Source organism: Lytechinus pictus, chromosome 2 (genome assembly GCF_037042905.1).
Source record: "Lytechinus pictus isolate F3 Inbred chromosome 2, Lp3.0, whole genome shotgun sequence".
Classification (NCBI taxonomy): Eukaryota; Metazoa; Echinodermata; class Echinoidea; order Temnopleuroida; family Toxopneustidae; genus Lytechinus; species Lytechinus pictus.
Genome location: NC_087246.1, coordinates 11,867,991 through 11,928,696, shown reverse-complemented (window position 1 = coordinate 11,928,696; position 60,706 = coordinate 11,867,991). Strand labels below are relative to the sequence as shown.

General features: G+C 34.7%; 4 protein-coding genes across 6 annotated transcripts; 2 read left to right on the top strand and 2 right to left on the bottom strand.

Annotated features, from left to right (window-relative positions):
• Positions 1-1,846: 1,846 nt before the first annotated feature.
• Positions 1,847-8,041, bottom strand: LOC129275588 (rab5 GDP/GTP exchange factor-like). The gene is made up of 5 exons (XM_054912117.2): positions 7,810-8,041; positions 6,201-6,415; positions 4,847-5,154; positions 3,778-4,032; positions 1,847-1,965 (listed from the first exon to the last, which is right to left on the bottom strand). The coding sequence occupies exons 2-5, from the start codon at positions 6,380-6,382 to the stop codon at positions 1,847-1,849; spliced, it is 864 nt and encodes a 287-aa protein (XP_054768092.2). The 5' UTR covers positions 6,383-6,415; positions 7,810-8,041.
• Positions 7,786-21,003, top strand: LOC129254813 (2',3'-cyclic-nucleotide 3'-phosphodiesterase-like). Of its 3 annotated transcripts, none has more exons than XR_010295732.1 (4): positions 7,786-8,260; positions 16,689-17,374; positions 18,058-18,967; positions 19,033-21,003. XR_010295732.1 is itself a non-coding variant. In XM_064109636.1 (4 exons), the coding sequence occupies exons 2-4, from the start codon at positions 16,364-16,366 to the stop codon at positions 18,651-18,653; spliced, it is 1,311 nt and encodes a 436-aa protein (XP_063965706.1). In that variant the 5' UTR covers positions 8,184-8,260; positions 16,314-16,363; the 3' UTR covers positions 18,654-21,003. The 3 variants fall into 3 exon arrangements, 2 of the variants coding, with proteins under 2 accessions (XP_054749318.2, XP_063965706.1); XM_064109636.1 differs by adding an exon at positions 16,314-16,392 and having other exon boundaries at positions 8,184-8,260; positions 18,058-21,003; XM_054893343.2 differs by having other exon boundaries at positions 7,809-8,260; positions 18,058-21,003.
• A 4,549-nt stretch (positions 21,004-25,552) lies between these two features.
• Positions 25,553-45,413, top strand: LOC129254814 (amyloid protein-binding protein 2-like). The gene is made up of 11 exons (XM_064109617.1): positions 25,553-25,727; positions 29,897-29,985; positions 30,540-30,688; positions 35,614-35,737; positions 36,886-37,212; positions 37,856-37,961; positions 38,510-38,634; positions 38,916-39,001; positions 39,421-39,611; positions 40,140-40,305; positions 41,469-45,413. The coding sequence occupies exons 1-11, from the start codon at positions 25,587-25,589 to the stop codon at positions 41,705-41,707; spliced, it is 1,743 nt and encodes a 580-aa protein (XP_063965687.1). The 5' UTR covers positions 25,553-25,586; the 3' UTR covers positions 41,708-45,413.
• Positions 45,414-46,520: 1,107 nt separating this feature from the next.
• On the bottom strand, positions 46,521-59,341 carry LOC129254815 (uncharacterized). The gene is made up of 4 exons (XM_054893345.2): positions 58,895-59,341; positions 52,999-53,297; positions 51,435-51,590; positions 46,521-50,823 (listed from the first exon to the last, which is right to left on the bottom strand). Exons 1-4 carry the CDS (start codon positions 59,156-59,158, stop codon positions 50,640-50,642), a joined length of 903 nt encoding a protein of 300 aa, XP_054749320.2. The 5' UTR covers positions 59,159-59,341; the 3' UTR covers positions 46,521-50,639.
• Positions 59,342-60,706: the final 1,365 nt, after the last annotated feature.

The following is a 60,706-nucleotide window of genomic DNA, read 5'->3' as shown; positions in this document are numbered from 1 at the left end:
CCAATGACCTTCCTGTGATCATGCGCAGAATCTTCTTTATATCATGCACAGTGTGGAACTACATGTACAAACTGGCTTATTTGTGGAAATAATTTAATTGTAAACAATATTGTCAAGGTCTTTGACATGTACATGTTGGTCAAAGTACAGGAAAGTATACATTCGTTAGGAATCTACTGAAATTCACATGAAAATGTGTGTAGAATATCACATGACCTTGCACATATAATTTGACCCCCCCAACTCAGTTTTAGATATTCATTTGCTGCAAACAGGGGCGTCGATCCATTTTTCAGATTGGGGGGGCAAAATCATGAATCGTTCTAAAGGCGCTCGATCACACCAAACAAACTCACCCACACACACACACAGGCCTAATTATATGAGAAAGAGACTAGGACACATATCTCACCAACAAATTAATGCGAGCGTGAAGCGTGAGCTGAAATTTTTTAGAATGCTGACCTGAAAACAGGAATGGTACCTGTTTAGGACTGTTTGTAGCAGTAACTCATGTGGAGGATACATATCTCACTACACAGATAATGCGAGTGCCGAGAGCGAGCTGAAATTTCTTTATATTCTGACCTGAAAGATTCATTTTTGGTACTGATGATTAGGATGGGTATCTAAAATAACAATAGATGCGAGCGCGAGCTGAAAATTTTGATATTTCGATCTGAAAAAATTGACAGGTTAATGGACGTTTTTAATAAAGAACAAGATATATATTCAACAAAAGATTATTGCAAATCGGAGCGGGAGTTCTTTTTAGGTTTAGAACTGAGAACGGGACATTCTACTCACCTAATTAATCATGAAAAGTATGGGTTTTGGTACATAAATTATGCGAGTGCGAAGCGCGAGCTGAAAATTTTTATATTCCAATCTAAAAAACGGACATATTGAGCACGATTTTAAATAAAGAACGAGTTGTGTATCTCAATCTCGCTTGCTGATTTCTGTGTAACACTGCAATCTTATTTTACTTTTGCACATGCATGCGGAATTATTGGGGGGGGGGGGTGCAAAACGATATGTTTGCCCCCCCAATATTTTCATTGGTGGGGCGATCGCCCCCCCTGCCCCCCCAGGATTGACGCCTCTGGCTGCAAACACTATTGCCAACACTTGATATGGGTTTTAATGTGATGAATCTGGATGCATTATATTACCACATAACAGACCAAGACTTTCCCCATACAAAATCAACAATGACAATGAAGATGATCCATGGTAATGAGAAAAATGAATAATTAATATGAGCATGATCAGTGTGTTGATTTTAAAGAAGAAATTGTAAGTCCTGTCTCTAGATGTCAAGACCTAGATATTTCAAGACTATAATTTTCTTTAACTTCCATTTTTTCTAACTAATGAACTGAGGTGCATATGAATAAGTCTTCACAGCAAGTTCAAATGGTTGAATAGAGATCTTTATGCATGTAAATAGTAATTAGAGATTGAATTGGGAAATTTACACAATCTATGATACTTTGAAGACTGAAGGTTACTATAGAACTTGAAGAAAAGGTGTTGTTTCACCTCATGGGGGGGGGGGGGGCATATAGCATACATGAGCAAATTGATTTGTCTCCAACATGGGTGGGGGGAGGTTATGTGCATTTGGAAAATATGTTGCTATATGTTATTACCTTTGGTTCAAGTATCTCTGTGAATACATGGGAGGGGAATGATGCTCAGAAAAAGAAGAGGACATAAAGGCCTAAACAAAACCTGCATGATTCTCACAAAATGCTCAACAGACGGAAACTTGAAGGAAAGAGGTTAGAAAGTGCAAAAACATGCCAAAACATGCCAAAACACCAGAAGTTGTAATAAATTTTTAAACAACTCCCTGTATATCAATACATGACATTTCACCTTGGTCATGTGACCGATTTTTCCCAGTAGCTTCTTGAAAATCAGAGGAATATCTTTTCGAATGGGAGAAGCTGGACATGCCTATATCAATAAAGAACAAATAACAACCATACAGATGGTAGCTTGAAACAAGATAAGAAGCAAAATGACAAGGAAAAAAATCAAATTAAAATGAATATGAAGGTGATTCTATATGATAAATTACTGTTTAGATCTGGATTTTTTCCCCCCATCTTATTAGAAATTTTGAGTAATTGATGAACACTGCCCTCCCCCAAAAAAATCTTTCAGAAAAAAAAATACCAAAGATGATTGTATTACATGAGCCTGTTTGTTTTCTTTTATAAGCATGCCCTTTTTTTTTTTTTTTCATTTTTCTGCATAATATTCTAAAATCAAAACATACGTGACATAACATTAGAGTCACTTTTGGTGGATCCTTCCATTCTTTTACTTTCACGCAAAAGAATTGCTTCGCGGCGACGAAATTCTGCAACAAAATTTAGACAGATTGAGACAAAATGGAAAAAGATTTTGTGATGTTCATTTCTGTATGGTAATTGTCTTCTTTTGCTGGTCTATATTCATTATGTAGAATTTTCTGTTAAAATGATATTCTTTCAATGCCAAAGAGTATTGATTTCAAATTGAATGATTGCCAATATTGAATGTGTGTAGGACCTTCAAGGATACATGTAGGCCTATCTATTAAAGTTGATTTATTTTTTATGACTGTGGACAAAATCAAAATCAACTTGAAAAATCCAGATGAAGTGATATCGTCCAATTTTTCTTTAGAGCTATTCAAAAGTAACATTCTGTACAATCCTCTGAGACGTGAAAGATTAAAATATTATTAAATGTTTTTAAAACTCTCAACATTTATCACACTATTTCACCTTGAAAATGTCCTATATTATTTGGGAGGGATGATTCAGGCTGTTCAGAAGACACCTACTGCTGATAAGGCAATTGTCACCTTTATACTGAATTTTACATTTTTATCTATTTTTCCAGCATTCAAAATTAATCTACAAGAAAATGCAAATTCTATAAATTTGTGACATGAATTCAATTATAGACAAAAGAACAACAGGCAAAAGCACTCAAAAGCATGTTACATCCTGCCACATATGAATTATAATTCAAGATCAGTCTTTGAGAAATGCTCCTGGATCTTAATACAAAGTTTCTGTATAGTTCTAAGGACATCATTTCACAATGGATACATAATCACTGACACGTTGACAATCATTTACAATTTCAAAGATATCCTTGCTACAGATTGGCCAAGAAGCACTGAATATGACAACTTTCATAAAGCAGTGCTCTATAATGTTTTATGTCATTCAGCAGACAAACTGTCCTTTTGTGGAAGGTTAGCCAATGGTATTAAAGTCAATACTTGGTTAGTCACTGGTTAGTCTCATTAGGTAAATTGCTAATTCGTCTACTGCCAACTCGTCCACTCTTCACATGATCTACTTTCATTTAGTCTAATGCCATTCCATCCATCAACATTTCATCTAACAACCATTTGTTCCATTAACCATTTGGTCCAATCGTCACTTCGTCTAATCACCATTTCATCTATGACCATTTCTTGTCATAAACATTTGGTCTAATATCCATTTAATTTTCATTCATTTTGCACAATTTAACACTTAGTCTAATTAGACCAAATGGTATATGGACTAAATGGCTATTGAATCAACTGGTTATTAGACGGAACGGCATAAGACTAAATGAACGTAGACCATGTGGTGAGTGGACGAACTGATGGTAGACCAAATGATAGTAGACGAGTTGGCAATTGGATGAATTGGAAATAAACCATCTCATTAGATAGCCATTGGTTAGTCAAAAAGAGGACAAGCAATACATTCACTTTACCTTTGAAGGCACTGTGGGTGCTCATTCTATCTCCCATGCTGTGATAGAAGTCCTGGACCAACTCAGCCTGCTCTTCCACTGACAGATTAGACTCCCTCTGGAGTCTCTCTACAAATGCCCTGCACTGCTTGTTAAGATCCTGAGCAGCAGGGCGGTTGAGGATTTTAAGAAACTCCATGAAGTCGCCCATGGCACGCTGGCTCTCCATGCTGATCTGTTTCTCAAGTCGTGCATGAGGAGCAGGAGCAGCGCCCTCTGTTGTCATGAATGAAATCATTAAAAGAAACATTTTTCAGTATTACTAATTTTACTATACATGTATGCTACCCAGGATCTCATTGAAATATACTCCATCCTAGCAAATAATTAAGAAATACACTCAACTATAAAAAGTTATTATTTTCAATTGTCTATATACCTTGGCCTTTGAGTAAATAAGCACAGTAAAGCAGTTCATTCATGGAAAAGCAAACCATTCATACATCCGCCCTGTATGTTTTAATACGTTTGCACTATAAGAACATCACTCCCGAGGATTTCAAGATTAAGAGTGGAAGCATGGGTCTGGTCTACACATTTCTAATATGTTCCAATAGGACCAATAAGATAATATCAAAATATGAAATACTGGCAAATTCATCCAATCTTGAGAGAGAACAAAAAATGCCATAAGTCTCCATAAACTTTACTTGAAAAATATTAAATTTTTGTGTAAAAAAAATAACACTCGGGTAGTTCTTTCTGATCACAATCCAATTAGGTCACCCCAACTGCAAGATGATTTGTATAAATAGAGATAAATCAAATAAGCATTCAACAAAATAAAGTTCAAATTTTTGCTCAATTTCACAAAACAGATTAAATAAATCATTAACACACAAGTGAGCAGGTCAATGAAACAAACTATTTTGTATTTAAACATCATACAAAACATCTGCACTATTTTTTTTTTTCTCATTTTCTCTCATTTTGAAGCTTTCTCACAGCTCATATATACATTAAAACAGTAGGCCTAAAGCCTACATGTAGGTATTTCGTTTTCTTTAATATGAAAGAATTAATTAAATACCTCTGTTTGGTGTCTTGCCACCCTTTGAGAAGAGTGTCTTCATGGACTTTGTTTTGCTATTCTGTCTCTGCTTCCGTTTCTCCTCAAACTTATCAAAGGTCAGAGTCTCATTTTGACCCCCTAGGGTGGGGGCACCTGCTGGGGATACCACCCCTTGCGAGCCTGAAGGGGATGGGGGCTGCTCTGGCTTGGAAGATCGAGGGGGAAACGTGAGGGCCATATGGGTGGGTTCATTAGAGGTTTGTTGATCTGGGGTGGTCACTAGAGTGGAGGGGCGGCCAGAGCGTTGCATTTCACTCTCGTACAGCCTAGGAATATTACAAGAGAACATAATGTTATATTTACAAATAAAACAATACCACTACAGAAAGTAAAACCATCTAGCAATAGCTTCTATTTATCACAGTTTAGGGGGGAGGTTGATTTTTAAAAATGTCAAAATGTCTTACTTCTACAACTTCTCATAAAAACAATTAAATAATAAAGAATTGGGACGTTCACAAACTTATAAACTTTATTAAATATTGTAAATAAATTAGCTGAATGTATGACTGTCAACCCCGGGGGGGGCACTCAGTATATAATGCATAGTGGGTATGTGCCGCTGAGGTGACCCCCATTTTTACACTCAAATTTCCGTTCCAAGGCATAGCATTTTTGTCTTTTTTAGAAAAAGAACAAAGAAAGCCGCTCCAAGGCATAGCGTTTCCTTCTTATCGAGAAAAAAGAAGAGAGAAATCCGTTCCAAAGCTTCGCATATTTTTCGTTACGCCGTTCCGGTCGCATTGATCTGCTACGAGGAGCTGCAATTTTGGTGAAAAGCGGCCGTAGAGCGCTTTTCGACCATCGCCTAAGCCCGAGCGCACCCGGCGGAGGCCGCGCTAGCTGCATCATGCACGATTGCCCGTTCCATAGGGATGCATACGCACTCACAGAGATACGGAGATCCGTTCCGAGGACCCCCGTTTTCACAAACATTTGTAGTTCCGAAGCCCGTTCCGAGGGCCTCCTTTTTACAATAAGCCCGCTCCAAGGCCCCCGTTTTTGCCTCGCCCGCGGCACACCCCTACCACTTTTTTGGTCGAGTGCCCCCCCCCCCCCCCCCGGGCTGTCAACCAGTATTGTCATTGAAGAAATGAAGCTGAACAAGCCTCAACTACATGTACATTTACAGTTTGAATTACAATAATCAACATGTCCTACATTTTATAAAGACAGATACAGTATTATAAACCCCATCACTTTATTTTCATTAGATTATCATTTTTAGAATTTGGAAATTACATATAATATTCCCCGACTTATCAAGATTAAGAATAGACATTTCTTATCCTGAACCAAAAATTATTAGTACCTCTTGGCAAACAATGCATCACTCTCTATCTGAGCTTGACGACTGCGTTGGCATTCCTCCCTCCAGCATTTTGAGCAGTATCCCTGCCAAGCGACAGTGCCATAGAACCCACAGCCTTTCTTGCAGAGAAGTTCAGCCTCATCAATGTGGAAACCCTTCTTCTTCCTAGTTGGAGCAGCCATCTTGAAAGATGCAGATCAAAAAGCACCGGATTTCTAAGGGCAAACAGTCGAAAAGCAAAATCTTTATTTCCATGTTCATAAATCACATATAGACAGGGAATAAAGACACACAAAATTACTCACACAAGATGTTTACATACAGTTTGGAACTGATCTGACACCCATGGAGATCTACTACATGAATGGGGTCTAGCTCCGGGGGGGGGGGGGCACTTCCATTGACGAGTGGATACCATGCGCGACCATGGGTCTCGAAAAGCACCCTAAACACGTATTTTCAATATTCTGAAAATGCACCCCTTAACAAGTATCGGCGTGTGAAACAAAACGATACTCTTGGCAAGTATTCCCTGAATTGACCCCCTAAACAAGTACAGCGATATTTTTAATTGTTATGTCACGGACGTCGGCCGTCAGTACCTAGATCATTGGGTTTAGTACGACCTCCCACATCTCGCGTAATTCATACTCTAAACACGTATAATGTCGACTCTTGGGGCAAAAAGTACATCTTTTACAGAACATTTGTCTTAATTTTTTTAAACCCTCGCAAATTTGACCCTAAACACGCTCTTTCCTAGCGAAAATGGATACCCTTTTTTCATTATTCTAGCGTTTTTGACACCCTTATTCCAACGTTACGGACTCGAGCGTCGCGTAACGTTGGGGAAGTACAATAAGAAACAAGATGGATTCTTGTTTAAAAATAACAACGAGAGCGTAGAAATGTCGGAAATGAAGTTTTATCCCATGGCCATGTAGGCCTACATGATTTATGGCTAGATGTTTTAGAAGGAAAGTAGAAATCTCGGGGGCGAAAGTTTCAGGGTTTTTTGCGGTACACGCAGATGAATAGGAAGGACTCCCTGGCTTCATTGAGAGTAAGCCTACGTTAGTAAATGATTTTTACTCTCAAGAAGCCGCCTGGCTACGACTATTGTTTTCTATTGTTCTTCCCCAACGTTACCCGACGCACGCGTCTGTAACGTTGGGGAAGAACAATAGGAAACAAGATGGCGGCGTAAACATCGGGCAAGTCTCTTCCGTCTTTACACAATATTTCTCTCATTTTTTTGATGAATTCTTGTTCAAAAATAACAACGAGAGCGTAGAAATGTCGGAAATGAAGTTTTATCCCATGTACATGATTTAGCTTTAGGGCTAGATCTTTTAGAAAGAAAGTAGAAATCTCGGGGGCGAAAGTTTCAGGTTTTTTGGTGGTACACACAAAAGTATATGACGGAAGCCCTGGCTTCATGAGAGTGACCTTACGTTAGTAAATGATTTTTACTCTCTAGAAGCCGCCTGGCTAGCTACGACCGCCACGACGCGACCCGATGATATTGATGTAGGGCCTACCGTACCTGAGGCTGAATTAACAGAAGAGGACGAAGCCTCGAGTCGAAGGTTGTCCGTACGGTCCGTACCGTACGCCGATGACCGATCTTGACTTGACTCTTGACTTGTCTTGAGTCGTTTCTGGATCACTTTCTGCATGCACCGTACTCCAAAAAAAGTCTAACCTTAAGGCTTAGGCTTAACCTATGTGATTCTGCAATTGAGACTGAGTCGATAGTATGTACCGAAGAAGAGGTTGGGTAACTATCTATCCGAGCAACTAAAAATCGAAGATTCGGCTGCGCTGCAGCTGCACTGCGCTAGTTATATAGTATTAGTAGGTCTACGGCCGGGTACGTAATTTTGTAAGTAAACGTACGGTACGGTATGTCACCTGACTGGTCAGCTGATCTGAATCAACGACCTGCGTAGCAGAGCCCCAGAGCTGAGTTGGGATAATTAATAAACGATGTTTATATTCTTTTGGATAACAGTTTCTTGCTTATTCGATCTTTTTGGAATTTGTGTCGACATTGTTCAGTATGTATCTCACTCTCATTCTAGTTATTCTCCAACTGTAACGTAAATAATCCAAGCCAATATGTCAAGCGGCAAGCCAGTACGTGGCACTACTGGTAGCTCGATCTCGAGCCAAGTTTTTTTGGAAATGGAGGCATCCATGAGACCATGAACGGGCATGATGATGCCTCCCTCCAGCTCCACGACCACGCCCCTCCACGACCACGCCCCTCCACGACCACAGGCCTGCCCGGACCACAGGTTCCCTGGGGCGGTATTCTGAAAACGTTCTTATCTTAATTTTGTTCTTATCTACGTCACGTTCTCAAATTGGTATTCTGAAAACGCTCTTATCTTTTTCTGATCTTTTGTTCTGATCTTTTTCTTATCTTGCTTTCCATCGATGCTGAGCGCGTAAATTTATAATTCGCGCATGTGATACAAAAGCGCGCTAAAAGATAAGAACAAAATAAAGATAAGTGGTATTCTGAAAACGTTCTTATCTTTTATCTTTCTTATCTTTTTACGATATTTATGATAATATATAAGATAGCTAGAGGGTTATCACATTTTACGATGTCCGCGTTCTTTCTTGCTAAAAATCGATGGCCACTCGTAGTAACAAGTATTCCTCCCACCCTTTCTTTCATTCACCCTTTATTTTGCCCGTCTCCTTTGTCTTTCCCTTTTTTCTTTCTTTTTTTCGTTCTGTCTTTCTTTATTTAGTTTATTTATTTTCTCTTTTTCTTCCTTTCTATCTGTCTGTCTGTCTTCCTTTCTTTCATTCTTCATTTATCTTTTGTTTTATTCTTTTGAATCTTTTAACTTCTTTATTTTTCTTTTGCCTTATTTTATTTATTTTTTATATTTCTTCCTTTCATATTTTCCCTTTTCGATTTTTTCCCTTTTTTTCTTTATTAAGTTTTTTTTTCTTTCCCCTTTTCTCTCTTTCTTTCTTTTTTTTTCCTTTTCTTCCTTCATTTTATTTTTTTGTAATCTTTTTTATTTCTTCATTCATTTTCTTTCTTTCACTCACTCTTTCGTCTTTATATATTCTTTTTCTTTTATATTTATTCATTTTATTTGTTCCTTTTTTTCTTTCTTTTCTTCTTCCCTTAATTTTTTTATTTGTTCCCCTCATTTTTTTTTCTTTCTCTGAATTTCTTTCATTTTATTTTTTGGTTCTTTTTTTTTCTTTTTTCACTCGTTCGTTTGCTCTTTCTTTGATTCTTTTTATTTCTGCTTTATGACACTAAATGTGTGCCTTATATAGGCCTATTTTCTTCTTTCTTTATTCTATTTTATTTTTTTCTCGCTCATTCTTATTCCGCTCATCCTTTTTTTTCTCTTCTATTAATTTAAAAAATCTTTTTCTTTATTCTTTCCATTAATCGTTCTTTGTTTTCTTTTTTTCATTCATTCTTCATTTTTCCTGCTTTTTTATTTTCCCTTTCTTTTTTCCTTCTTTGAATTTACCTTTCTTTTTATCTTTCTTTAGTTTTTAATTTTCATTTCATCTTTTATCTTCTCTAACTTATCTCTTTCTTTATTTCTTTGCTTCATTTTCCTTTTTTCTCTCTTCCTTCACTTTTTACATTTTTTTTATTCCTTCCTTTTCTTTTTTTCATTTTTTACTTTCTTACATTCGTTCTTCTAGCTTTATTTGGTTCTTTATTCCTTCATTTAATCCTTTTTAATCTTTTTATTTTGTCCTTTTTCGTTTTTTTATTTAAGTTTCTTTCCTCTTCCTTCTTTATTTTTCCTTCAATTTTTTATTCCTCTTTTTATCATTGATTATCGTTCTATTTATTCCTCCCTTTTCTTTCTTTTATTCAATTTTTTTTTATTTCTTTAGATTTTTTTAATTTTCTTTTAAGTTCTTTTTGCTTGCTTTCGTTCGTTTACCTTTTCCCTCTTTCATTGTTTTCTGCTTTGTTCCCTTTAGTTTTTAAATATCTGCTTCATTCTGACCCTTTTCTGTCTTCTTACCTATTTAGGAAATTGGCTATACAATCTCCTAATATTTATATAAAAGTTAGGTCCTACCTTAATTCTTGCTCGCCAGATGATAGAATGGGTTCCAGCCGCTCAGATAAATTGCACAAATCTGTGAATAGAAACATTTACACTTGACAATTTCAAACAGAGTAGAAAAAGGGAAAGATGTCACAAAATGTCTCGCGAAGTAATGAGCTCACTAAATACTGCAGAGAATATAGGCTTTGAAGGAGTGGAAGTGACGGTAAGAAGTAAGAATTGGAAAATGTAGAGAAATAGGTATAAATTGATCCTCCACAAGATTTGAGTCGATCCTCACTAGCAGCTGGATGAGATGGTCAGCATGAGTGGTCAGGACGAAGGCAGAGAGTAGAGTGATAATGTGATGGAGAAAACAAGTTGTTTTTGACCAACATCAGAAAAGGTGAGACAAAGAAATAAGCGCCAAAAAGGGGGGCAAAACAAAGTTGAAAAGAACAAAGAAGAGAGAAGCAGACTGTGAGAAAAGCAAACATGCAAGCATCTCTGTAGTGATGTTGTATACCTGCAAGTTCATTGCAATAAACAAGGGACAATGAAAGGATGTTTGCTCCAAGTCTAAGAACAAAAGAAAGGTTGTTTCTCAATATAAGAATGTGTTTGCCAAGTAGATTTGAGCAGGAAATGAGTTGCCTTGCTCTGTGCTAGTACAGTATAGTAGTACATTGCACATGGCATAAACAAGTTAGAATATAGACATGAAATTGGAAATAAAAGAAAGAATTTATATACATGTACAGTATGTTGAAATATAAATGAAAATATATACAAGGAAAGAATATATAGATGTACATATATATAAAGAGATATAGTCAAGTCACTACACCTACTTACTTTCTTTCTTCCTGTTTTATTCTTTATTCGTAACTACTTTTTTTTCTTTACTTTCTTTCTTTCTTTATTTTGTGCACGTGTCTCGAAATAATAATCAGTCATTGCGTATAAAATACCTATTTCGCGCAATGCGCCAGAAACAGTGTACGCGCAGCGCCCATGATATTTTCTTGACATAAGGGACGCTTCTATTGGTTAAACTGCCAATATAAAGCGCATTTTGATTGGTTATATCTTAAAAATGGGCGTGTTGAAGATAAGAAGTAGGCAGTCCTTACAGAGATAAGAACGCGTTAAGAAGATTTTCAGAATACCGATTTGCAATGATTTTAGCGTCTTCTTCATTGAGATAAGATAAAAGATAAGAACAAAGATAAGAACGTTTTCAGAATACCACCCCAGGACCCAGTCTGAATTCTCTAGCCCAACAATTCCCCCCAAAACATAAAATGTGTTGATCCTGAAGTGTTTTGAAAATTTTGGGTTGACTGTGCTGCAGAGTCGTACACAGCCAGGAAGCAAGTGTTATTGGAATAATCCAGTTGACGGTCTCATAGTCATATAGCTAGCCTAGGCCATGTACAAGACCTGGAAAAGTTGTTAAGTAAAAGGTTTTTTTGTTGATTCGTGTTCTAGATGGGTATTGAAGTAAATTCAGCTTGGTGCCACCTTGGCAACCTTGAGCAATTTTTTTAATTAGCCTAATTAGTATAATCATCTAATTAGCATATGTACGATATGTAATATGCTACTTTTCTTAAACCAAAAAGATTGAAAACATAAATAATGTAATTTTTCTAAGAGGTCTTGTGACGAGGAATCTATTCATAGCAATATATTTTAAATATTTTAGTTATGCAATTATCGTAATCAGCCTAATTAGCATAATGAGCTAATAAGCATAAGTGTAATATATACGTATTTGTGGATGTCTATCCAGAAAATGCCCAACATGTAGATAATGTAACCTTCCTATGGTTTTCTATAGCGAGGAATTCATTTATGACATAATTTTGCAATTTTAACCAATGTAATCGCTGTAATTAGAATAATTAGCATAATGCACTAATTATTAACATACATGTGTGTATTATATATAAAAATATATATTTCTTTGTCATTTCATATCAAGAATGCCCGAAAACATGAATAATACAGCTATCCTATGGTTTTCTATGGCGAGGAATTCATTTATGACATTATTTTTTACCTTTTTACCAATGTAATTTTCGTAATTAGCATAATGCACTAATTAACATATATGTGCAATATATATTCCTTTGTCATTTTATATAGAAAATGCCTGAAAACATGAATAAAATACAGCTATTTCATAGTTTTCTATGACGAGGAATTTATTTATGATATCATATTTCACTTTTCACAATGTTAATGTTGTAATTAGCTTAATTAGCATAATGGGCTAATTAAAGTGGAACGCCTCTGGCAGTTTCGCCTGCATTACGGAATATGATATATCAGCAGTTTTGACTTTGAAAACAGCTATTGCATAACATATTCACATAAGAAAACATTCATATGATGTCCATTGATCCAAAATGGCCTTTGACCATGATCATGTGACCTACATGTAATACGTGTGTAAAACAATCCTTCATACTAGATTACCTTTATGTTTATGTTTCATGAACTAGATCCATAAACTTTAAGTTATGATGCCAAGTTAAAGAATACCCCTAACATGGCCAAAGTTCATTGACCTTACATGACCTTTGATCTTGGTCATGTGACCTGACATGCGCTCAGGATATTCAGGGATAGGCCTACATGGTTGCACTTATGTCCAAGCTTCATGAACTTCATGTAGACCCATAAACTTTTAAAGTTATGATGACGATTCCAAAAATACCCCCAACAAGGTCTTAGTTCATTGGCCCTAAATGACATTTGACCTTAGTCATATGACCTGAAACTAAGGCAGAATGTTCAGTAATACTTGATTACCTTTATGTCCCAGTTTCATGAACTAGGTTCATATACTTTCTAGGTTATGATGACATTGCAAAAACTTAACCTTGGTTTATAAGATTTTAATGTTGACGACGCCGCCGTCGCAAAAGCGGCGCCTTTAGTCTCGCTCTGCTATGCAGGCGAGACAATAACTACAGTGACAACGAAACGTATTGCACCTATTTTTTAATTACCACTGACCATAGGATAGCTGTATTTTTTAAATGTTTTCAGGCTCTCTTGATATAAACTAACATAGGAACATATGCTTAATATATTGCACATATATGTTAATTAGGCATTGTGCTAGTTATTCTAATTAAGGCATTGACATTGGTTAAAATGGAAAATTACTGTCATAAATGAATTCATCAACGTAGAAAACATAAGAAGAGCTGAATCATTTATGTTTTCAGGCCGATGTAGACAGTACTTTGACATAATATAGAAATCTATTTATTGCAAATATATGTTAATTAGCGCATTATGCTCATTACGCTGATTACAACAATAACATTGATTAAAAGGAAAAAAAATAATGTCACAAAAGAATTCCTCATAAAAAACTATAGGATAGCTGTATTATTTTTATGTTTTCAGGCATTCTCAATATAAAATGACAAGGGAATATATGTATTGCACATATATTAATTAGCGCATTATGCTCATTACGCTGATTACAACGCTAACATTGGTTAAAAGGAAAAAAAATAATGTCACGAAAGAATTCCTCATCATAGAAAACCATAAGATAGCTGAATTGTTTATGTTTTCAGGCATTTTCAATATAAAATGACAAAAGAATATTTGTATTGCACATATATGTTAATTAGCGCATTATGCTAATTATACTAATTATGTCAATTACATTGGTAAAAAGGGAAAAGTAATGTCATAAATGAATTTCTCGCCATAGAAAACCATAGGATAGCTATATTATTCATGTTTTCAGGCATGTCGATATAAAATGACAAAGAAATATATATTTATATTGCTCATATATGTTAATTAGCGCAGTATACTAATTACGCTAATTACCCCAATAGCATTGGTAAAAAGGGAAAAATAATGTCACAAATTAATTCCTCAGCATAGAAAACCATAATATAGCTGTATTATTTATGTTTTCAGTCGTTCTCAATATAGAATGACAAAGGAATATATAATTATATTGCACATATATGTTAATTAGGGCATTATGCTAATTATGCTAATTACGACAATTACATTGGTAAAAAGGGAAAAATAATGTCATAAATGAATTCCTCGCCATAGAAAACCATAGGAGAGCTGTATTAATCATGTTTTCGGGCATTCTCGATATGAAATGACAAAGAAATATATATATTTATATGTATTACACATATATATGTTAATTAGTGCATTATGCTAATTACTGCGATTACATTGGTTAAAATTGAAAAATGATGTCATAAATGAATTCCTCGCTAGAGAAAACCATGGGAAGGTTGCATTATTTACGTACTGGGCATTTTCTGGATAGACATCCACAAATACGTATATATTACACTTATGCTAATTAGCTCATTATGCTAATTAGGCTGATTAGGATAATTGCATAACTTAAATAATTCAATATTGCTATGAATAGATTCCTCGTCACAGGACCTTTTAGAAAAATTACATTATTTATGTATTCAATCTTTCTGGTTTAAGAGAAGTAGCATATTACATATCGTACATATGCTAATTAGATGATTATGCTAATTAGGCTAATTAAAAAAAATTGCTCAAGGTTACCAAGGTGGCAACCAAGCTGAATTTACTTCAATACCCATCTAGAACACAAATCAACAACAAAACTTTGTACTTAACAACTTTTCCAGGTATGAGAAATTTCTACTGGACTAGAATGTTGTGAAAGCCAAGGAGTCAGTCGTACATAGGATCTCAGAGACTCAGACTCCGAGTACTCAACGAGATACATTCTAAGTTAATCTTGTCTTGATCATGAAAGTAATCAAATGGAGGTGGGCGGGCTGGGGGGTGAAAACGGCAGCTTGCTTGGCCTTGGCTAGGATCGATCATTGGGGAATTTTGGATTAGATCTAACTTATTAGGCATATACTGTATATGCTGGATATAATAGTTAACAGATGGTTATTTCTATTTAAAAAGCTCAATTTTAATAGCAGCAGCCTGTGCAGTAGAGCTCCCAGGGTTTCAAGATTATAAAGGTCATACATGTAGTAAACCTTAACAGCCATTTCAATTGCATCTATAGTTACAGTGTAGAAATATAACACCTGGGGAATTCCCAGGGTTAGCCAGTAGTGATTGTTGCATTAGTTAAAGGGGAAGTTCATCCTGGTAAAAAGTTGTTGTAAAAATAGCAGAAAAAATATTGGTGAAGGTTTGACCTTTGAGGAAAATTTGTTTCAATAAAGGTCATACATGTAGTAAACCTTAACAGCCATTTCATGCAATTGCATCTATAGTTACAGTAAATTAGAATGTAGATATATAACACAGAGAATATACAGTATATATGAGCAAACCTGGGGAATTCCCAGGGTTAGCCACGTAGTGATTGTTGCATTAGTTAAAGGGGAAGTTCATCCCGATGAAAAGTTGTAAAAATAGCAGAAAAAATATTTAAAAAATATTGGTGAAGGTTTGACCTTTGAGGAACATTCGTTAGAGATTAAGAAGGTTATTAGAATTTTAAGTTTCAGATTTGTGAAGTCATAAACGAGTAGCTGCAGCATATGTTATGTAATTTAAAATGCATGAATTTCATTTTTGAATGGTTCTCAATGACTTATTGTTTTCTTTTCAGCATTGGGTGTGAAATGATTTGTATATTGATAGAGATCTACAAAAGGAATAGTAATATTTTCAATTTTCTGAGAAAATGACATTTCATTGATTTGTTACCATTCGCTCTGTAGGAATGCAGCTCACATATGATGTCATAAATCAAATAATTAAAATTCTAATTTTTTAATTTATTGATGGATTTTTCTCAAAGCTTTGGCATTATTGTTTGTTTGCTATTTGTACAATAAACTTTTTGTCAGGGTGAATTTCCCCTTTAAAGAAAATTAAAAATAGATCAAGCATGAGCCTTTGAGGAAGGAAATATTGAGGAAGTGGTGTGTCATGTGATTTAACAAGATTGACTTCAAAAGACATATGGTATGTTACAAATCAAATTTAGACTGCAGTGATGAAAAATTGTGCAAATTATCTTTTCTAAATTCATTTGTAGTCTGAAGTCTGTGGCCTTTCTGTGCAGCTATTCTTACTATTGAATGGAGAATGGGCAGTATTTTTAGTGGCCAAAGACAGTGAGTGCCTCAATGATTTTTATTTGCACATTCATGTGCAGAATTGTTAAGTTAAATGTTTATTTTCAGGTTGTACTAAAGTTGGTTTTCTTTCATATTCCTCAAATCTCCTTCAAGTTTTAGTCTTAACCTTAATCTGTTGTTAATGTTGTTAATGATAATAGTGACAGTCATGATTTAACTACCCACTAAGGGACATTACAGAAAAAGAAGTGTCCTTTTATCTTTAAAAATAATGTGTTTTTAGTTTTAATTTTTATTAATTCTTTCCATCTTTGGTTTCATTGCTTTTATAGAAGTACCGAGGAGAATAAGGTAATGGCAAATGAAGATCAAGTCACCATGGAACAGTCGGTGTTGGATTTTCCTTTCCTGAACGATCCAGAGACAATCAAATATGTTGGAAAGTCAAAGACATTGCTCCTACTTCGTGGCCCACCAGGGAGTGGAAAGTCAACCTTAGCTGAAGCAATCAATAAGAAATATCCTGGAAAAGTTGCCATCTGCTCTGCTCAGAAGCACATTCCTCAGGGTGAAAAACCTCCTTTCTCGAAGCAGATTCTTGAGAATGCCCACTCTGACTGCCATCAGTGTGTCAGGGATGCTTGCTCAAAAGCATTTCCTATTGTCATTGTAGACAACTCAAATGCTGCACTCGATGCAGTGAAAAATTACACTAGCATTGGACATGACTTTGACTATGTGGATGTTCTTGTTACACCGCAGACAAGTTGGATTCTAGATGCCCAGGAGTTGGTAAAGAAGTCCTCTCGAGGTTTCTCGCTTGAAGACATCCAGAAGAAAGTTGAGAAGTTCCAGAAACCAGTATACCCGTTATTCTCTGGCTGGTTTGTGAATAGAAGCGATTCAGAGAGAATGAGGGGAATTGGAAAGAAGTTCTATGAGAGGTGTCTCAGCAAAATGGAATTCAGAGATGAGTTTACAAAGCATCTTATTCCTGATACCAAGGGCAAGAAACAAGGTATGACTAATTCAAATCAGTCATAGACAATTGATGCTGAGGTGCATCTGTTAGATAAGATATCTCTCGAGACCCCTATTTTGACATACTATAAACCATTCATTTGGGCCTTATGACATAATAGATAAAGTCAGAAATAAATGAAGGACCATTTTTTCTTGTGTCCGATTTGTGTTTATTTGCTGATTATCATTTGAATCTATTCACTCTGTATCAATTTTGGTTTTATAATAATATGTAGATCTATAATACAAAACATAAAGGGCCTCCAAGATGTCTTTGTTGAGGCTGCATTTTTTTTCAATACACTTTCACTTATCAGATTCATAGCTGGATTGAAACTAGTTGATTACTTGTACATGTTTTAGGAAATCTTTGCTTGTAACATGGTCTGGTAAATTGCAGACAGCAGTGTGGTATATATATATATATTGTAACAGTCAAGTCTTTGCCACTCTACTAGATTCTGGGTCTAATTGTATTTTATGCTTTATATTACATATTGAGTCGCCTCTATTGTTTATACTGTTAGATGGCTGCTGAAAGATACTGACTAATGTAAGGAAATGCATCAATAGATTTCACCAGTCCTTTGCCATTGGTATGGACATGGCCCCTTTAAACAGGATTTCTTGTAACATGCTGTTAAGTATTTTCTTTTTGTATTCACATTTTCTTTATAGACCCAGAAAATTACTTTTCATCTGAGAACTATACTGTTGGACCTGTGATGCTTCACTGTACAGCCTTCTATAGCAACTATGGTGAGGTTAGTCAATCAGAGGAATATGCTGCCCGTGAAGTGGTAAGAGCTGACAATGGCAAGGCGTTCAATATTAAGGTTATTGGGCTTCTGGTGACCCCACGATCTCTTGGTTTTCGACTGAAACTCAATGATGAAGAGCTCCCCCTGTGGTTAGAGGAAGATGAGGTCAAGGACAGAGTGGAGGAATCTGTGGATGATGCGTGTGCTGCGGCTACTAGAGAAACTTGCAAGCCCTCCGGAGATGAGTGCATCATTACTTATCTGTCTCCGACCTGCGGAACAGGTAGCCGTGCCCACTTCAGTTTGGGTAGTGGGCCTGGTGTTGAAGCGGTCCAGACCGGTCTAGATCTGGTGGAGATCATTAAGATGGAACAAGAAGCAGTTCAGAGGAAGAAAAGTTATACTGTGATAGATTTAGAGGGTGCAAAAGCTGTTGGGTATGGGGAAGGAAACTGGATGGTCTACTTTGATCAAGCTTCTTCAACTGAAGCTCTTTTTGCTGGATACTTCTAGATTTACACTTCTTTAATGTGATAAAATGACAACAGTGCTTTACTTCTATTAGGTGTTTTTCCTTTGGACATGGTATACATCTACAGGTACAGGAATTGTGAATACTTTTTTGTTTGGTGCATGGTTAGTTGGCTACCAGCTTTTTAGTTGCAAGGAACATTCATGAATTGGGTCATAGGTGTCAGTGTTTTTCATGTGATGTTGAACATTAATTCAATTATGTGCAAATAGTTCTGAAGGAAATTGTGTTTTTCATTTTTTATTTCAAGATTTAATCTATGAATGTCTACAATCAGTAAAATACATTGCTACATGTTGTTATATATCACTTTATTTGCAAATCTGCACATTAAAGGAATACAATATACGCCCAGGACAGTTCTTTATAATACATGTATATATTTCATATCAATCAAGAATGCAGCTTGTATAGTGATTGTCAATATAGATGTATTGTCTAATGACCACTTGCCTGAATCAAAAGCACATGATATCAGCAGAGACTTGAAGAGCAAATCACAACAAATCAAAATGATGTGTAACCGCTCAGATGTATTGATGGGCTGGGCATGATGACTTTTTGTCTTGTTAACATTCAGCCTTTGCTAGCTGTTGGGCCTTTGGTCAACCAGGCATGAAACACCTTGTTCTTGTAAATAATATTTAGTAAATTTCTCACCAGTGAACCTTGCAGCAATAGTGATGATGTATTCCATTAATTTGGAACTACAGTTAGTTTGTACTGATGTACATTTTATTTCATTTTTCATAAAACTGTACATGAATAGTAATGCTTTCTGTAATATGGACTATTATGAAAATTAATCAAAATTGCATTCATTGAATATAAACACAGAAAAACATATAGGATAAAGGATGAATGATTAGTCTTTATTTCAAATGAGAGCAATTGGCATATTCGATTTTAACCCTAGTATAAAAAAGGGAAAGCAAGGCATACAAAAGAAAAAGTGAAACAAAAAGGGTGCTGAAAAAAAAAAAAGATAGTACCTGTGAAAATATTCACCAAGGATGAAAAATGATATTCAATTTATTTTCTTTGAAATATGATAATGGAAACAAATGATAAGTGATCAGTAATTTGCAAGTTAGGCTTACTTCCATCTTATTTTAACCCAATTCCCTTTTTGATTTTTTCCATTTTTTTGTGATTAAGCATTAAAAATGCTCTTTCAGCCTTCATTAAATAAGCACTAGCTATATCATTGATAATGATCATGCAGAAATTCAGCATTACAAGGTTATTCTAATTTTTAAGAGTTGTTTCTCATTTGCCTTTGAATTATGTACTCCTGTAATGCTGTACTAGAATCTCCAGTTTTTAGGGATACGAAAAACAGACGAAAATCTCAGAATTCAGGAAAAACATGATATTCATGATGAATTATGAAAAATGCATTAAAAATTATGAAATCATATCCAATACAACATAACTGCATAAGCGAAATATCTTGCCATCAAGCTTGTTCGCAGTGTTTATTGTTTGCCAAGATATAGAAACTTACTGTTTTATAAGATTTTCAGAACGGTATTTGCAGTTGATTTATCATATTTTGTCACAGAATAACATGGAACGTGATGTTTAGAACACTGAAGAATATGGATGCTTAAACTGGAAAACTGGGGTCTCTAAGTCTAGATGCTATTCATACAGAAGATTATATTGCCTGGTAATATCTCATTTAATCACTGTTATGAAGAGACTTTCATAGTTGGTTGTGTGAATATTTGTGACCATTATACATTAAATGTGTATATTGCAAAACTCAAATTAAGAATTCAAAAGGTGAGGAAATTTATAAATTATTATATTAATAAATAGGGCATTTAAAGGAAGGGAAAGAAGTGCTCAATATAGGTGGCTTCCAAGGCTATTAAAAATAGGCATCAACTATACTTCCAATGGGACACATGCACTGGATTACCGCTGGACACCAAGGAAACTGCATAAAGGGCATCTTATTCTGGGCCTATGACTACTAATATTAAGAAGGGCATCAAGTCCATTTCTTTGGGCATCTTAGGTCATGGCCTTAGATGTTTTTTTTTAAATTAATTTGAGCCCTAATATTGTAAACAAATGTTGTCAAACAGTCATACAACCAATTGTAAAAGCCTCTAGAGTAAAAAAAAATTAATTTATTGTAGTTTCTGTATTAATCTAAAATATTGAAATGAGGTAAGAAATATTAACTTCAATACAGTGCCTTTTTTTCTCCCCGGTATAGAATTCTGATTTGCTTGAAAAGCTTTTAAAAAGAAATATTGTACTATTGTTTTTAGCTTGCAAAGCATGTATTGTAATAAAATCATGAAATATACCATCAAAGTCTGAGTTCAAAATATGAATTACAATTCTGAACTTTCTATAAAATTGACTATCCAGTGTATCCCAGAAAAAAAATTAACTGAGAATTGTTGTTTAGTTATCACAACTTAATCAAAAATACAATATACAAATGAAATATTAAAAAATCATTTGATTTACAGTATATGAATTTCAAAAGAAAATCACAAGTTTCAAAATGTCTATATCATCTCTTTAATGTGACACCTTATAGGTCAAGTCCACTCCAGAAAAATGTTGATTTGAATAAAAAGAGAAAAATCAAACTAGCATAACGCTGAAAATTTCATCAAAATCGGATGTAAAATAAGAAAGTTCTGGCATTTTAAAGTTTCGCTTATTTTTCACAAAACAGTGATATTCACAACTCAGTGACATGCAAATGAGTCAATCGATGATGTACATCACTCACTATTTCTTTTGTTTTTTATTGTTTGAATTATACAATATTTCATTTTTTACAAATTTGACAATAAGAACCAACTTGACTGAACCATATAGCATTAAACATTGCTAATTCCACGTGTTCAGGGAGGAATTAATCGTCATTTCACTTGATAATGAGGAGAAAATTAGAATATTTCATATTTCATATAATAAAATACAAAAGAAATAGTGAGTGGATGACATCATCAGTCTCCTCATTTGCATACCGACCAGGATGTGCATATATCTGTTTTGTGAAATTAAGCGAAACTTTAAAATGCCATAACTTTCTTATTTTACATCCGATTTTGATGAAATTGTCAGTGTTATGCTTGTTGGATTTTTCTCTTTTTATTCAAATCAACTTTTTGTTAAGGTGGACTTGTCCTTTAATCAAAGAAAGTAGCCAAGGAATAGCATATTTTATTTCTGTTCAAGGTAGTGGTTACATTTCCTTAATTTTCATAATAAAGGAATTGTCAGGGATTGCCTACCGTAGCAATGACATGGTTAATTATGCATTGCTGATCTTAATGTTGAGTAAGTCCAATAGCTTGCCTGAAAAATCTTTGTTTAAGGAAACTGAAAATTAAATCATTTAAAAGAAACAGAATTTTGTTATTCCTTGGTCATTTTATTTGATTGACAGAGGTATCATATTGAAGGAGCATATATAAAACTTTTACCTGCTTTTTTTTTTAATTCAGATATTCTCTGCCGAATAATGGTTTGTATCCTGTCTTCAAACTGTTTTTACTGACTCATGCATGAAGTCCGGGTAGTGCCACAGGATTTTTTTTCAAGTAGTGAGAAAAAAGGGGAAAAACCAAGGAGAAAAAAAAGAGGGAGAAAAGGAAGGAGAAGAGTAGAAACATGAGAAGTCCCCTGTAATCCAATTGTGCAAAATATGACATCACCTTTAGGTTGTCTTGTCCCACTTCAACATATCCTGGCTTGAAGTATGTATCATGTGATCAAAAAATGGGTGAAAGAAGGGACTAAACTTTACAAAGATATTATAAGCATCAATAAACCTCAGTTTTGTTTATGTGCTGTATGTGTTTGTATTGTTTCAAATTGGTGCTTTTCAATTTCAACCAGGACGGGTATAGCAATAATGGTACCAACTTAATTGCCTTGGGGGTACAGGTATAATTGCCCCCACCCCTGCCCAGTTATTGGATCATTAATGTATTCATGGACTATTTCTGAGTTGAGCATGAGGTGGCGCTGTACACTTTGGTCCATGAAATGGTATTGTATCTAACCTGGCTATGATCTGCCATTACGTGTTTTTAGTTATGAAATGCATTTAGGGCATCTCCCCCCCCCCCCCTTATCTCTTTTTGCAACCAATAATTCCATGATTTTCTTAGGAGCATGTTTTATTGGGTAACATTTGCATAGGACAATAAATTAATCAAGAAACCTTTGGGAAATATTTTCAACAGGGCATAAATATGACCAATCAAAGTACATGTTCATTTTTTTAAAATCTATCATCACACAGGTGTAGCACATGTTGTTAGGGATCACATCCTTTGGTGATCAAGTTTTGTATACATCTTGTATTATTACATAATGGTGGTATGATGAGTGAATAGGTTGGAGGGGGTGAACATGGCATATGAAATTCATAATTGTGAGCAAGTGTGGTGAGCAAGCCAATATATTTACCATCTTAAAATCAAAATCTAATTTGTAAAAGATTATGATAGAAAATACAAGAAAGTTCATCTGTGCCTTTTCCCACCACTGCTGGGCTGGGGGGGGGGGGGGGGCATCAACTGCTTTCTTGGAACCTTTGTTGGCAACTTCACCTGTTAAAGCCATGATGAATGAAGTAAGATGGTCTGTACACATGTGCATCAATTAGAAATTATGTTGCTAATCTTATACCCTTTTCCCATTCATAACCCTTCCCATTCATTACCTTTTGTTTTGGGGGACAACTGCCCCAGGCCCCTGCCCCCCATCTGTATGGCAGTCATTATATACATAAAATTCTATCATGGCCGTATGCAGATTTTTTTCCAGGGGGACAAAATGCATACAAAATTTCAAAGAACTTGAATGAAAGGGAGCAAAGCAAACAAGCATGTTTTGGGGGCATTTTTGCAATTTCTAAATAAAAAAATAAAAAAATCCTGCACACTGTCTGTGAATTTTGTAAAAATATTAAGAAAAAAAGAGGAAATTTTCGATTTTTTTTGTGTGTGTGTGGGGGGAGAGGGGGGCAACTGCCTCCTTTGCTACAAAATACCATGCATTATATAAACTAGTTGAACAATGTACTTTGTTTACCTGGTGATAAAGTCAATAGTTGACTGAACAATGAAACTAAAACATTATTTTGAATACCTTTACTACTTTTAAACTCTGAAGTTGGTTCCATTATTCTACTGTGTTCAACTTCTTAATCCTCTCACTTGTGATAGATGTCATGCACCTAATGTTAAAAAATACTTTTACTTCTAGCCCTTTTTTTTATTGCTAGCAGATGCTAAACAGGTCTCATGAGATTGACATATCTTCCTACCCTTTAAACACTTTCCATTAGAATAATGATTTTCCAGGTTTTACAGCACAATAAATCAGCCACATTCCTTGATGGGAAAATCATTTGTAAAAGTCCTATATCTATGCTTTATTATGATACTCCTATCAAGGGATGTGACATAAGAATAAATTACTGTTCCGTTTTTCTAGATTAATTAATGCTTGCATTTTAGTTAATCCATTGAATGAATCCACTTTTGACAGGCTGCCTGTCAGAACAATAACTTCCTTTTTTTTTCACAAACAAATTAAGTTTATATTAATATAAATTTATGTCAGATAATAGTCTATAGGAGAAAAAGAGAAGAGCTTGCTTTATTTTGTTTTTTTTTAAATAAATTTGGATACCATAATTAATCAAATTCATAAAATTATTATTTGATATTTAATACAAGGCATAGAAATAATTGGTTCACAAAACTATTCAACACACTCTTTCATGAAAGCCCCCCCCCCCCCTCAGCCCCATTGTCTCATTGGCTACCCATATTCCAACCCGCTCCACTTCTGCTCTGGGAACACAGAATGTCATCACAAGCCTTTTATTTGTTATTGTGAAAGAAATGAATGAAGAGAACAATGGTAGAACATGGTTTTCTTCATTCATTTCTTTCACAACATATGTAAATACAGGAGCTGTCATAGCTGTTGTACATGTATAATTTTTCACATAAATAAATAAATAAGTATATATATATATATACTTATTTTTTATTTATTTATTATATTTATTTTATATATATATACATACATACATATATATATATATATGCCTATATAATCATAGTTATGAGTGTTTTTAGGGGTGGTTAGGTGTACATGCATGTTCAGGCATCGCGAATGCACAACTCTGACAACAAAAACAAACATCAGATTTCAGATTCTCTCTTATAAAGTTCGAAAAATAAGGCCTAAAGATCTGTGTCTCCTCGACAATATACTTTTTGAGGCTTGATGATCAGATGTACAAAGTGAAAATAGAAACATAATTGAAAGGTTTGACATTTCAATTAATGTAAATTATGATATTCAATAACTTTGCAATCAAAACCAAACGTCATATTGATAAAAATAAGAATCCGTCAAGATTCGAGTAGAGATAGGTGCATCCACTCAAGGAATATGATCTGCATTGAACTCCATTTGGAGGCCAATGTCTACTGTTCAGGGTCGTGAGCAAGGACATCGCAAAATAATGTAGTTATACCAAACAGAGTATAGAAAAGAATGTACAAAAGCTTGAAACTAATAATATGTTGCTTTTCGGGATCAAGTCTCTCCCGAAGTCTCTTGTCCAATGTCCAAACGTAAACTTTTTCGCCCGCATCTAAATAATTAGTTTCAATTCAGTTTACTAAATTTATTCAATTATTCGTAAAGTTCACGATATAACAACAAAATATAAGCCAAAGCTAAAATATGTGTCAATATAACAATGAAGTGCATATTATGAAATGTATCAAGTATACAATTAACTTGTAAAAAATGTAGAAACGAGAATGCCGAACGATAAAAATATCCCTTGCCTTTGTAAGAGTCTAGTTATTAAATGCCAAATTTACAGAAAACTAGAAGTAAACATGGCGGTTGCCAGTGACCTGCAGTGGGTCCCTGAAACCCTTTACAATGCCGCTATTTCTGCTGTTGTTTCTACTTATTCAAGACACAGAAAAGAACTTCGACCTTTGCCTGAGAATATACAGTTCGACATTTATTACAAAGTAAGTTTTCATGAATGAAATTTGGGCACGAAATATGTTTATTTCGCAGCTGTTAAGATGATCGATGAGATTTTGACTGAAGTCACTGAGACTAGAGTGAGATACCGTACTGTGTGAGTGTGACTGTGAGAGTCCTCTATTCTCTAATTAGCTCTGCACACTGCAGGTATTGCAGCTGATTTAGCCTAGCCCTAGAGAGGACTCCGTGATCATATTTTTTTAATGATTTTGATATTGTCATTTGATCATGGAGCCTAAACAAGACAACCTATGGGACTGTGGAGAAGATAATACACTAGAAGGGAATTCCCTTCATATTTAACATTAGACCAAAAGCTTTGGTCTCTGTTATGTTGGTTGTTCCGCTGAACTCGATCCGTTGGCTCCGCTCACCAAATACAGAGACCGAAGTTCTAGCGCGATCTGTACAGGGGACTCAATGGCCATATGTTTATGTACTTAAGTTTGGGGAAAGAGTTCCATATGCACCCCCCACAAAAAATAACGAAAGATTGTTGAGACTTCCGGTTCGTTCATTTAAGATTTTTCTATCATTTTTTTTACTGTTGCTTACCTTAGTTGGGACTCGAACTCACCTCGTTTGATCTGCAGTCAAGACCTTTCCCGCTATGCTAGCGAGAAGCGCTGATACCGGAATGGGTATTTTTACGATTATCAGCCGATAGTTCGACTAGTCTTGACTCGCAGACCCTTTACTGACTAAATAAACCGATGTCTATGGACAATTACACGCACAAGATCTCGCTCGAAATTTGACGGAATAAAGCCATATTTTGGTATGTATTTCCACTTCCCCATCATATATGTTCGATATTAGGGCTAGATATATTATTCTGAACCTTCTCCATGTTTTTATTTTCAATTTAAGTGGGGGGTGCATATGGAACTCTTACCGTTTTATCCAAACTTGGAAGTGAAGTTGCGCGACAGCCGAAATACGTCACTGTTTTTTGCCCTTTTAAGTTTATTTTCCCCCGTTTTGGTGCATTTCAGGCCAAAACGGAACAAAATCTCTATTTTGGTACAATTCTTTTTCAATATTTTTATGAAATAAAGACAAAAATCGATGAGCCCCGTCGGGGGATTTTGCATTGTAAGTCCCCTAATGGTGGCTGCACGATAGCGAGCCGTCTGTGTACGAGGAGAAATTTAAAAAATTAAAATTTTTTAAAAACTCGAAACATAGTCTAATTTAACATTAGAACTAGTTGTCCTATTGACTGTATTTTTCTTATAGTTATAGACCAAAATTTTATTAAATTGCATACCTTTAATTTTTTATTTACCGTATACACCTAATGCGTATAAAGGTATGATAGTTTCCCCAAAAAATTAGAAAAATTAGGTTTCTTACCAGACCGATGTCATGTATCCATATTGTAAACACTGCAATATAATAGGCTTGAACCCGCTTCGATATGACGTACACGTACGTAGTAGATTCGATGAGCTGTATCACGAAGTGCCGTTTTGAAGAAAAATTAATAGATTAAAATTTTTTTTTCATTAAATAATAACATTTAAATATTGATTGTAAATAATTATCATTACAATAATAATTATTTACAATCAATATTTAAATGTATCAGTGCTTGACTTTAAAATTCCTTTGTTTTATAGATACATGGGCTGCAAATGACCATAAATGTTCTGTTTGAATGAAATTTGGCTCATTTTACTGTATAAAATCATGATAATTTAGTTTAAAATGACACTTGTCACGCTAGTCACATTTCCAAATGGCAATCGATTGAGAACAAAAAGTCAGGCGTTACTGAATTGTTAACATGATATTTCCAGATGTTTCAAAATACTCTCCAGAAAATTTTATCAAAATCTGGTGTGTATCTTTTTAGGAAATTACAGACAAACACAGTGGCCCGTATTCTGAAGTCGGGTTTAACTTAAACTCAGGTTTAAAGTTGTGGTTTAAGTATGGATAGCCAATTTTTACATAAATCACTAACAGTAAATATATCATATTTCAGCTCATTTGGCTCTCAAATCATTCATAATTGTCTAGGAAGTATAAAAAGATTATTGTCTTCACCATCGATGAATCAGGAAAGAGCAAAGTAAACATAAGAAACATACAACTTAATAACAAATTTTGATACTTTTGGTTTCCCATACTTAAACCACAACTTTAAACCTGAGTTTAAGTTAAACCCGACTTCAGAATACAGGCCTATAGGTTCAGGATTCTTCAATAGTGTCGCGTCACACGAGTCACAACAAACAAATTGAAATATCTCCTACAAAAACGACTGTAAATTAAAAAATTTTGTTGGACAATGTGTATTATCAATACTTTGATTGAAATAAATGGGGAAAAAAGTCCGCAATATACGATTTTCAAGTAATTAACATTAAGAAGTTAAAATTTTGTGTAAATATCACGCGAGTCACAATGGAATGGCTGAACTGCTGATTTTGCTTGCCATTATCAATAAATTTGGTATAGGAATTGGCAAATACAAATAATTATGTAGAGGTGTTTTTTTGGCAAGGCATTAATCAACATTTGCCACTCTCCATCCAGGTGTAGTAATGGGTATCCGGTAGGAATAAATTCCTTGAATGCTGGAGCATCTGATCAGGATAGCCGTGCCAAAGCCGGGGTAATGGTATGCAGTGCTTAGAAACATTATATTAAGCACTACATAAATGTTCCATATATTATATCAAATCATATCAGCTGCCAAATTTTTTAGGGGTCATCAATCTTTTGGAGTAAAAAAGTTGACTAGACCCATTTGGAATTTCAGATATCACAATCATGGATTTTGACAGAAATATGTAGGCCTATATTTTTTCACTGGCAACTTGCCTCTGCTGTGTGTGGAGTGCAATAGAAGGTAAGTTCAGGCATGACATGCATCCAAGTCATCCTCATGTGTGGGCAGGCCAGTGTGCAGGACTTTTCAGCTGTGGGGACAGAGTTGGAATAATTTTCGTCCAATATTTGGAATCATCCAATTGTTGGGTACCGGTACTTTACTCTACAATCTCTGATTGCAAATTTTTGTCTTATTCTCAATATTAAAGTCATAATTTCAAACCGTTACCCCTGCTTGTCTTGGTTCAATGACATTTGCTCCGGTGAAAATTGTTCCTATGGAAAACTTGCATGTTAATCAAAACCTATATCCTAACCTCCAAAATTAAATAAACCCTAATCCTTATCTTTACATTATTCTGAACCAAAAACTTTATTACAAACCTAACTCTAAACCTATGTCCTCTGAGATATTACCTGTAAGACAGGAGCAATTGTCGCAGGAGCAAATATCATGTTACCCTTGTGGTAACCAGTTTCAGGAGCTTGAGGCTATTGGACGGGGGACGTCACATTTACTCTGAGAAAAAAAAGTGTTGATGAATGGGGTAAGGGAAGGGAGTTGAATAAACCAAGGAAAGAAAAGAATGAGAAAGAAAATGTAAAATTTATATGTTGAAAGGAGGAAGAAGAAAGAAGAAAATAAAAGAAAGAAGGAATAAAAAAGAAAAGTATTTGACAAATTTTGTGAAATGTACTTCCACTAGCTTTAAAGGAGAATACAATATTGGTAATGAAATAGTTTGTGTGAAAGGAAAATAAAAACAGAATGTTGAAAGTAAAAAAAAAGAAAATTGCAAAGGAATAATCAATTTAAAATGTTATATAAGTGATTGAAAAATTAGACCACTACAACTTTGTTGCAAAGTGGAAATATGGGAACCCGCTGGTCATACTTCTGATCCACCCAGAGTTGTGCTAGTTGATGCAGTGTACAGTGCAGTCAGCTGCAGTGCATGTGTTGCTGTATGGATGCATGCAGCTTGCAGGTACTGCACTGGTATGATAATTATTCAGCCTTATATAAAAGTATAAAAAAGATCAGTTAAACCATATTTGAAATGGGGAATTTCTAATTATTAGTTAAAATGTCATAACACACAGAAGAGATATTAATGGATGGAAAATCTTTCACATAGTCTCAATGACAAGCCTGTGATATGCTGTATATGCATCAGCTGTTGTAAAAATAATGAACATTCATCAGAAGAAAGATATACCGGTATGTGGAGTTTACAATAGCATATTCTGAATGTTTTTCCTTGCACATGTTTGTAACAATTGTATTTTAACTTGTCATTATTTTTAGTTGTACAAACAAGGGAGACTATGCCAGCTTGGGATGGAATTCTGTGAACTGGACATCTTTGCAAAGGTCCTACGAGTAAATGACAAAAGGTGAGGACAAAGATGAAATATACAGTTGAAAATTAAATACATATCACTTCCATGGTGGTGTATCAGAGAGAGAGAAAGAGAGAGGGAGGGGAGGGGGGGCAAGGGGCTTAAAATTGTAAGCAAAAGTAAAATTTGAAGTTTGAGGTGATATCCATGCTGATCATAAGAGGCTAGATATTGGAAAATTGCCTCGGTTCTTGTCCCATACCTGTTAGTATGTTACACCACCATAACACACTCATGAACATGCATTATTTGCATATTATGTGATGAATTTTCACTTAAGTTTTTGTTTTTATTGAAAGCCATCTTGGATGTTCTCATTTCAGAATTAGACCAATTGCTTCTCACAGATGCTTGCTTGAATCTGAATCCTTTAAACATTGACATTTGACAAAGCCCAAGCTAAACATAACTTATGTCCTACAATACTTCATATTGTTTAGAATGACAGAAATTTTTGTGTTTCATAAAATGTGACTGTTCATAATCAGGTCTGGTGAGTGAAATCATCTGGTATTCCAATGTATTCTCACTTTGTATGTTACTTTCAGACACTTTCTTCACCACTGTTTCCAAGCATTGATGGACCATGGTGTCAAGGTGGCTACTGTCCTAGCAGACTCCTACGCTACCCATGCATCAATAGAGGAACAAAACCGAGACAGGGTTAGTCGGACGGTTCAGCTGGGGTTTTCATTAGGTAAGCGCACTTATTATATCCTACTACTGTAATCCTTACAGGGGAGTCAAACTGTAATTTTGGCAATGGGCAATTGGCCCTTAAAATGTAAAGAAATAACCTTTCTCATAGAACAATTCCTTTCAATTTTATTCTCTGTATATAACACAGTTTGTAAGCTATATCACTTCTTATAAGCTCTGTTACTCTGTTTCTTCTGAACATTGAAAAACATGTTACTTTACATGTATGTTTATCCCTATTACTTTGTTTTATAATGTTTGCGATCTCCCACCCAGCTCCCATGACAATGAGGCTTGCTTGGTTAATACCATTGTAATTTGTTTGGAGGAGCAGGATTTAAAAAGAAGTTCTCAGTATATGCTTACAATATCCAAGGGTTGAGCATTTTCAGCTTCTAGTTCTTTGAGATTTTGAATAACAGAAATCTCTATGGAGAACTACATAATCCAATCTGTTACACCTCACCTAACTGTGACTGTGCAGTTATTTATAATATTTTATCAGTCATCAAATGTATTAGAACATGGCTCAATGTGCTGGTAAATATTTTGAGATATCAGCTTACAAAAGTGTGGTATTGGAATAATGTTTAGTCACAGATTGTCATAACTGAAATCTAATACATCTCGCAATCTGTTCAGTATAGAATGACAGTGCTTTGCTCGGGAACATCTGTTTGCCAATTCATAAATCATTGCATTGAATGTGAGTTAATCAAGTTGGTAGATTACATTCACTTGATATGCTTTATGAATGAAATATCATTTGCTGTCTTAACCCTAAAAGGACTGGGCTATTTGAGATGTATTGAGGACGGGAGGGGGGTATGATGGCCCCCCTTCTGATCTCGGCTGCCGTTCGCGCGATCGGGCCGAAATTTGGCTAGCACATTCTTTTCCACATAAACTAGAAGCCAGTACAAAAAAAATCTGAAAATGATCATTTTTTATTTATTATGAATAAAATATGCAAATTTATTCATGAAAAACAATATTTGCATATTTAACACCCAATTTCACTTCAAATTTTCTTCTTCTTTTTTCCATTTGTTATCTTTTTAATCTAATTTAAAGGTTTCCACAAAGAAAAATTGCAAAAGTGAATTTTTTCCTTTTGTATTTCTTTGTTTTTTTGAATTTTTTATGTATTTTTTTTCCCCTTTTGTTTTTGTCTCGCCTGCATAGCAGAGCGAGACTATAGGCGCCGCTTTTCCGACGGCGACGGCAACGGCGGCGGCGTCAACATCAAATCTTAACCTAAGGTTAAGTTTTTGAAATGACATCATAACCTAGAAAGTATATAGACCTAGTTCATGAAACTTGGACATAAGGTTAATCAAGTATTACTGAACATCCTGCCTGAGTTTCAGGTCACATGACCATGGTCAAAGGTCATTTAGGGTCAATGAGCTTTGACCATGTTGGGAGAATTATTTTCAAAATCTTAACCGAAGGTTAAGTTTTTGAAATGACATAATAACTTAGAAAGTATATGGACCTAGTTCATGAAACTTGGGCATAAGGTCAATCAAGTATTAGTGAACATCCTGCTCGAGTTTCAGGTCACGTGACCAAGGTCAAAGGTCATTTAGGGTCAATGAACTTTGGTCAAGTTGGGGGTATTTGTTGAATTACTATCATAACTTTGAAAATTTATGGATCTAGTTCATGAAACTTGGACATAAGGTTAATCAAGTATTAGTGAACATCCTGCCTGAGTTTCAGGTCACATGACCAAGGTCAAAGGTCATTTAGGGTCAATGAACTTTGGCCAAGTTGGGGGTATTTGTTGAATTACCATCATAACTTAGAAAATTTATGGATCTAGTTCATGAAACTTGGACATTAGGTTAGTCAAGTACCACTGAATATCCTGTGCGAGTTTTAGGCCACATGACTATGGTCAATGGTCATTTAAGGTCAATGAACTTTGGCCGTGTTGGGGGTATTTGTTAAATTACCATCCTAACTCTGAAAGTTTACGGATCTAGTTCATAAAACTTGGACATAAGAGTAATCAAGTATCACTGAACATCCTGTACGAGTTTCAGGTCACATGACCATGGTCAAAGGTCATTAAAGGTCAATGAACTTTGGCTGTGTTGGAGGTATTTGTTGAATTACCATTCTAACTCTGAAAGTTTATGGATCTAGTTCATAAAACTTGGGATATAAGAGTAATCAAGTATCACTGAACATCCCCTGTGAGTTTCAGGTCACAAAACCAAGGTCAAAGGTCAGTTAAGGTCAATAAACTTGGGCCATGTTGGGGTAATTGTTGAATTGCCATCATAACTTCATGAAAGTTCATAGATAGAGTGAATGAAATGTGGACATGGGTGTAGTTGACAAGTCTTAAGTCACCGTTCAAATGTCATTTATGGTCAATGAACGTGGTATTATGTCATTATATGAATGGTGTTTTTGTGAATGATTATTTTATAGTAGTTTTCAAAGTTAGCACTGCTGCTATATTAAATTGCGTAATGCAGGCGAGACTGCCAGAGGCGTTCCACTTGTTTATTGTTTATTTTCAATGGAAATTACAGACCATTTAACAATCTGTTCAGTGATTAAACCCTAAATTAATTAAGCTGACCAATTACTATGGAAAATAATCACCCTTTTATGAATTTCATCTCTCATAGACTTTGTACACAAAGTATAAAAATGAGCCATTTTCGGCATGACATCGTCTCATAAAAAGTCACATTGCTTAGCAATGCTATACTCCTATGTCGTGAATTTGGTCTCAAAAGTTATGCGAGACTTCAAAGAAAAAAGTCATAAAATTTTGCTGCGTTATCTTTTTTCGTTTTGGAAATATCACACGATTCATATACATTATTGGCTGCCCTGAAATTTTTTTTTTTTCTAGAGGAAAAAAAATTAAAGTAGAAAAATAACCTCACTTAGAAATAAGAAAATGAAAAGAGTAATTTGTACCCTGATGTAATGTGCAGGGTGTACATAAAATATGTAAAGAAAGAAATAACATGATTCAAAAACATGTAGTTATATACAATATTAAAAAAAAAAAATTTGAAAAATAAAACAAGGAAGATGATCAGGTAGTATATATGACAGGGATTTCAACATATGTATGAGTACCGGTACTGCCAGGCTTCTTACAAATTTTAGGTTTATGTTTTCAGATGGATTGACTGAATTCTGAAAACATAGAGGTCTGACTAAGATCTTAAGAATAGCCATAGTGTCATGTTGAGTGGGAGTGTGCTTGTAAACATCTAAGTAGGAGAGATTTTGATCCTTGGGGTCAAGGGGTCATGAACAGATCCCGATACTCCCTAATCTTGCTATTGTTACACCACTTGGAAGTCAGCAATGATGGTTGTAATCCATGTGTTAGAATGGGCTTTGAGGCAGTAAACAATGACAATATGTACTGTGCATGATATTAATGCAATGTCAAAAATAATAATGGTGTTAGCAGATGAGTGTATTGTATGGATAATTTCACAAAACTGCAATTTTCACTGGCATTAATTATATTTTTTAATTGTTTATTTATTTTGCATGTTGTGGTTCATGCCTTTATATATGGGGAATATAGCACTAATTTTCATGTTGTTTTTTCAACGCTAAGTTTTATAGTCAAGCATTTCCAAAGCATTCTCAAATGGAAATATTAGCAACATCATTTGATTAGTAAAAGTTAATATTGTGTTGTTGATCTTTAATAATTACATAACATGATTTTAACAATTCATTTTGTCTTTATTATATTAATATCAGAGCAAAGTCTGCATGTTAATGAATAATAATTATTGGAGCTTGTTAAGAGCTGGTAATTGTAAGTTTGCATAATAATTTTCCAGTTTAATTCTAATCTGGCTACAAATCCCATCATACATTTTGTTTATACAAGGGCCCACTTTCCATGTATTTTCAAGAATCATATGAGACCCTTTTCATTAAACTTCATTGATTCAATAAAAATATGAATTCCTTATAGCCTGTTTAATTTCCTGATGAGCTTTAATGCCCCAAACTAATTTCACCCTGATAGTTATATACGTGACATATGCGATCTTTCATTGTCATAACTAGATGGATTAAGTGTATTGATTATATCAATACTAATTTTGTCCACCCTGTTTAGTTCTCCATGACAAAGTTATTTTGAATATCTTTTAATATTCTTTATATTTTCCCTTGTAGGAAGGCATATAAATTATTCCAAATGACACTTTTCTTTTTTATGCAATCCAGTAATTGTGTTTCTTTTTACTATGATGAGAAGAAATACATGTATCCTTTCAGCTAGGCTCCATACTAACTTTTTTTCTTAATGGCACAATTGGTCCACCAAAATTATCAATTTTATATTCTTGGTGGCCCGCAAAACAAATTTGGTGGCTCTAAAACAATAGTAAACATTACAATTCATCAAAACTTATATCCCGACCGGGCCACCAAGTGTTGGCTTTTACAGAATTTTGTTGGCCCAACTCTCGTTTTGGGCTGCCCCGGGCCACTGCTGATGTCGAGTCTTACTTTCAGAATAAGAATTTTTTTTTTCCTTTGGCTTCTTATCTACAACAGATCTCTTAATCTGAATTTATTTAACTTTCATTCAAACTCCATTGGAACATGCTACATGTATCTTGAAATGTATTGCACATTAAATGAATCATGTTTTACTAGTATTTTATTGATTTCTATAGCATTCTTTTAACAATCTTAGATGCGAGATGCCACAATGTTGACCATTTCATATACTGCCTTGTCTCTTTATGCCATAGATAAAAGTATAGTGCATCATGACATTTTGTGTTAAGCCCTGGGATACTTTAGTAATGATAGATAGAGCAATATCATCTGTTTTGTTTATAATTTGGTCCCAAATCAACATTTCATGAGGTAATGATTGAATATATCTTTTTATTTGATGATTTTTAGGTGGTTTTCTATCAGAAGCAGGATGGTTCTGTAATGCAGAGAAGGTCTATGAGGCATGCTTAAGGTTATGTAAACCAGAGACGGACCAACAGAGATTAATACGGGCATTTGAATGCACAACAAGGTTGGTTCAATTTGTTTTTTATTGATTTCTTTTCTACAGATATGGTTAATGTGTTTAAGTGGTTGGCTATATATAATGACGTTATTATATTAATTTTGACTGGCCTTGAGGGGAATCATATTGGCCCGAGTCTTTAGACAAGGGCAATATGGTTCTTTTAAGGGCAACAAATTTGATGTTTCCTGAAAGAAGAGCCAGTCAATATTACTATTATTACCTGTAAGGCTATACAATATGTAATTCAAGCTATTATTTGGAACAATTTATATGCCTGTTTGCTTATCACTCCTTCTGATTTCAGGTTATTCACAAACTTAGCGATGTAACACTTAATAAGCAATTGTGACGTAAATTGTTACCTTGCAATCGCGCATCATGCATGGCGCCCACATACACTTAACGCATAGAAATCTTGCGCTTGGCTTTGTGTATGCAATGGCCGCGCCGTGCATTATCTACAATGCGTTGGTTCATAAACTGGTTTCAGCCAGAATTCTCAGATACTGAAATTAGCGATCAAAATTGGCTCCTACTGCGCAAGTGCACTAGCAGAAATATGGCCAATATTGCCCTCTGTTTTTGTACAGGATTCCTATGGGCAAAGCCCGAGAGGGCAACATGGGAATGTTACCTCATTGGTCTGGGATTGAAAGTAGCGAGCGAAATATGATATTTATTCATCTGCTAAAATGCCTTGTTTAGGTAATAATGGGTTTTATGATTGTCTTTTGAAAAAAAACAAGCTAATGCAAAAATGATAAGGGGAATCTTGAGATTACAACGATATTACCTCAATTTTGAGAACTTTAACATTGCTCAGTAGACCATTTATTTTCTCTCTGATATCACCATTAAATATTCTAACTATTTGGAAAGCAGAATTACTCTTGTTATTTCATATTATGTAAGCGTTTTGGTCATAACATGAGAAAACACCCTATATAGATGCCAAAATGTATATTGTATAATGTACAGGCAGCATAATGCCAAATCTTAAAGATAAATGTTTGACTAATCTTCCTGCACATTTAGATTGATTGTGCTATTGAAAATTTAATGTATAGTTCTCAAGGGAAACAATTTGTTTCCTTGTTTCCTAGAATCAATGTAGATATTTACATATATTTTGTTCATTTTACAATATTCAGATTAATACATGTCCGGAATGCTAACTGCAAGTACAGCCAAGCTGAGGACTCTTACAACTCCGCTCAGAAACTCTTGGAGAAACTCAAAGGGATGGGTGTGGCTGTCAACGAGGCTGCACTTCATGGTGAGATGTGCTCACTTCTATTTTCCAAGAGCCATTACGATGAAGCGTACAGGTCATGTCAGGCAGCCCTACGTTCCATCTCACCCCGCCTACCTGTCCGATGTATTATAGACATTCTTCGTCAAGCAGCCAAGGCATGTGTTGTCAAGAGAGAGTTCAAGAAGGCAGACTTGCTCATCAAACATGCAGTGTGTCTTGTTAGGTAACTATAACAACTTGATTCTTCTATTGCAGTATGGATTAAAGGTCTAAAATGCAGAAGGATGTGAGGAATGGATGATGGTTTCATAAGCCATGTGTGAAACATACATTATGTTACAGTGAATTAATGTGAGTAGACAAATGGGATGTCCATCATTTTTAAACCTCTACCCACCAAAGGTGACATGTTTTTTAGTTGTCTCTCTGTCCATCCATCTGTCTTGTTTACATTCTCAAAATACCTCATGAACCGATCATCTTTGATTTTTGTCCAAATATGAAGATTGATCATGTTTTGGAGTATTTGTATGGTTAATGGTCAAGGATAACAGTATATATATACAGTGAAAAATCTTGTTCTAGCACTATTAAGGATTGTTTTGAGGGACTAACTTTAAAATTAGTTCATGTATGCATATTTAAAGAACAATGTTAAATTTGATTTTGGAGTCATGAGGTCAAAGGTCATAGAGGTCATTATATCTGAAAATATATTGTTCTGATAACTTCAAATTTGGCTTTAAAAAGTCATCTGTTTACATATGATGAATATCTTGTGATATTCAGACTTCGAACTTTGTGTATAACATATGCTGTGGGACTGTCAATGATCTGTTTTCTTTCTTTTTTTCAATTCTGTACAGGGAACATTTTGGTGTAAGGCATCCTAAGTATTCAGATGTTCTGTTAGACTTTGGTTTTTACTTGCTCAATGTAGACTCAATATGCCAATCGACAGCAGTGTATCAGGTACGTCTTATTCACAGTTGTTTGTTTGACATACAATAGCTTGACATGTTTTTGATTGGGCTGAATCCTTTCCAAATTTCTCAAATTGGTACCATTTATGTTTATATAATTTACAAAGTCAAACAATGAAAAAGTATTTAGTCAGTGAATCCCCCATAAAAGATTTTTCCAGATAAAGAAGAAATTTTCATTTATTTTCCTAAAAAAGGTGGTTGAAATTTCACCCATTGGCTTTGTTTATGAATGATGCATGCTTTTTATCATGTGGACTATTAAACAGGTCAACAGAATTAAAAGGTTTGATTGCTACAGGTGGTGTTGTGTTGATAGATTTAGATTTATATACCACTCCTTAAAGTGTAAATTGCCTCCTTTAAAAACCTAATGAAGATCTAACATTTCCCAGGAAGTGGAGAATGTTCATACAATACATGTCTAATTCTCATGAATCACCAGAATAATGATATAATTGTAAATATATTATAAATTGATGATTTGTAAAAGCAGATTATTAATAAAAGTTTCCTTTGTTTTCACTTTATTTTCAGCAAGCTTTGGATATACGGTTATCAGCATTTGGAGGTAGGAACCTCCACGTAGCAGTAGCCCATGAAGATCTAGCCTATGCATCCTATGTGCATCAATACAGCTATGGCAAGTTTGATGACGCTAAGTAAGTAGAAATTACTGATTCGCCTAATAACTTTTCGTTAGAATGGATGCTAACTATGCAGTGGGTAAATGTGTATGATTATAATCGTTTCTTATTGTGATATTGAGAAATTGGCTTGAAACAAAACTCAAATTAAAACCATTGTTGAGGTAATAGTGTACACAAAAAATAGCCTTTTGAATGCTGGTGTAGGTATGAAATTGAAAAAAATCCAGGAAATTATTAGTTGTGGACGGAGGAAATTGGGCATTTTGTCATATTGTATTGTTATTTTTTTTCAGGGAGCATGCAGAGAAAGCCATCAGTATCATCACTCAAATCTTACCTGAAAATCATCTCCTATTAGCATCCTCAAGAAGGGTCAAAGGTATGTAGTTAAATCTATTATGTGATTTAATTATGAGTAGCTGAAATTTGCACAGATTTCTAACAGTGGAAAACGTTATTTACCCTGCAATATGTCCTTATAGAAGAGAATTCAATACCATCTTTTGAATGAAGTATATAATGACATGGGAGCTATTGCAAACAGGACAAACAGTTTGTGATTAGTTGTGCAATTAAAACTTGATATATCCTGTACACCATTATGGATACAAGACAGTGAGTAACTGAGGTAAATGAGGTGCTGTGGGCTTTCAGTGTCTGCAAGAGTTTGTGAAAATAAAGTCATGACAAAGTATTCTGCGAAAGAATGAATTGCTTCAAGATAGTGAATTCGGTCACCTTATATGGCATATTATAAAGTCCCACAGATATGATCCAATGTCATTGTTTTATCATCAGCACTCATACTTGAGGAGATAGCTATAGACTCCCATGACAAGGACATTGAGACCAAACTTCTCCAAGAGGCCCATGACCTCCACCAATCTTCACTCAATCTTGCCAAGCAGGCCTTCGGAGAATTCAATGTCCAGACTGCTAAGCATTATGGGAATCTTGGAAGGCTCTACCAATCAATGAGGAAATTCAAGGTATAAACTTCTTTTTTAGCTGACTTCATATTTATCTACTTACTCGATCATTTTCTCCAAAAATTTCAAGATGAAACTCAAAGCATCAGTAGGGACTGATCTTTAAGATTTATTGTTCATTGTGATTAATAAAATCAATTGTGAAAATGTGCATTTTGATCAATAACTAAACTGTACATTACAGGTCCCAGTGGATGTATTGATTGAATTGAGGCCACCCATAAAGTTAATTGAGTGGCCATTTAAACTCCATAGCCATAGAAGGGATGGGAATGGTTAAAAAGATAACAAAATTGTTTTAACCAAGATAAGATCTAAAGTATATCACCTATATTGTTTAGAGAAAGGAGTGAAAGCACTATCATTATTATCCAAATTGCACATCATTGCATAATTTATTTCATATTAGCCTACTGTGTGTGTTTTTTTTTATGTGTAAGTGATGAGAACAAGGAATTTGTCGAAATAACTTTTGGAGATTGGGATTAGTTTAAATAATCTTACATATTATGAAATACCTTAATTTAGATGGCTGAGGAGATGCACGTTAGAGCAATAGAAATTAAAGAGAAACTCCTGGGTGAAGAAGACTATGAGGTTGCACTGTCTGTGGGTCATCTCGCCTCTCTGTATAACTATGATATGAAGCTATATCACCAGGCTGAGAAACTCTACCTCAGATCAATTGAAATAGGTCAGTATTTGAAATTTTTTCCTTATTAAAGGACAAGACCACCCCAACAAAAACTTAATTTGAATAAAAAGAGAAAAATCCAACAAACATAACACTGAAAATTTCATCAAAATCGGATGTAAAATAAGAAAGTTATGACATTTTAAAGTTTCGCTTAATTTCACAAAACAGTTATAAGCACATCCTGGCTGGTATGCAAATGAGGAGACTATGACGTCATCCACTCACTATTTCTTTTGTATTTTATTATATGAAATATTGTAATTTTCTCCTCATTGTCAAGTGATGCAACGATTAATTCCTCCCGGAACATGTGGAATTAGCATTGTTTAATACTATATGGTTCAGTCAAGTTGGTCCTTATTTTCAAATTTGTAAAAAATGAAATATTGTATAATTCAAACAATAAAAACAAAGGAAATAGTGAGTGATGGACATCATCGACTGACTCACCTAGTTGTGCATATCACCGTTTTGTGAAAAATAAGCGAAACTTTAAAATGTCATAACTTTCTTATTTTGCATCCGATTTTGATGAAATTTTCTGCACTATGCTAGTTTGATTTTTCTCTATTTATTCAAGTCAGCATCTTCCTGGGGTGGACTTGACCTTTAAGTGTTGAACACTTAGTCACCCCCCTAAAAAAAAATTATCATTGTATAGACAAACATATTTCAATGAAAACTTCAGAATTTTTAATTATTGCTTTCAAAACATTAAATCTTGTCTTTAATGAACCTGCTTTGAACATAATTATCTTGGTCTTGTGCTGTAAGACTGTCATCAGATCTCCATGACATCTTACAAGCTACTGTCAGAAATACTGAAATGGTACTTTTGAAATGAATAAGTAGAAACTGGTTAAAGTGCATCAAAGTTGTTGGGTTTTTTGGGGTATTAAGAGGACCAGGGTCTCATCTGCCATTTATTGTAAAGAATAGCCTCCGTAGGATCTTTTCTTGATAAAATCAATTTTTGCTTTATGGGTTATCCAAGAAACTTGGTAGTGAAATTAAAACGCACAGTACCAACAAAAGTCTTTCAGATCATTTACAGACTTTTTGTGTATGTTCCACTACTTACTATACATGTTATTACTAAGAGTTTTGGTACCTATATTACCTAATATTAATTTATGTGTATTATCTTTTGTTTCCCCCAGGCAAAAAGCTGTTTGGCTCAGGCTACAGTGGTCTGGAGTATGACTACAGAGGATTGATCAGTCTCTACTACAGCACCTCTAACCATGCTCGCATGTTTGAGTTCCAGGATATACTAAACCATTGGAACAACATCCGTGACGGGAACAGCAGTCCTGTGGACATCCTGGAATACCTTGCAAACTGCAGGACAGAACTTACTACAAAGGAGATCATTGATAAGTTCTTCAAAATTGATTAAACCTCCAGTCTTGTGGATGTTGTCAACTGTCTTTAGTTCATGAAAATTTATGGCACGACCAACAACTGTGTGTGCATCTGTTGTACAGGACAGAACTCATCAGTGGCAAGTGTCAGTTACAGGTTCTCTTGAAGATTGATTACTCTGTGGATATTTTTTGGATAACTTGCCAACAGCAGCAGAGGACTTCCTGCAAAGAGGCCACTGATCATATGTTTTACATGGACTGAACATGCATCTTCATTTCCTGGCCAAAACTAGGACAGGCTTCACCTGCAAAGCTATATAAGGCAGTTTGTGGAATAATCACTTTAAAGTTTTGTTGCTGGATGTAACTTGCCACCTAGGTCCTTGATAGATTCTGAAGGATTAGTTATATTTCTCCAGGTGGGTGTTTCATAAAGCTGTTTTTAAGTTACGAGCAACTTTATGAATGACTGGCAATCCTTTCTTATTGGAGCTAAATCATCACCAATGAAACTTGTGCACATAGTTTACCACAAGAAAAAGATCACCAGTCATTCGATTAGTCTCTCGTAACTTTATGGAACATCCACCGGGTGTGTGAATGTTTGCTTAGGCGACCACTCTTGAACAGAGGTCTTTTTTAAAGGAAATCATTGTTAAGTTCTTTAGGGTTAATGAACATTCATGTATCCTGAAATACCTTTGAAAGTATGTAGTAAAGAAAGAATGAGTTCTTGCACCCACCGAGAAGATACTTGATATTTCACATTGCGATTTGGTTTTATGAATATTGGTGAGAGACCTTTAAAAAGGTTTCATGGATCCGGTCTTGTCATTCATTCCCATCTTAATTAAATATTTCTCACACAATGATATTTACCGTTCACCATACCTCAACAGCACTGTGGATATCATTATAGCTTTCAGCAGCCTAATAGCTATCACCATACATGTATGTACATTCTTCAAGATTGATCATACTTCAATGCTGGATTGATATCTTTGATAATCTGGGAGAATTCAAACCTTCCTGAAGTTCTATGTCATAGTCTTCAAGATCAAGAGAACCTTTGATAATTGTAATAACTATCTTGGCCCTGTTGTATAAAGGTTACCACTATCATAACATGCAATATGTGCTAGCTTCCATGAAATCCTGGTTTTATTCAGTCGAGCATCGACCCATTATAGTTACCATAAGATGGCAAAGTTGCCCTGATACTGGTGGAAACTTTTTTAGATCAGGTTCATTTTAAAGACACCATTATTTAGATCAAAGATTGAATAATGTTCAGAGTTCAGGTAATGTTAGTTACACAAAGTCTGTACTTGCTGTGTATTGACACTGCTGGTGCTTCATGTCATGCATAGACGCTGTATATGAAAATGTGTTTGATGTGTGTATGAAAGGTTGAAAAGTGTTCTGTTTCTCCACATTCATTCCTTTCATAAGAATACTGCGATGACTTCGGACACACGGTCATCTGTCAACAACAGTGTATAGCGGGTGCTGTGTGATGCATATAGGGAAACATGAGATCAAACATTCAACTTTGGCTTTCTTGAAAATAATGATGGATATCTTTCTTAAAGATTGGGGGTCGTAATGAATTCTTTTCCAGGATAGTACTCAGATAGATCTTACAGGTCCATGATAAAGCATTTATTTATTCCAAAATTCCTTATAATCCCATTTGAATTCATAGCCATTATTCCACATGTATAATACAAATTTCTTGTTAAATGAAACGCATACTTAATTGGTTGTCCATCATTGATATAACTTTTTTCAGTTCCCAATGGTTATCAGTGCAATTCAGAATACAAAATAAGAGACTTAGAATATATGAATATGTGTGCAATTTTGCATTTTGGAATTGAAGGTTGTTGATATGCAGTATACCAACGCTCTCTCCTCCAATTATTGACTATTCTTTTTTTTTATGAATGCTATTTCTCATCCAACCTCTCTAGATCTGTCATAATAGGAGATAATAAAAATATTGCTTTTATATTGGACTCATCAAATTAATGCATACCAGATTAACAGAGGTATATTTAATATATGATAGGCAGACATGGACACAATACTTTGCCACATTTTGGCATTATTTCATTAGGCTATCATTTACATTCCAATAATATATTGATTTTATACTTACTCAACATGACTAAAGTGTGAGACCTGAATGTTCACTTATGAGTATGCAGTAGATCTGAAGTCTTTTCTTTTATACTTGAAAATGAGATCATAAATTAGCTTCATTGTGTTTATTTTAGATCCTTCATGAGAAGAAAATATCTAGAATACTCCTCTCAAGCCATAAAAGTTACAATTCTAATCTACTCAATAACTCTCACAATGTATTCAGTATTTTATGTCATGCTAGTTCTCCCTCTTTATTCCCCAAAGTAGCATTCTTGTATTAAATGCTGTCCTTGTTTCATTTATAATACCGGTAGTTATATACAATAGATATATTCACTGTATACCTGATTTTTCAAAAACCAGAATGCTGAAAACTGATGATATTTGGAGATTGGTTGTAGTTGAGTAAAACATTGCTTTTTTGTTCATGATCGAAAAGATTAAAAAATGTAGATAACAATGGCTGAATATAAAGTTAAGTTTGCATTGAATTTGATGTATATTAATATGCGAAAACAAACCCTTTGTGATAGAGGCAGTGTTATTTATATTGAATGTTTCATGAATTATTGTTTTGGAAATAGGATCTATGAACTAGATTGAAATTGAGCATTACAAAGCATTGAATTATAAGAAGCAGCCATGAACCATTTCCTACTATATTGGTGTTATCATCCATTCTGCATCTTCATCTATATTTATCAACTGAAAAGTGTCATTTCAGGTCAGATTTTGATTGAGTATTGTTAATTATATAAATGTTCAGTCTTGGGAAACAATCCATATGACTTCAACAAATTATCATTCTGTGCCTGCCTCAAGGGCTTATCTCCCTCTACAAGAGACTAGTTGGAGACCTAGTGGTATCTATGCTGATTGTGGAAATGTTTCTATGTCTACTAATCTCCCAACAGGTGTCAAAGATATTTTTGTGATGTCTCCTTGAGGTCAAATTTGTCTAGGATTGGGGGAAAAGTCTCTTTTAGGTCTGCTGGAGGTCATTGAGTCCCAATAACATTTGTCTGCCTCTACGTGGCAATGTCTTCACAACATTAAAGACATTACTTTACCAAGTACATACAGGCATCTGAGCGCCACTAAAACTACTTAAGATCTAATAGTAGTAGGGGTCATGGTGACATTTTATAGTCAGACACAACAGGGCAGTTTAAACATTGTACTTCTAGAAACACATGGTTAGGAATTAAAAAGCATGGGACTGTCGGTGTCTCCTGTAAAATAATTAATATTGAGTATAATAGAGTGAACCATTAGCCATTGTTATAGAGATAGCAGCTTCTGATATATTTTAGTTTATATGTGAGCATATGATCTGCTTAAATATATATTGATGTACACAATTATGTTTTCTTTTTATTTTCGCTGAAACCTAGATGAGATTTGTAAATAAGATATCACTATAAATATATATATGTTAACTTGTTTAGAGCATTGCAAAAAGTTGCGTGAGCTTGAGTTTTAAACCTGTACAGAGTAACAGATGACTTGTGCGCGCTATATACTTGTAGGTTGGAGAGCATGTGATATATATAACAAATATACATGGATATGTAAAGAACAACTGAATATTTGTGTGATGTGTTTGTCATACACAGACTAGCTATGACTTACAGGTATGAGAAAACAGAAAAAAGGGACAAATTTTCAGGTTCGAATTAGATAAACTCATGGACAATTTCATGCAATGGACATGACATTTCAGTTTCAAAGTATTAGACTTTAGAATTTACAGTATTCAAATAGTTCTTGTTGAGTTTATCAGATTCAAATTTATATAAAATATGAATTTAACAAAATTTCATTGAACAGTTGATGGAATGGGTGTAACGGACATGATTTCAATGACATGAAATATCTGATCTGGTACTCACAAGTCTTTTCTCTATATAACTAGAAATTCTAAAGTGTGATGCTTTGAAATGGTCTGAAATTTCATGTCCGTTACATAGAATTGAAATGATTGACAAAGCTTTGACTGAGACAGCAATATAACTTAGAGGAGAAATTTCCCGAGAAAAAATAATAAGAGCAGCTGTTCGTATCCATGTCACAAATCCCAAACTTACAATTTGCATAACTTTCTTAATCTTTGATGGATTCACCATTACATGTTACTTTTTTTTTTTTAAACAAACATTTCGTCAGGGTGAACTTTCCCTTTAAGCATTGTTCAGACCAGTTACAGGTTGCTCAGCAACAAATCCCTTCAACAACTTGGTTTCACTGTAATGATATACAAGTGATACTTTATAGTCATCAGATTATACAATATGTACTGTTTACATTTAATCATTAAATGTACTTATTTACTCCCAAGAATTTCAACTTCATTAAAAGATCTTTGCAAGGATCAACTTCCATATTTCTGATCTGCTATGAGATGCTGTATGAGGCATTTATTTATAATAATAACCATAATCAACAATAAACCATAATCATGATATTTGTTATTCAAATTAGTTATAGAATCATTAAGAGTTAAGTCATGGTATTCTTATAATTGATGGTTTGCACAAACTGATAGGTTTATAAGTCACAATTTAGGTTTGATTTTTTTTAACACAAAAGTTGCCCTATATGGCATATCATATCAAAGTAAGATGGTCATTGGAAAGATCCTTTCATTTAACTGAGCCTTGCATTCATACAAAGTAAAAATAAGACACAAAAAAGCAATTATAAGTATAAACAAGCAGTTTAATTCAAAGTAACATGGCAAGTATACATATACATTCTTCAAGGAGATTTTTTCAACTAATACAATGAAAGCTATGATGCCAATACATGATCAAAATTATTTGGAAAAGAGTTGATACTAAAATAAACATTTCTAACCCACTTACCTTGTGAAAAAAAAATCCATTATTTCCAATTAATATTATGTTATTACTACAATACAACTCATTAACCATTGTTTCTGGGGATTTATATAACATTATCTGACATTTTACCAGTGAGTGTAGCCAATGTAGTTGAGTGGAACATCCATTGTACAGTGACTCAAGCTTTTGGTCTTATTAACCTCCAACATTTTACATTGGAGTGATCCACAATGTTGTCTTGAATGAATAATTGAGTGCTTGTTCTCTATGATATCCCACTTTTCAAAAGAAAGAAAGAGAAAAAAAAACCCAACAACAACTCTTGAAACTTAACAAATCTGCCAAAGAGTGTTTAACAATATAAAAACAATGCAAAATCAAAGCTCCTTTGTAATAATTTTCTTTAAAACAATTTACGTTGTGTATACCAATTTATACAGTTCAAACATATTTTTTGACATAAAAAAGTTAAAAAGCCAACATTTAGTTTTGTTCATAAATTCTACTATTCAAATAAATAAAATAATGCACTTCATACCCCCTATTTCTATAAAGTTCTTACGTTCAACCAATTCTTATACAAACTATGTACATCTTAAAAGCCCAAAGTAAATTCAATATTAGTGAAAAGAGCTATGACATTTGTCAATAAAATAATTCTACAAACTTTAAATGTAAAGTTTATTAACTTTAAAATTATTATCATCTGAATAACTTTCTGGAAATCCTGGCAAAATATCAAGAAACAGTACTCAGTATTTAGATTTATGTGTATTCACTAAAAAAAGAAGGACAATGCTAAATAATACAATTCATAAAACCATCATTTCATATACAGTCACCAACCATTTGTAATGAGGGAACTGGTAAAAACAACATTAGGAAATGTAAATTACATGAGATATACACAATATACAAAAAATAATAATAAAAGAATAAATGAATACAGTATGCAGCCTGTAAAAAGATATAAACTAATACCATGTAAATTAAAGTACACTTTAGTACAAGTTCTTTATAAATACACCAATATTGATTAGTCATAAAGTATTAATTGATTATACATGATAAATAAGCACACCAAGTATATTAAGTTGCACGATACAGATTCCTAATGCATTATAAGTACTATTGATAAATGATGAATACATGACAAAATTGTTAACATGGTTAATCAAAACAAGAATCAACAATATAGATTATAACAGTAACTATAGTAGTCGAAGCCTGTGCAGTAATAAAGTGAGATTAACATAAAGTACACGCATAAATACAAGAGGTCATATTTAGGGAATATTGTATGGCCTTGGGTAGGATGCGAAGAAATATTGTACGGGCTGAAGAACAATATTGGATGAGTCGAAGACGAATCCAATATTGTTCTTCAGCGAGTAACAATATTTCTACGCATCCAACGAAAAATTGGTCATCCAATATTATTATTATTACTTAGATACCCCCACAAAGCTAAGAATAAAATAATGAAGCAAAAAAAAAAAATGTTTTTAGTAACCATCATTTATGGCAATCCTGTAAATCATGAGCATGGCGCCTGAGTATTGTCATATCAAAAGAAAAAAGAAATCTCTGTAATAAAGTAAAGATGCGCTTTATAGCGTATAGTGCAAGCGCATTTGAATTCAATAAATTGACGGTCCTAATTTACCACACCTCCTGGCAACTAATGCGCAATGCAAGCTTCATGCGCACAATAATGTATTAACCAATGATTATCTTGTGGGCGGGGCAAAATATTCATTTTGTCCAATATTTTCAATATTGGATGGTTTTCATAGGCATGCACGTTAAAAATCAGTTTTAATATTTTTGTCTCCTTGAAACAACCTCGCAAGACGTCAAAAAATATCTGCGCCTCTAAAACCCTACATCTAAATAATAATAAGAAATATTATATTTTCATATATCAAGTTATAACCACAAATAGACAGGGAATGTTGTCTATTAAGTAAGACAAATTCTATTAGTTATAGCATACAAAATGTTTTGTAAATGGATTTAAAAACAATATAGTATAAAGACCATATTTTATGTACCTGGTAGTGGTATCATTTCTACTTTTTGATATAGGAAACTCAGCATGAAGATATCAGGGTTGTTTCATAAAGACTTACTATGGTAATTTTGTCATTATTGTAACTACCATGGAAACCTTGATTGTGATTGGCTGATAAGCCTGATAATACCATGATACATGTAGTTGCCATAATGGCAAAGTAATCATAGCTGTTTTCCAACGATTATTCTCCCGACATCACAAATGCAACGTACAGAAGAGTCAGTAATACGTAAGTGTATCACTCTTTTGTACATTGCATGTATTACCAACACGCTCGGCCACCAAAGGCACTTCTGAATTCCATACAGGTCCAATTGAATGATACTTTTTGAGTAAAAAAAAGGGATAAAATATACATTTTAAAGTTTCTTAAATATATCTGCATACAACAGATATTGAAAGGAGAGTTAAAGAAACCTTAACAAAATTGTCTATAATTGATTCTTTTATTTTTCAGAGCTATTGTATAAAAGAAACCGGTGGCTTGTTTTGCATCTGTAGAATGTACTAACCTGAGCAGAGCAAGGGGTATGTTGCTCTCCACTGTTAAACCTCATATCTGTTTGGTTGGTGAAATTCAACATTTCTGCTCTGTACATGGAACCTGATACAACACACTACCTGTTATTCAAAGGTAATTTTGTTGTCCTAAGGACCATGCTATTAAAGTTCTATTGTTTTTAAAAATTGTGAACAACTGAGTCACAGTTCAAGCAAAGCTACAAATTTGGAAAAAACTCAAACGGATATCTTATAGGCAAATAGTGACCTGCATACACCTAATCCAAAGCATGCGATCATTGTGGACAGTCTTACATATAGTATATTATCACATAGTCATATACAAAACAATATTCAGGGAAATTGAAAATTAAGCCTTTATAAAAGGGTTGCCACTAAGGCAAATTATAAAAAAGTGTAACATACAAAAGGTTGCAAGATGGAGTCAAAGGTGAATAGAAAAATGGCATATTGCAAGGTAATAGTATGAGCACCTAAACATGGACAAAGATATTTTTCTGAAATCCTCATCAAATTTCCAATTGTTCAAGGTGTAATGAGAAAACTGATTTTCATTTGGTGTGCAGATTTCACAGCAATAAAAATGACCAGACTTATGATTGAAATGATCCTGAAAATAACAATGCACTTCATTACCAATCATTGTTTTCCACTTCAATTCAAACCAAAATGATAATCAAGATACTGGCAAATCAAATCTCTTGGTGAAATGTTGAATAAAACGAAATCCCCTAAAGTACCTCTCTCTAAATTTGCATATGGAAGTATGAATATTTTTCATTTTCAGTGCAATTGCTGAAAATTACAAGCGAATTAGAGAGCGAAGTAATTTGTGAAATACTATTAAAAGCAGCAGCACAAGTTATCAGCACTACATCACTTTCTTTCTTTTTTTTTGCTGTTGAAAATATGCAAACATAGAATCCAATGAGCAGAAATATGATGCTAAACTTTGAAACTTGGCTCCATTTCATAAAACCTGTTATGGATGGCAAGTTACAAATTAATAAAATAGTGCAGTTTGATTGGATGAGAGTGAATTTGCTATAAAATTCTAATACTAGTATTTAGTACTGATAACTAGTTTCATAAAAGTAGGCCTTGGTTTTGTGGTTTCCAGAAAACCTTGCGCCTACTGGCAAAAAGATATTTGAAGTATTTGTATCACTCAAAACAATATTTTCAAAACCTCAATTTGGCGATTAAGGGTGCTTTTAGTCTCCCCAAGAGAATTATTAATTCACTATATGGTGTGCACAGAAATCTTAGGGGGAAATACTTTTAATAGAAATGTTAATTAGAGCCATCTGATTCCACGGATTGTTATCTTATAAAGCCATTTGATTTTGATGTTAATTCATGTGAGCCCTAACCCTAAGCAAAGTTTTCTGTGAGCATCTGTCCGTCTGTTGTATTCTGGGATACCATTACCCCTCTGTTGCGTCGTAGTCTGGTGACACGGCTAGGTTCTGATTCATTCTCTTTTGAATCCATGGCACAGGTTGATTTATCTTTAGTTGCTGGCTTCTGAACAGGAATCTCGGTTAATGTACCAGAACTAAAACAAGAGAAAGAAAAAAGAGGAAAATAGAAAAGATATAAGAGAGAAAAAAAGCAGAATGCTGTTGTATGAAAGATAGTTATCTAGAGTTTCTTTCAAGGAAAGAAAACTCTTAATAGTTATCCTGATTAATATCTGTAGCATAAACTATTATCTTGTGAAAAAAGGGCCAATAAACTGGAGCACTTCTTAAATGAATATCAAATAAAAGAAACAAGAGTAAAACACATACATTCAATCAACTGAATAAAAAATATTTTCAGGAGTGTTTTATTGTGCTTCAGTCCCTTTTAACACTTTCGTAAAATACTAAACTTTAAATGTCTGACCCACATTTTATCCAGTTTTACTTCACTTAATCAACAGAGCCATCATAATTTGAGAGCATTACAAATTACCTTATGAAAACTATATAACAGAGATAAATAATGATAGGAACGTCCTAAATCAAGAGGGTCAATTTTTTAATGGAATTGCCAGGCTGCAAATTTATATTAAAACAAAAATTATGATAATCATTTAACAAAATGAAATGATTTGTATTTTGACTCCTGTGAAGGGTATTAATTTACCACCTGTAAGGCCTACAACAAAATGATTATTCATACCTGTCTTGTTTTGTAATGGTCTGCGATAAACCTTCACTCATGGCTTTAAGAGCGTTGACTCCAGAAGATACTGATGATGTTGACCTTTGACCTGTCTGTAAGCACATGGCATTGAGTTCACGCAGGATCTGTCCAGGGCTGGCATTGAGCTGGATTCTGAAGGAATGAAGGGATAGTATAAAAATTGAAAAAAATGAAACTTAAATCTAGTAAACTGTCAAGAAGAATGATGAGAATATCAACAAAACTACAAAAGAAAAACCTTCCCTCAAACAACTAAAAGTAGGATCTACATGTGCCTCAGTCTCATTGTAAGCAATATCCACCAGGAGTACCTTTTTAAAATTTGTTTGATTAATTCAAGAAATGAAGTTATTAAAGTATTATTTTTGTCAAATACTTTGAACACATGTTATCTATTTAAGCCATTTTGTTTTGCTTGTATTGAATGAATCAATACAAGCAAAACAAGGAATAGATTATGTGTGTTCAATTATAGGCAATTATAGAAATTAAGTCATGTGGATCAAGTACGTGACTCACTCTATTTTGAGTATTCATAAGCGCTAACCTTATTCGATTCTGCCTTTCAAAAATAGCAAGAAAGGTTCAATGATTGTGATCACACTAGAACAACAGTCCGAGCTGGTCAATGACAGTAAGCCTTGTTACAACCGATAATGTCGCACCAACGCATAATGTCGCAGTCAACGCATAATGTCGTAGTTTTTCTAATGCATAACGTCACATGTCGCAACGTATAATGTTGCAGCAAATTGTCAATGCATAATGTCACATGTCGCAATGCATAATGTCACAGCGGTATTGTCTCAGGACTCGAGCTACAGAAAAGATATAAAAAATGAAGAAAAAAATACAATTAGACTAAATAAAAATAAACAAAACGGCTAATCGGCTATTAGACCAACTGGCTATTAGACGAGATGGTAATTAGACGAAATGGTTATTGGACTATGTTGATAGTTGACTAACTAATGGTAGACGAAATAATATCAGACCATGCGATAGTGAGGAAAAAGGCAGTAGACGAAATGGCAATAAACCGATAAATATCCATACAAAGAGTAATCCTGATTTCCAAATCACTTAATTCTCTTTCTCGTGTCTCAAAATACTTAGTGAAAGCATATTTTATATCTTATCTGTAGCTCGAGTCCTGAAGACAATACCGCTGTGACATTATGCATTGCGACATGTGACATTATGCGTTGACAATTTGCTGCGACATTATGCGTTGCGACATGTGACGTTATGTGTTAGAAAAACTACGACATTATGCGTTGACTGTGACATTATGCGTCGGACGCTCTTGGCATAATGTCGCAATCTGCGACATTATGCGTTGGTGCGACATTATCGGTTGTAACAAGCCTGAACTGTTTTGATTGTTCCACACAAATAATGTGAAGAGTTCTTGTACGTTCTTCAGTGATTGTATTATTGTCTACTGCAGCTGTATAAATATGGTTATTTAACTGCCCTTGACCGTTGTGATCGACACTCGTCCATGTAAGAGTGCACCTCATAGACTCTGCATACCCACCTTTTTGGTGTTGTTCTTCTGCCACCCGTTCTTTTCCTTGTCTTGCCGTCTCTACAAGGAGTCGGAGTCTGGCTGGCAATACGGGCTGATCTTCTCAGGGGGGTGAGAGGGGTTTCTGGTGTGGTTAAGCTGGATGCCTGACGGTACCTACGGCTGTTGCCGGGTGTGGCATAGGGGTCTGGGGTGAGGGGCGAGTTTAGCATGAGGGCACGGGCACTGGGAGATTGGGGACTGGTGAGAGACAAACTCCAGAGCTGTTGGGGTTTCAGTTTAGGTTGTGGCACTGCAGTGTGTTTTTTCTGTAATATTCATTCAAGAGAAATAAAAAAATATCATCAACATAAAATTTTCAAAATGATTATGCATCAATAAAATCTGGCATTTTTACAATAATATTTAACAACTGAAAAGCTGAAGAACGTTATTATCAATTATCTGCTCCTTAAATGAAAATATTAATTACTTTGATGTATAATGAGGGTGAAAGAGAATGTGTAAATTAAGTGGAATCATGTCCAACATATTAAAAAATGGAGATGAAATAAAGCTTCCCCACGCAATTTTGCATTGATCCAACTTCTCTCTTTAGACTATCTCGAAAGTCTGGATATCAAAACAAAGTGCATTTTTTAGTTTTACCACAATCAATTTCAGTCTATAATACACTGTTTAAAAATTATAGGAAAAAGATAGGAACATAGTGCACATTTGCCATTCCCACCAAAGAAAACATACCAGATCATTTACAAGTGTTCTTAAAATGATTACCATCCTCCCAAATATTCCATACGTACAATTCTAATCAATTAAGGTATCAAAGATAGAAAAAAAGTGATAGCAGTAAGAATCATGCAGAAACAAATTACGAGTGGGAAAAGGAAATAAAAAAAGGTGTATGTTTGTGTGTGTGTGTGTGTGGGGGGGGGGGGGGGCTAGGGCATTAGAGTTTATGAGATCAAGCAAGAGATGGCAAACCATTCAATACAATATCATGATAGTACAAAATAGTAATATTGTTCAATGATGCATGACGATAGGAGTGAAAAAAATATGGGCCTACACCCCCACTCTTTCTAAAAGCACCTCTCTGAGGATCAATGCATTGTACAGGAGGAATCTGATTTCAGGATTTATTTCATATTCCATAGTTCAATTCATGACCTCTTTTGACCCAATCTACAGGTAACTAGCGACGTTAGAGGGGCCTTTTTCAGGGTGAGCAAAGTTTGTATCGTGGATATTGAAATTTCTCCACTCAAATGTTAAAGACAAAAGTACTTTTCCATAATAAAAAGAAATTAAAATAATTTGTGTCCTCTGCTCAGGATATACTCTGCTGGGCACATATGCCGCTAGCCAGCCTGGACTTTGAGATCTCATGTATGGTAGCTGACCTTATCCCAATGTGAGGTAGGCAAATAGGAAAAGACAGAAAAATTTGGTCACTTTCAGGATATTCCAAATTTTGGGCGTATCCTTGTCTCAGTCGTCTGCATTTCATACACCAAGGCTCGACATTAGCGGTGGCCCGGGGCCACCAGAAATTCACCTCGGGCAACCATTATTGATAAAATGTTCAGTTTTGGTGGCCCGAATCGGGCAACCAATAATTTTCAAAGTAGCGCAATTTTTCTCCCGATTTTGCACGCATTTATCAACTTTCTACAGTTCAAATTGCAACCCAGTTCGTCATGCGCCCTTTTTGTTGATCTACACACAAATACACACACACAAAGTTTGCATATTAGGCCTACAGCTATAGCATACAGTAGCTATTATCCAGCCAGCCGCGCCGGCAGGCTGGCGTGAGCTTTGCATGAAGCCACTGCATACAGCTGTGCTCTAGATGGAGCTGCGATAAAAAAAATGTTGCTGCTAAGAAATCTTCCACAGAACTTTGAAAATCTGAGTCAAAGTCACATTTTACACCTATGAAATGACATTCTACAGTCTATATTACGAAAATTTGGTGTACCCTGATTATTTGCAAGCATTAAGAAGAGGAATTATGACCTCTCTTTTGACTACAAAAGACCGATTTCCAAATGAATTAATACACATAAAAACACATAGGTAAGTACATCACAGTCCCACGTGTGCAATTGTATGTATGTTGATACTTGGTTTCTTTCGAAGCTGTGTCTTTTCTAGCCAAAAATAAACAGACAGTTTCTTTCTTTCTTGTTTATAAATGACTTCTTAAACCACTCTTGAGAAAGTAAATACTTTGGGAAGGCATTTCATTGATATGAAATGTGAATTTTTCCAACATTTTGGCAAATATAGGGAAGGACTTTTCTCACACTTTTTTTCCAGATATAACTTTCGCCGTTTTCTTATTTTTTTTTCTTTCATTTTTTTTACAGTGGTTAAACCATTTATACCCCTTCCCATTGAATATGCCTGATTAAAAAATATGTTTCTACTGAAAATAAAATAATACAAACTAAAGGATATAAAAATAGAAATGTGCCATTCCCAGAAGGTAAGTGAAAATTATTTGCTTGGCTTTTAATTATATTCCAGTCAGAATAGACTGTTGCCACAGCTTTTAAAAAATATTCGTAATGGCTTCTTAATTTTCCCCTTTTCCCCATGTTTATATTCATTTTGTTTTATTCACTTTTCTTTCACTTTCTTTTTTTTTCTCTCTAAATTTTTTCTTTTCTTTTTTTCCCTGTTCTTTGTTTTTTCTTTCTTCATTTTCTTTTTTTCTTTTTTTTTCTCACTTATTTCTTTTATTTTTTGTTTTCTTTTTGTAATATGCTTTTTGACAATTATTTTCATTTGTTTCCCCTTTTATGCATTGTTCTAATTTTGCAGCATATTTTTCTGTGATTTTCTCCTGCTATAATATGCTGCAAAAGAGAAAACAGAAATAAACTGGATTTGAGGCCTGCATAATCTAGCTTTTAGGATTCAAAGAGGAAGAAATGAAAAACCATTGTTTTGTACATCTATCTGAGTTTGCTATGCACTATTTATTTACTTTACCAATATGAGTGTGTGTCTATACGGAGATTTAAAAAAAAAGTCCACACAACCTGCGAACAATAAAATTCATTTATTCTCTTTCAATCATTTCATTTTTACAACGATAGAAACAATTTATATTTTACCACAAGCCAATTAGCAAAGTTAAATAACAGCAAACAAGGTTTACATACAAGATGATAAAGTGAAAGTAACTTAGTGGTAGTGGCTGCAGAATTAATATTTCAGAAGTTTGTTTTATTAATTCTTAATGTGTTTCTTTATATTTTTCGGGCCACCAAACTTTAATATCGGGCCACCAAAAAAAATTATTTGATGGTTTTGGTGGCCCGAATGGGCCACCACCAAAAAAAGTTAATGTGGAGCCTTGCATACACAAACCTTTAAATAAGTCGGAACGGGCTCAAATTTGTGCTCATAAAGCCATCGATTCCGCCTATAAAGCCACAAAATCTAGATAGCTAGGCGCAAACATTTTTCAGGTAATTGTGCCCCCTTTTGGCCCCGCTATGAGTGCAGTGAAGCTGCATCATAATTTGAAATATCTGAAAAAAATCCAATCAAGTAACTTTCAACTTATGACAATCGACAGGCAGTTTCAAATTTGTTCAATGACAATGTTGTACATGTAGATCTAGGTCCGTATTAACCCAGAGAGCTCCCGCCCGCTGCGCGGGCGGGAGCCCAGAAGCTTACTGTGTATTTTACCATTGTCACCGGACTAGGGTGATTTATGGTCTAAATATTTCTCCAAATGAATTGTGAAAACAGAAAGTATACAATTACCACGATTATATGGATGAAGGTCTAACGAGTGGCAGATTCCTGACATCTGGGCAGTCTGGAACCTCAAAAAAACGAAAAGTTCTCTCCTTCTACCCCGTCTCGATCGGCCATTTTTGTTAAAAATCGTAACAAAATGGCCGATCGAGACTGGGTAGAAGGAGAGAATTTTTAGTTTTTTTGAGGTTCCAGACTGTGCCCAGATGTCAGGAATCTGCCACTCGTTAGACCTTCATCCATATAATCGTGGTAATTGTATACTTTCCGTTTTCACAATTCATTTGGAGAAATATTTAGACCATAAATCACCCTAGTCCGGTGACAATGGTAAAATACACGGTAAGCTTCTGGGCTCCCGCCCGCTGCGCGGGCGGGAGCTCTCTGGGTTAGGTCCGTATGTGCAACCTGGAAGTTGCAGTGGCAATTTGTTTGGATTTCCTGTCGCACTATGCTTAGATTTCCTGTCGATCAGAGGCAACCTACATGTACTAGCATACCGTAGACTTGGGACCGATTGCACAAGGGTCTTTGCAAGAACCGACTTTCGGGTCTCTCATTTAAAGATTTATTACAATGCGCAAGGCTCCACATTAACTTTTTTTGGTGGTGGCCCGTTCGGGCCACCAAAACCTTCAAATAATTTTTTTTGGTGGCCCGATATTAAAGTTTGGTGGCCCGAAAAATATAAAGAAAAACATTGAAAATTAATAAATGGGTATAAATGGTTTTTTAAAATAATAAAACGGCAAAAAAAAGTGTGAGAAAATTCCTTCCCTATATTTGCCAAAATGTTGGAAAAATTCACATTTCATATTAATGAAATGCCTTCCCAAAGTATTTACTTTCTCAAGAGTTGTTTAAGAAGTCATTTATAAACAAGAAAGAAAGTAACTGTCTGTTTATTTTTGGCTAGAAAAGACCGGAAAAGACACAGCTTCGAAAGAAACCAAGTAACAAGATACATACAAATGCACACGTGGGACTGTGATGTACTCACCTATGTGTTTTTATGTGCATTATTTTCATTTGGAAATCGGTCTTTTTGAGTCAAAAGAGAGGTCATGATTCCTCTTTTTAATGCTTGAAAATAATCAGGATACACCAGATTTTGGCAAAAAGGTCTGTAGAAGGGCTTTTCATTGGTGTAAAATGTGACTTTGACTTGGATTTTCACAGTTCTGTGGAAGATTTCTTAGCAGCAACATTTCGTATTGCAGCTCCCCGAGTCTGAATAGGCTGCTGACTCACAGCTGCTTGAAGCATGCAAAGCTCACGCCAGCCGGCCGGCGCGTCCGGCTGGATAAAAGCTACTTAATGCTATAGCGGTAGGGGCCTAGGCCAATTTTGTGTGTGTGTTTGTGTGTAGATCAACAAAAAGGGCGCATGACGAACTGGCTTGCAATTTGAACTGTAGAAAGTTGATAAATGCGTGCAAAATGGGGAGAAAAATTGCGCTATTCTGAAAATTATTGGTTGCCCGATTCGGGCCACCAAAACTTAATATTTTTTCAATAATGGTTGCCCGAGGTGAATTTCTGGTGGCCCCGGGCCACCGCTAATGTCGAGCCTTGCAATGCGCCATGTGAAAATACATTACCTGCAAACATATGTTATTCCTCCTTTCAAAGTTAACAACAAAATCTTTGACTTTGTTTATAAAAATTAAAATGGTCTGATATCTCAATCTCATGAAATTGTAATTTTGTATAAAACTAACTTGATTTAAAACTAAAAAAAGCTAGCTAACAAATTCTATTTGTTTATCATAAATTTCAGAAATATTCCGCATAGAAAATGATAGAGTGATAGACTAAGTTTGGTACTCTACACCGCATAGATGGGCGACACAAAAGATCCTTTCCTGCAATTGGACCTTGCCTTGATTTCTGTGCAGATTCGATGACATGACTGCAGCTGAATTTTTCTGTGGTTTGTTTTTTCATTTTGTAAATCATGTAGGCCTAGGCCTAGGCTATGTAGGCCTAAATACGATCCTAAAAATAATTTGCAAGAAAGTTCACAAACTATTGTAGGTGCAAAATTTTAGACATTGTGAATTGTAAAGTTTAACGTCAATATGTAACTTAATGTCAACAGATCTAAGTTAAACATTACATACCGCTTTCGCTTTGAATGTGCCCCATGCTTTCTTCACAGTTCTGAGCCGACGGGTCGCTGTCCCCCTGGCTGTCCTCAAATGCTGCAAACCCATGTTCACCACTTCCAGCGGCTCGGCAGCGAAGGTTTGTCTCCTGTCCGTTGAAAGAAGATAGTCTTTCTCGGCTTCGACCTCCGAATAATCTTCATGCAAATGATCCTGTGAAATCCTCAAATTCATTGAGTGAACCAGAGGGGAAAGCAGATTACAATTTTCACTCGACATTACTTTCAGATTTCAAATAAGCTTGCTTTAGACAAAAACTGAAGCAGCGTGATGCTATCTTATTTGTTTCGGATGGACGGGTCACGATATCGGCGCGGCGAAACTTGTTTGAAATCCCGCTAAAACTCCCAAAAGCAGAATGGTGTACGTTTGTAATCCAACGAATGCCCAAGTATCCAACGTAATCATTGTCACTTTGAGATCATTACCATATAACAGTCTTAGATTCGTCCACTTTAGTAAGATAAACTTTATATATTTATTTTATATATATTTCATATTTATGAAATATAATAATCTAAAAAAATTTAAATTAATTTATACAAGATATTTCATAATCATCAGAATCATCAACTTTACTAAAAGTCATATTTAACGAATTAAGTAAAAAGATATCATCCTAAGTTCCCCCTAATTTTGGAATGTTCCATATTATTATTAAAAACTCGATTGCGGTCACCTGACACATGCGATATCGAGATCACGTACGTACGTCAATGCAATATCAACACACTATATACTACAAGCAGCTAGCTAGCCGGTCGGTGCTTCATTACAATCCCACGGCCCACGGTAACTCAAAGGTGGTCCTGCCAAACCTGTCGGGGTGTGTTCTCTGGTGGTTGCCGTACATTGCAAAGAATTCTGTGAAGTTTTGTTGAAAGAACAGTTGTGGCTGACGTTTACAGAAGTATTACTACCAATATTGTTCTTATTTTGCTGGATCGTTAATCGTTCTAACTTCTATGAGTAAGATGGATTATAAACCACACAGAATCGTCACAGACGTCATATTATTTATAGCAGGTAATTAACAATTTGATAAACTCTTATTCTGAAATATATTAATTAGTAACGTTAGTCGTTACTCAATCATACATAGTAAATAAGTAGAGGTTTACACAAGAAAATCTACTTGGTTTACACAAACAATAATTATAAATTAGAATTCATTTGGCCTGCATTACATTGAAAAATAATTCAAAACATGTGATAAAGTTAGAAATCAACTTTATCAAGTTACAAGACTTTTTTTAAATTAGACTATAGAACAACAGATGGGCAATTCAAAGCAAACTGCAAAAGCGGACATTTTCCAAAATTCTTGTTATACTATAGACCTAGCTAGATCTACAAACATGTAATTATATTGGTTCTTTTTCAAATTTGGATCACAATTTTTTATTCAATGTCAAATGGAAGTTTATAAATACAAAGAAAGGGGTCACAAGAGGCCTAAAAAATATCTGCCTTACGCATCTCCTTATAAGAGAATCTGAACCATACAAAAAGTTATAGACTATATCATGGCCTATTGTACTATATATATATAGATTATATATATATATATGTATTTATATATATATGTATATATATACATATTTCCTTTTTTACTAAATGTCAATATAACAGAAAACTATTGAATGTTTTGTAAAGAAATTTGTTGGGATAATCTGAGGGTCATCATAAAGATAATATGTCAAAATTTGTGGTGCTAGACAAAAGTGTAATGCAACTGACCAGAGTTTTTCTATCAACAAAATAAAC

Bases quoted from the DNA above. Each gene is read 5' to 3' on its own strand.
- LOC129275588 (XM_054912117.2), bottom strand. From the start codon at position 6,382: ATGGCTGCTCCAACTAGGAAGAAGAAGGGTTTCCACATTGATGAGGCT. The intron at 4,033-4,846 runs GTATTTAATTAA...TCATGACAACAG, and splicing joins TGGCAAGACACCAAACAGAG to AGGGCGCTGCTCCTGCTCCT. The intron at 1,966-3,777 runs GTAAAGTGAATG...TTATTGATATAG, and splicing joins CACCCACAGTGCCTTCAAAG to GCATGTCCAGCTTCTCCCAT.
- LOC129254813 (XM_054893343.2), top strand. From the start codon at position 8,190: ATGTTTATATTCTTTTGGATAACAGTTTCTTGCTTATTCGATCTTTTT. The intron at 8,261-16,688 runs GTATGTATCTCA...TTGCTTTTATAG, and splicing joins ATTTGTGTCGACATTGTTCA to AAGTACCGAGGAGAATAAGG. The intron at 17,375-18,057 runs GTATGACTAATT...TTTTCTTTATAG, and splicing joins TACCAAGGGCAAGAAACAAG to ACCCAGAAAATTACTTTTCA.
- LOC129254814 (XM_064109617.1), top strand. From the start codon at position 25,587: ATGGCGGTTGCCAGTGACCTGCAGTGGGTCCCTGAAACCCTTTACAAT. The intron at 30,689-35,613 runs GTAAGCGCACTT...GATGATTTTTAG, and splicing joins TCAGCTGGGGTTTTCATTAG to GTGGTTTTCTATCAGAAGCA. The intron at 37,213-37,855 runs GTAACTATAACA...AATTCTGTACAG, and splicing joins CATGCAGTGTGTCTTGTTAG to GGAACATTTTGGTGTAAGGC.
- LOC129254815 (XM_054893345.2), bottom strand. From the start codon at position 59,158: ATGTCGAGTGAAAATTGTAATCTGCTTTCCCCTCTGGTTCACTCAATG. The intron at 51,591-52,998 runs GTGGGTATGCAG...TCATTCCTTCAG, and splicing joins AGAAGAACAACACCAAAAAG to AATCCAGCTCAATGCCAGCC. The intron at 50,824-51,434 runs GTATGAATAATC...CTCTTGTTTTAG, and splicing joins ACCATTACAAAACAAGACAG to TTCTGGTACATTAACCGAGA.